The 53593-nt window shown below is 47.2% G+C and overlaps 1 protein-coding gene and 2 long non-coding RNA genes across 4 annotated transcripts; 2 read left to right on the forward strand and 1 right to left on the reverse strand.

The window, feature by feature from the left end:
• Positions 1-21869: 21869 nt before the first annotated feature.
• On the reverse strand, positions 21870-26259 carry LOC140420305 (uncharacterized). 2 transcript variants are annotated; one of them, XR_011946283.1, is made up of 2 exons: positions 26117-26259; positions 21870-22906 (listed from the first exon to the last, which is right to left on the reverse strand). It is a non-coding gene; the product is annotated as an uncharacterized lncRNA (long non-coding RNA). The 2 variants fall into 2 exon arrangements; XR_011946284.1 differs by lacking the exon at positions 26117-26259 and adding an exon at positions 25633-25749.
• An 84-nt stretch (positions 26260-26343) lies between these two features.
• On the forward strand, positions 26344-32106 carry LOC140420303 (uncharacterized). Its single transcript, XR_011946281.1, has 2 exons — positions 26344-26622; positions 30897-32106. It is a non-coding gene; the product is annotated as an uncharacterized lncRNA (long non-coding RNA).
• A 13849-nt stretch (positions 32107-45955) lies between these two features.
• LOC140420286 (uncharacterized) lies at positions 45956-50151 on the forward strand. Its single transcript, XM_072504320.1, has 2 exons — positions 45956-46021; positions 46559-50151. The coding sequence occupies exon 2, from the start codon at positions 46903-46905 to the stop codon at positions 47911-47913; it is 1011 nt and encodes a 336-aa protein (XP_072360421.1). The 5' UTR covers positions 45956-46021; positions 46559-46902; the 3' UTR covers positions 47914-50151.
• The last annotated feature ends 3442 nt before the right edge of the window (positions 50152-53593 follow it).

A 53593-nucleotide genomic window follows, 5' to 3' on the forward strand; every position in this document is an offset into this window, starting at 1 on the left:
CCAAGGGTCGAGTAAACCTTCCCCCAGCAGATCCTCGAACATACGCGCTACATATGCCCCTGCGTCCGAACCCTCAATGCCCTCCGAGAGGCCAATGATCCTCCGGTTCTGCCTGTGTGACCTGTCTCCAGATCCTCCACCTTCTCTTGCAGCCTATTCTGATGGTCCCTCATCAGCTCCACTGCCATCGCGGTTAGCTGGTCCTCGTGCTCAGCCACCGCCTCTTCCGCCTTCTGGATCACCTGTCCCTGGGCTTCCAATCTTTGCCCCACCTGGTCAATCCCCATCTTAATCAGGTCCAGGTACTCTTGTCTTTGCTTGGCGAAGCTCTGCTGACGGAATTTCACCAGCTGCTCCATTGACCACTGGGCCGGCAATCCCAGTCCCCGAGCTTCCGCCATGTTTTCCTGTGCAGTCTTCACTCCCTTCTTTGCCCAACAGTCTCCCCTTTCCAGACCACTTCTGATCCACGTCTCCATAAACTGGCGGGGGATTATTCTCCTCTACCTCACCAGTCTCCAATTTTACCGATCAAATCCCCAATAAGTCGGGAAAAGGTCCCAAAGGTCCACCACGAGCGGGAGCTACCAAATAAGTGACTTCTCACTCCATGGCCGCCACCGGAAGTCATCTTTGCCTTTCTGAAGCAACAAGAAGATGGACGCCTGCCCCATCGTTTGCGGCAAGGCACCACTGTCTATTGCGTCCTTGAACATTAACCATCAAAGGCGCCAGCCTATCCTTGAATCTTTTATAAAATTCAACTGGGAACCCATCTGGCCCCGCAGCCTTCCCTGCCTGTATCCTCCCAATCGCCATCTTCACCTTCTCCACCCTTATCAGCTCCTCCAACCCTGCCCTCTCCACCCCCCTCAACCTCAGGCACTCTAACCCACCCCAAAACTCCATCATCTCCCACTCCTTATACAAGTCCCGATAGAACTCCTCAAACACCTTATTAATCTGTTCCAGAGCCACCACCAGCTCCTCCATCCTGTCCCAAACTATCTCCCTTGCTGCGGCCTCCCTACATAGCTGACCTACACTCTGTCTTCCCCCGAGACTCAGACAGCCCCACTACCCTTCTCAGCTGATGCACCTCTTTCCCTGTGGACAAGAGGTCAAACCTCGCCTGCAACTCCTTACTCTTTGCCAGGAGCCCCGGGTCCAGGTCCCCCACGTACCTCCCATCCACCTCCAAAATCTCTTCCATCAGTTGTTGGCGTTTCTCCCTCTCCTTCCTATCCACGTTGCCTGAAACAGGATCACCTCCCCCCTTACGACCGCGTTCGGAGCCTCCCAAACCACCAATGAAATGCCGAGCAGAATCTGAGTTGACACCTTTAACCACAATGTCTGAAGAATGGATCTGTGGTTAGAAGAAAGATGTCATTCGACAGTTCGAAGTAGAGTAAATTTGACCTGTGTGGGACACGGATCAGAAGGAGAATAAGAACCAAGCATCGAAGATTCCGTTTCAGTGACGACCGAGGATCAACCGGGACAAATGGGTGATGGCTCAGAGAATAGAACAGACCGCCAAGAGGAATGTGGCCAATTCAGTTCAAAGGGGTAATATCTACTTATGTTTGAAGCTCTGACATCACCTCGGTCAGAGTTTCCCCGGTGAGGGGAGCGGCCCCACCCGACGACCCAGCCCCCGCCATCTTCCTTCCTGCAGGACTCACAGCAGCACTCGCTGGCGGACCTTCGCTCGCCCCCTTCTTTCCAGCACCTTTCCTCTGGGACTTCGACATTCGTCGGCCTCCTTATGACTTCCCTCAACAACTCATCTAAAAACTGACCCAAAACTGGGCATAAACATCCAAAAGTCAGAGACTCTGGCAGGAGCCACCTAACATGTGACATCCAACGACATGTTGTCACCGGAAGTCCCCGGAATACCAGCATCAACATATTAACGACAGGCCATTCATCTGCTCTGTCTGTGGACAGAGCTTCTCTCAGTCAGGCAGCCTGCTGGCACTGGGGACAGGACATTGAAAAATGCTCCAGGAGTGGGATGGAATTCAGCCAATCCTCCAGCCTGTTGACACACCAGCGAGTTCAAACTGGGGAGCTGCTGTTTCCATGTTCTCTGTGCGGATAGAGAGTCACTCACTCATCCCACTTCCTGACACACCAGCAACTTCATGTTTGACTGCAGGGGTTGGGCTCTGCTGAGGGGAATATTCACTCCATCTGAGCCCCTCAGAATTACACACAACTCAATTCAATCTCCCCTTAGCCTCCTCTGTTCCAATGAGAACAACCCCAGCCTCTCCAATCTTTCCTCATCGTTAAAATTCTCCCTCCTGGGTAACATCATCATAAATCCCCTCTGCAGCCTCTCTCGTGTGATCATATCCTTCCTGTAATGTGATCAGAAATGTCCACAGTGCTCCGGCTGTGGTCTAACTGGTGTTTGATCCAGTTCCAGCACAATCTCCCTGTTCTTATATTCTTGGCCCTCGGCTACCAAAGGAAACTATCCCACCTGCCTTCCTTTTTTTAAATATAAATGTAGAGTAACCAATCATTTTTCTCCAATTAAGGGGCAATTTATTGTGGCCAATCCATCTACCCTGCGCATCTTTGGGTTGTGGGGGCAAAACCCACGCAAACAAGGGTGAATTTCATTTCATTTTCATTTCATTTTTCATTTACATTTCATTTCATGTGCAAACACCACACGGACAGTGACCCAGAGCTGGGATCAAACCTGGAACATCGGCGCCGTGAGGCAGCAATGTTAATCACTGTGCCATCCTGCTGCCCCTACCTGCCTTCCTAAGCATTGAAGAGAGAGAGAGGCAGCAGAGGGAGAGAGAGGCATCGAAGATAAGAGCACCAGAGACTTCGAGAGGAGAGAGAACAGAGAGACAGAGGGCGAGAGAGACACCAGAGAGAGGAGCGCCAGAGAGTGGGAGAGACCCTAGTCAGTAACAAAAATAAGTAATGAAATTGAGTTCAGACACAGATATGCATGAACTGACACCACTTTATTCACAGATTAACAGAGCAAACATTGTACTTGAATCAATGTTATTCACTTTTGGAATTGAATGAATTAAGGGTCAGATTAATTATATCACCCCCAGTATCAGATAGGTCTGTTTGATACAGAACAGGGTTAAACCCAGTGTCCAATATTACAGGTCTCTGTGGCTGTTGGATGCCTGGTTTCACAGTACAGCTGACAAACCCACAGCTTCAGTTAACTTGTCTACCCAGGGTCTGTTTCTAAACCCTCATCACAACATATTACCTGGTTAGCTATTGTTTATATCATCATGGTCGGACAGCTCACACAAAGCTCAATCAGAAACTATGGTTCTTTCTACTGATTCCAGCTCCTACAAGGGGTCACAGCATCTCCAGCCCTCAGCTCTGTTACTGGGCTGTCACTGACATGAGCAACAGAGAGACAGCAAGTTTCCTGAGGCTTAAATGGGAAGTTGAAACTTGTGACTCAAGACCAACTGCGTAAGATCTCTGAAAAGATCAGTAACTTCAAAAGGTAAATTCTAAACCCAGTGAACAAACTAAAGGATCATAAGACAAAAACTTCAAGTTTATGACTTTTACTGCAACATACAAACTAGAAGCAATAATGCCTAAACACTATTTTTATAGGGAACGTATCGCTTCAACTATAAAGAGAATGTTGCCCTTTTACTTTTAAGGCAATCAAAAATCACACTCCATGGTTACGTCGCTGAAGTTGTCACTCAATTCTCCTGGAACCAGCCCAATGTGATTCTTCATTCCTGTGTTTACTTCCATTCTATTCCTTTGCCTGACTGGCAATCCTTAACTCCAGAAGTGTCTTTTGCAGTGTTGGTTCTCCTGATGATATTCAGGTCCTGATAAATAATAATAATAATCACCCGGAGGAAACCCATGCAGACACGAGGAAAACGTGCAGACTCCGCACTGTGACCCAAGCCGGGAATCAAACCTGGCACCCTGGAGCTGTAAATCAACAGTGCTAACCACCGTGCCACCATGCTGCCCACAACCAAGTGACTCTTCCAAATCCTGAAGTTTTTTTTTCGGTAAATCATCTAATATCCTGTAAAACAAATGGAAATTAAGAACAGACAATTCTAGTTCCTATGAAACATTCTTTCCTCTCTCATTCCTCAAAAGCTGTAAATCGCCATCCAACACACTTTCTCCATTCTCACTCTGCTGTAATATTCATCCTCCCAATTCTCTAAAGGTGCTGATTCAGTCTGACTGGCAGATCCATTCTCACTGCTTTCCACCCTGGACAGAGGCCTGAAATTCTCCATGCAGGCTGCAAGACAGAAATATGTCTATATTACTGATCTCAAAATGTGTGCAACATACAGACGGGATTCACTTCCTTTCTCTTCAGTTGCTGCAAGTCACCAATGTCCCCTCAGAATGAGAAAATAAATGGAAAGATAAAGTAGACTTGGAGCGGCTGCTGCCTCTTGTGGGGCATTCGAGAACAAGAGGTAATAGTCTTCGGATAAGAGGTAGCAAATTCAAAACAGAGTTGAGGAGAAACTGCTTCTTCAAAGGGCTGTGAATCTGTGGAATTCACTACCCCAGAGTGAGGTGGAGCTGGGACACTGAGTAAATTTAGGGAGAAGTTAGACAGATTTTTAATCGGGTTCAAGGGTTCTGAAGAACTCTCAGGACAGTGGAGTTAAGGCCAGGATGAAATCAGCAATGATCAAATGGCAGAGCAGACTCGATGGGCCAAATGGCCTAATTCTGCTCCTATATCTTATGACCTTATGAAAGGGGGAGACATTGATTTGCTCCCAGATGTTGCCCAGAGGAGGAAGTTTTAGTCTGAAACTCGTTGTCCAACCTCCACATTGTGACATCACAAAGATGCTCGCCCTCTAATTCAACCAAAAGGAATAAATCCGTTCCGCAGTGACGTCACTGCATTTGAGTGCACCCGCCCGGCGCGCGGATACAGGAGCCCCGCCCCCGTACATTTTTCTCCCCTCCCCGACCCATCCTCAAGACAAGGTTTCCAGGCAACCGGCTGACAGTTCCGGTTATCGATGACTCCCTCTCTCCCGACCCGGGACTGCGCATGGTCTCAGGGAGAGGGGACTCTGCGCATGTGCAGAGGGAGCTCACCTCCGGTGACACTGCTGAGTTGTGACCAATAGGAAGGTTGGAGGACCGGAAGGATCCTGCTTCTCCGCCAATCAGATCTCCCCCATTGTCTCAATGCGAAGCTGGACATGGAGGTTTCTGCCGAGCAAAGCTGTTGTTCCTCCGACCCTGAATGAGCTTGAGCTTCACACAGACTCCTGTCTCCAACATCTGTGAGTAAAATACTTTCCTTTCTCTTCTCATTCTGACCTTCAATTGGTGACTTGCAATGACTGTAGAGAAAGGAAGTGAATTCAGGGAGGGTGCAGACTCTGGAAAGCTTGGCCCAGGTCTCTCTCTCTCTCAAAGACATTGACATCCTTTGTTCCCTCAGCTTGACACATTTATTTGTCTGGCTAAAAGGATGGTCTCTTTCCCAATGCTCACAATTAAAGGGCTGCTTTCCCCAGGAGATGGCTGACATTTAAGCGGACAGTAAACAGGACATATTCAACCCAGCCAATTACTTCCCTATCAGTTTATTTCCATCATCAGCAAACTGACGGAAGGAGTCATCAACAGTGCAATCAAATAGCACTTTACTGAGCAATAACCTGTTCGCAGACGCTCAGTTTGGGTTCCGCCTGGGTCACTCAGCTCCTGACCTCATTACAGCTTTCAAACATGGATGAAAGAGCTGAATGCCAGAGGTGAGGTGAGAGTGACTGCCCTTGGTATCAAGGCAGCATTTGACCGAGTATGACATCAAGGAGCCCCAGCTAAACTGGAGTCAATGGGAATTGGGGAAAACTCTCCGTCGGTTGGAGTCATACCTGGCACAAAGGAAGATGGTTGTGGTGGTTGGAGGTCAATCATCTCAGTTCCAGGAGTTCCTCAGGGCACATTCCCAGACCCAACCATCTTTAGCTGCTTCATCAATGACCTCCCTTCCATCATAAGGTGAGAAGTGGGGATTTTTGCGAATGACTGCACAATGTTCAGCACAATTCGCGACGACTCAGATAATGAAGCAGTTCATGTCCAAATGCAGCAAGACCGGGACAGTATCCAGATGTGGGCTGATAAGTGGCAAGTTACATTTGTGCTATACAAGTGTCAGGCAATGACCATCTTCTACAAAGGAGAATTTAACCACCGCCCCTTGACATTCAGTAGCATTACCATCGCTGAATCCCCTACAACCAAGATCCTGAGGGTTACCATTGATCAGAAACTGAACTGGACCAGTCATATTAATACGGTGGCCACCAGGGCAGGTCAAAGACTACAGCGAGTAACGCACCTCCTGACCCCCAAAGCCAGTCCCCAAACCATAACAAGGCACAAGTCAGGCGTGTAGTAGAATAATCACCACTTGCCTGGTTGAGTGCAGCTCCAACAACACTCAAGATGCTGCTCTACACCATCCAGAACAAAGCAGCCTGCTTGACTGCTCCCCATTCCACAAATATTCGCCACTGGCAAACTGTGGCAGCCGTGTATACCATCTATAATGTGCACTGCAGTAACTCACCAAGGTTCCTCTGACAGCACCTTCCAAACAAACAACCACTACTATCTAGAAGGACAGGAGCAACAGATACCTGGGAACCCCACGACCTGGAGGTTCACCTCCAAGTCATTCACCAGACGGACTTGGAAATATATCGCCCTTCCTTCATTGTTGCTGGGGCGACATCCTGGAACTCCTTCCCTGACAGCACAGGGGATGTACCTACAACTCAAGGACTGCAGCGGTTCAAGAAGGCAACTCATCACCACCTTCTGAAGGGTAACTAGGGATGGGCAATAAATGCTGGCTGAACCAGCGACTCTCACATCCCGTAAATTAATTTTTAATTTTTTTATATTGGACAGAGATATATCTAGTGTTATATGGAATGTATTAGATATATTATTGATGGTTCTGTCATAAAATACATGTATTATTATTTCTAGTTGTGTAATATAGTACTGTACCTACATTATATATTTCCAGTCATACAGTCATTGCAGCACTGACAGAATCCATTTGGTAACTCAAGTCAATGCTGACGCTCTGTACAGCAATCCAGTCAGTCCCATTCCCCCTCGATATCCCTGTTCACCTGCAAGTTTATTTTCTTCATATTTTATTTTGAATTATTGATCATCTCGACTTCCACAACCCTTGTGGGTAGTGGGTTCCTGTTCATGACCACTCCATGACTAAATAAAATTCTTCCTCAGGATCTCCCTATCTCTAATCAGTAAATATATTTAGATAGAGAGTCTCTACTCTTGTACAGGTTGTAATGAGTTTAGATTTGTTGATCAGCGTCAATCAGCACCTTCATAAGAATTGGGGTGGAAGGAAGTGAATCCAGTCTGTATATTACACACATTTATTGTCCAGTAACAGAGACATATATCTGTTTGGCAACCTCGTGTGTCCAGGACAGGAAGCAGTGAGCATGGATCTGTCAATCAGCCCGATTCAGTGTCTTCAGGAGAATTAGGAGGGGGAATATTAGATACAGCAGAGTGAGAATGGAGGGAGAGTGTGTGGAATGGAGATTTAGGGAATTTGAGGGAAAGAGAGAGAGCAAACAATGTTCGATAGAAACTAGAATTGTCTGTTCTGAATTTCGAGCCTGTACTGACAGTGATGACTTTTGTCAAATCTTCTTGCAGGAAGTTAGAATAAGAGGGGCTTGAGGCCGATATCTCAAACTAAATATCACGTCAAGAACTGACTAAGTCACACAATTCTTGGGAACCGAATATCATCGGTCTTGAATCTGGAATGAGAAATGTTTGTCTATTAAGTCTGCTTCAAAAGATTTTAAACATCAGTGTGACTGGAAAAGCACTGAGACACACACACACACACACACCCGAGTGAGAGTGTTCCAGAGCACTGACTGTGGAAAGAGCTTTAACCAGTTACACAGCCTGATAAAACATCACACCATTCACAGCGGGGAGAGACCGTACACGTGTTCTGTGTGTGGACAAAGCTTCAACTGATCATCCAACGTGGTGAGACGCAAGATCACCCGGACCATGGAGAAACCATGGAACTGTGAAGACTGTGGGAAGGGATTCAAAGGCCCGTTCGGGCTGGAAAAGCATCAACGCAGTCACGCTGGAGAGAAGCCGTTCACCTGTTCTGTATGTGGGAAGGGATTCACAGCCCCACATGAGCTGGAAAGGCATCAACGGAGTCACACTGGAGAGAAGCCATTCACCTGCTCCCAGTGTGGAAAAGGGTTCACTGACATTGGCAACCTGCGGAGACACGAACAAGTTCACACTGGAGAGAGGCCATTCACCTGCTCGGACTGTGGGAAGGAATTCACTCGGTTATCCCACCTACAGAGACACCATCGAGTTCACACTGGGGAGAGTCCATTCACCTGCTCGGTGTGTGGGAAGGGATTCACTCAGTTACCCAACCTGCTGGTCCACCATCGAGTTCACACTGGGGAAAGGCCATTCACCTGCACTGTGTGTCATAAGGGATTCACTCGGTTAGCCCACCTGCAGACACACCAGCGAGTTCACACTGGGGAGAGGCCATTCACCTGCACTGTGTGTGGGAAGGGATTCAGTCAATTATCCAGCCTGCTGAGCCACAATGTCACTCACACCAATGAGAGACCCTTTAAATGCTCTGACTGTGGGAGTGGGTTTAAAAGCTCTCAGGTGCTGATGATCCACCAGCGCATTCACACTGAGGAGAGACCGTTCAGCTGCTCTCACTGTACAAAGAGGTTTAGAACCTCATCAAATCTGATGAAACACAAGCAAGGTCACACCTAACAATGAAGCAGAATACCTGGAGGCCTTGTTCATTGTGGCTGCGGACTTTAACCAGGCCAGCTTCAAGAGTGTACTGCCAAAATTCCACCAACACATCTCCTGTCCCAACAGGGACCCCAACATCCTTGACCACTGCCACACAAACATCAAGGGCGCCTCTCGATCCATCCCCCAACCGCACTTCGGAAAATCGGATCACAAGACGGTGCTCCTTCTCCCGGCATACAAGCAGAAACATAATGGGAGAATCCAATTAAGAAGGTCGTGCAATGCTGGTCTGCGACAACGGAAGAGCTCCTGCGTGTCTGCTTGGAGTCAGTGGACTGGCCCATATTCAAGAACTCAGCAGCCAACCTAAACAGGTATGCCAGCACCATCACATACTTCATCAGCAAGTGGGTAGAAGATCGCGTGAAGAAGGTAGTACGTTTGTTACCCAACTAGAAACCATGGTTTAATCGGGAGATTCGGAAGGCCATATCTGAGGAGTTCAAGACAGGTGACCCTGACCTATACAAGAAATCTAGATGCGACCTCTGCAAAGCGAACAGGGACATCAAAAGACAATACCAGACTAATTCAATGCATTCTATGTTCACTTCAGCAGGAAACCAACAAACATTTGTCAACTGACACAGAGATGAGGAGAAATTTCTTCAGCCAGAGGGTGGTGGGTCTGTGGAATTCATTGCCACAGAGGGCGGTGGAGGCCGGGACGTTGAGTGTCTTTAAGACAGAAGTTGATAAATTCTTGATTTCTCGAGGAATTAAGGGCTATGGAGAGAGAGCGGGTAAATGGAGTTGAAATCAGCCATAATTGAATGGTGGAGTGGACTCGATGGGCCGAATGGCCTTACTTCCACTCCTATGTCTTATGGTCTAACTGCCCCAGCAGCCTTGGGCACACCCATACCCACCGTCACAGCCTCCAAAGTCAGATTGGCCTTCTTGAAAGTGAACCCTCGGTAAGCGGTGGGTCCTGACAGGATCCCTGGTCGTGCACCCAGGTCCTGCACGGACCAATTGGCGGATGTGTTTCCGGACATCCTCAATCTCTCCCTACTCCGTTTCAAGGTTCCCACCTGCTTCAAAAAGACCACCATCCATACCGGTGCCAAAGGAGAACCAGGCAACATGCCTCAACGACTACCATCCGGTGGCCTTGACATCGATCATTATGATGTGCGTCGAGAGGTTGGCCATGAGACACATCAACTCCAGACTCCCAGAGTGCCTTGATCCACTGCAATTCGCATACCACCGCAACCGGTCCACCGCAGACGCCATGGCCCTACCTGTCCACCACAGATGCCACCGCCATCTCCCTGGCCCTACACTCATTCCTGGAGCATCTCGACAACAAGGACTCCTATGTCAGACTTCTATTCATTCACTACAGCTCCGCCTTCAACACCATAATCCCAGGCAAGCTCATATCAAAACTCCAAAACCTAGGACTTGGCTCCTCCCCCTGCAATGGGACCATCAACTTCCTGACCCACAGACGACAATCAGTGAGGATAAACAACAATGCCTCCTTCACGATAGTCCTCCAAACCGGTGCTTCACAAGGCTGCGTACTTAGCTCACTATACTCCCTGTACACACACGACTGTGTGGCAAACTTTGGCTCAACCTCCACCTATGTGTTTGCTGATGACACGACCGTAGTGGATCGGATCTCAAACACCGATGAGTCAGAGTACAGGAGGGAGATAGAGAACCTAGTGGCATGGTGTAACAACAACAATCTCTCCCTCAATGTCAGCAAAACTAAGGAGCTGGTCATTTACTTCAGGAAGCAAAATATCGTACACACCTTGTCTGCATTAATGGGGCCGAGGTGGAGATGGTTGACAGCTTCAAATTCCTCGGTGTGCACATCACCAACAATCGGTCCCGGTCCACCCACGTCGATACTACGACCAAGAAAGCACAAGAGCGCCTATACTTCCTCAGGAAACTAAGGAAATTCAGCATGTCCACATTGAATCTTACCAATTATTACAGATACACCATAGAAAGCATCCTATCTGGCTGCAGCACAGCCTGGCCTGGCAACTGCTCGGCCCAAGACCGTAAGAAAGTACAGAGAGTCGTGAACACAGCCCAGTCCATCACACAAACCTGCCTCCCATCCATTGACTCTGTCATGGCTGATATGTTCCCAGTGCCCCATTCTATCCCTGCAGCCCTGCAATTTAGTTCCCTCAAATGCCGATCCAATTTCCATTTGAAATCCTGCATTGTCGTCATTTCCACACAACACCTTCCCCTTACAGGTAGCGAGTTCCAGGTCATTACCATTCGCCACATCAAAATATTCCCCGCCCCTCCAACTCGATTTTCAAATTTGCTGATGACACCCCTATAGTGGGTCGGATCTCAAACAATGACGAGACAGAGTACAGGAATGAGATAGAGAATCTGGTGAACTGGTGCGACGACAATAATCTCTCCCTCAATGTAAACGAAGGAGATTGTCATCGACTTCAGGAAGCGTAGTGGAGAACATGCCCCTGTCTACATCAATGGGAAAGAAGTAGAAAGGGTTGAGAGCTTCAGGTTTTTAGGTGTCCAGATCACCAACAACCTATCCTGGTCCCCCCCATGCCAACACTATAGTTAAAGCCCACCAACGACTCTACTTTCTCAGAAGACTACGGAAATTTGGCATGTCAGCTACGACTCTCAACTTTTACAGATGCATAATAGAAAGCAAACTTTCTGATTGTATCACAGCTTGGTATGGATCCTGCTCTGCTCAAGACCGCAGGAAATTACAAAAGGTGGTGAATGTAGCCCAATCCATCACGCAAAACAGCCTCCCATCCATTGACTCTGTATAAAATTCCCGCTGCTTCGGAAAGGCAGCCAGAATAATTAAGGACCCAATGTACCTCGGACATACTCTCTTCCATAAGACCATAAGACATAGGAGCGGAAGTAAGGCCATTCGGCCCATAGAGTCCACTCCACCATTCAATCATGGCTGATTTCAACTCCATTTACCCGCTCTCTCTCCATAGCCCTTAATTCCTCGAGAAATCAAGAATTTATCAACTTCTGTCTTAAAGACACTCAACGTCCCGGCCTCCACCGCCCTCTGTGGCAATGAATTCCACAGACCCACCAATCTCTGGCTGAAGAAATTTCTCCTCATCTCTGTTCTAAAGTGACTCCCTTTTATTCTAAGGCTGTGCCCCCGGGTCCTAGTCTCCCCTGCTAATGGAAACAACTTCCCTACATCCACCCTATCTAAGCCATTCATTATCTTGTAAGTTTCTATTAGATCTCCCCTCAACCTCCTAAACTCCAATGAATATAATCCCAGGATCCTCAGACGTTCATCGTATGTTAGGCCTACCATTCCTGGGATCATCCGTGTGAATCTCCGCTGGACCCGCTCCAGTGCCAGTATGTCCTTCCTGAGGTGTGGGGCCCAAAATTGCTCACAGTATTCTAAATGGGGCCTAACTAATGCTTTATAAAGCTTTAGAAGTACATCCCTGCTTTTATATTCCAAGCCTCTTGAGATGAATGACAACATTGCATTTGCTTTCTTAATTACGGACTCAACCTGCAAGTTTACCTTTAGAGAATTCTGGACTAGGACTCCCAAGTCCCTTTGCACTTCAGCATTATGAATTTTGTCACCGTTTAGAAAATAGTCCATGCCTCTATTCTTTTTTCCAAAGTGCAAGACCTCGCACTTGGCCACGTTGAATTTCATCAGCGATTTCCCCTCTCCTAAACTCTCTAAATCTTTCTGCAGCCTCCCCACCTCCTCCATACTACCTGCCCCTCCACCTATCTTTGTATCATCGGCAAACTTAGCCAGAATGCCCCCAGTCCCGTCATCTAGATCGTTAATATATAAAGAGAACAGCTGTGGCCCCAACACTGAACCCTGCGGGACACCACTCGTCACCGGTTGCCATTCCAAAAAAGAACCTTTTATCCCAACTCTCTGCCTTCTGCCTGACAGCCAATCGTCAATCCATGTTAGTACCTTGCCTCGAATACCATGGGCCCTTATTTTACTCAGCAGTCTCCCGTGAGGCACCTTATCAAAGGCCTTTTGGAAGTCAAGATAGATAACATCCATTGGCTCTCCTTGGTCTAATCTATTTGTTATCTCTTCAAAGAACTCTAACAAGTTTGTCAGGCACGACCTCCCCTTAGTAAATCCATGCTGACTTGTCCTAATCTGACCCTGCACTTCCAAGAATTTAGAAATCTCATCCTTAACAATGGATTCTAGAATCTTGCCAACAACCGAGCTTAGGCTAATTGGCCTATAATTTTCCATCTTTTTCCTTGTTCCCTTCTTGAACAGGGGGGTTACAACAGCGATTTTCCAATCCTCTGGGACTTTCCCTGACTCCAGTGACGTTTGAAAGATCATAACTAACGCTTCCACTATTTCTTCAGCTATCTCCTTTAGAACTCTAGGATGTAGTCCATCTGGGCCCGGAGATTTATCAATTTTTAGACCTCTTAGTTTCTCTAGCACTTTCTCCTTTGTGATGGCTACCATATTCAACTCTGCCCCCTGACTCTCCGGAATTGGTGGGATATTACTCATGTCTTCTACTGTGAAGACTGACGCAAAGTACTTATTTAGTTCCTCAGCTATTTCCTTGTCTCCCATCACAAAATTACCAGCGTCATTTTGGAGCGGCCCAATGTCAACTTTTGCCTCCCGTTTGTTTTTAATGTATTTAAAGAAACTTTTACTGTCATTCCTAATGTTACTGGCTAGCCTACCTTCATATTTGATCCTCTCTTTCCTTATTTCTCTCTTTGTTATCCTCTGTTTGTTTTTGTAGCCTTCCCAATCTTCTGACTTCCCACTACTCTTTGCCACATTATAGGCTTTCTCTTTTGCTTTGATGCATTCCCTAACTTCCTTTGTCAGCCATGGCTGCCTAATCCCCCCTCTGATAACCTTTCTTTTCTTTGGGATGAACCTCTGCACTGTGTCCTCAATTACTCCCAGAAACTCCTGCCATTGCTGTTCTACTGTCTTTCCCACTAGGCTCTGCTCCCAGTTGATTTTCATCAGTTCCTCCCTCATGCCCCTGTAGTTACCTTTATTTAACTGTAACACCTTTACATCTGATTCTACCTTCTTTCTTTCAAATTGGAGATTGAATTCGACCATATTATGATCACTGCCTCCTAAGTGCTCCCTTACTTTAAGATCTTTAATCAAGTCTGGCTCATTACATAACACTAAGTCCAGAATGGCCTGTTCCCTTGTGGGCTCCATCACAAGCTGTTCCAAAAAGCCCTCCTGTAAACATTCAATGAATTCCCTTTCCTTGGGTCCACTGGCAGCATTATTTACCCAGTCCACCTGCATATTGAAGTCCCCCATGATCACTGTGACCTTGCCTTTCTGACATGCACTTTCTATTTCGTGGTGCATTTTGTGCCCCCGGTCCTGACCACTGTTAGGAGGCCTGTACATAACTCCCATTATGGTTTTTTTGCCTTTGTGGTTCCTCAACTCTACCCACACAGACTCCACATCATCTGACCCTATGTCATTTAGTGCTATTGATTTAATTTCATTCCTAATTAACAAGGCAACCCCGCCCCCTCTGCCCACCTCCCTGTCTTTTCGATAGGTTGTGAATCCCTGGATGTTTAAATGCCAGTCCTGAACCCCCTGCAACCATGTCTCTGTGATGCCTACCACATCATACCTGCCAGTCACAATCTGGGCCACAAGCTCATCTACCTTGTTCCGTACACTGCGCGCATTTAAATATAGCACCTTTAATTCTCTATTGACCGTCCCTTTTTGTTTTCTTAGTGTGGTGGACCTTGGTTTACTGAGCCTTTCCATACACTGTCATATTTTGTGGGATGGGGACTATTGTAACCTCTCCTGAGTTTTGTCTTTTCGTGCTTTTTTGTATTCCTAAGCAGCTACTCTTCCCACTGATTACTTCACCTCTTGGTTCCCTGACTTTTCCTTCCCCCCCAATGACGGGAGTGAGGCTGAGTAGGTTCTTTGGGGTGGAGGACAGATGTGGGAGGTGCTCAGGAAGCCCGGCGAACCATGTCCATATGTTTTGGTCATGCCCAGCACTGGATGGGTTCTGGAAGGGAGTTGCGAGAACTATATCTAAGGTGGTGAAAGTCCGGGTCAAGCCAAGCTGGGGCTAGCACTATTTGGAGTAGCGGACGAGCCGGGAGTGCAGGAGGCGAAAGAGGCCGGCATTCTGGCCTTTGCGTCCCTGGTAGCCCGGCGAAGGATCTTGTTAGTGTGGAAAGATGCGAAGCCCCCCAGTGTGGAAGCATGGATAAATGATATGACAAGGTTTCTCAGGTTGGAAAGGATAAAGTTTGCCATAAGAGGGTCTGTGCAGGGGTTCTCCAGGCGGTCGCAACCGTTCCTAGACTATCTCGTGGAACGTTAGATGAAGTTTGGTCGACAGCAGCAGCAACCCGGGGGGGGGGGATAGGGAAGGGGGGTTCTTAGGGGGGTCATCTGTGCAAGAAAAACATAAACGATCCAGAAAACTGAAATGTACAGGAGGAATCCAATGTACAAAGTTCTGTATCATATTGATTTGCCATGTTTATGTCCTGTTTTGTGAGTTTTTTCTTCTTTTTTGTTGGGGGGGGGGTTGTTTATATGTTTGAAAATTCTGTTAAAAATTCTTAAACATTTTTTTTAAAAAAGAGGTCGCCTTTAAAGCACGCCAGCCAGTGTTGAAATATTACAGCCGAGTTCTCCGCATGGGGGCTGAGTTGAAGGCACTCTGGGTTGATTCGGAGATCCATCCTTCCAGTTTCAGTCTAGTAGATTAAATTGATGCGCAATCAATTACACTCAAGAAAAGTGATTTCATAACTGAAAGCTTTAATCTACTCGAACTTGTTCCCCAGCAGCTTCGGTACAGAAAGTGAAGGCTGCTGGGATGCACCGTTTCTTATAATCCGCCTGTCAGGGTGGAGCTATGTAACAACAGCCAATGGTAGACTCCTGGGTCGAACCAATGGTCATCAGCCTCTTTGGTACCGCAATACCTGGTACTACCACACTGTCCGACCATGATGACAATATATAAATAGCTAACCAGTTAATCTGTTATGATGAGGGTTGAGAAACAGACCCTGGGTAGACGAGTTCACTGAAGCTGTGGGCTCGTCAGCTGTACAGTGAAACCAGGCATCCAACAGCCACAGAGACCTCTAATATTGGACACTGGGTTTAACCCTATTCTGTATTAAACAGACCTATCTGATACTGGAGGTGATATAGTTAATCTGACCCTTAATTCATTCAATTCCAAAAGTGAATAACATTGATTCAAGTACAGTGACTACCTTGGCAATCTGTCAGTAAAGTGGTGTCAGTTCATGCAGATCCGTGTCTGAACTCAATTTCATGACTTATTTTTGTTACTGACGAGGGTGACTCTCCCTCTCTTCTCTCCTCTATATTTCTCCTGCCTGTCTGTCTCTGGTGCTCCTCTCTCTCTGGTGCCTCTCTCTCTCTGTTATCAGTGCTTAGGAAGGCAGGTGGGATAGTTTCCTTTGGTACCGAGGGCCAAGAATATAAGAACAGGGACATTGTGCTGGAACTGCATCAAACACCAGTTAGACCACAGCCGGAGCACTGTGGACAGTTCTGGTCACCACATTACAGGAAGGATGTGATCACACGAGAGAGGCTGCAGAGAGGATTTATGATGATGTTACCCAGGATGGAAAATTTTAACTATGAGGAAAGATTGGAGAGGCTGGGGTTGTTCTCATTGGAACAGAGGAGGCTGAGGGGAGATTGAATTGAGTTGTGTGTAATTCTGAGGGGCTCAGATAGAGTCAATATTTCCCTCAGTAGAGTCCAACCCCTGCAGTCAAACACAAAGTCGCTGGTGTGTCAGGAAGTGGGATGAGTGAGTGACTCTCTATCCACACAGAGAACATGTAAACAGCAGCTCCCCAGTTTGAACTCGCTGGTGTGTCAACAGGCTGGAGGATTGGCTGAATTCCATCCCACTCCTGGAACATTTTCCAATGTCCTGTCCCCAGTGCCAGCAGGCTGCCTGACTGAGAGAAGCTCCGTCCACAGACAGAGCAGATGAATGGCCTGTCGTTAATATGAAGATGCTGGTGCCATATTGATATTGTTCATTCCGGGGACTTCCGGTGACAACATGTCGGTGGATGTAACACGTTAGGTGGCTCCTGCGAGAGTCTCTGATTTTGGAAGTTTATGCCCGGTTTCGGGGTAGTTTTTAGATGAGTTGTTGAGGGAAGGCATAAGGAGGCCGACGAATGTCGAAGTCCCAGAGGAAAGGTGCTGGAAAGAAGGGGGTGAGCGAAGGTCCGCCAGCGAGTGCTGCTGTGAGTCCTGCAGGAGGGAAGATGACGGGGGCTGGGTCGTCGGGTGGGGCCGCTCCCCTCACCGGGGAAACTCTGACTGAGGTGATGTCAGAGCTTCAAACAAATGTAGATATTACCCCTTTGAACTGAATTGGCCACATTCCTCTCGGAGGTCTGTTCTATTCTCTGAGCCTCACCCATTTGTCCCGGTTGATCCTCGGTCGTCGCTGAAACAGAATCTTCGATGCTTGGTTCTTATTCTCCTTCTGACCCGTGTCCCAGACAGGTCAAATTTACTCTACTTCAAACTGTCGAATGACATCTTTCTTCTAACCACAGATCCATTCTTCAGACATTGTGGTTCAAGGTGTCAACTCAGGTTCTGCTCGGCATTTCATCGGTGGTTTGGGAGGCTCTGAAAGCAGTCGTAAGGGGGCAGGTGATCCTGTTTCAGGCCAAGGTGGATAGGAAGGAGAGGGAGGAACGCCAACAACTGAAGGAAGAGATTTGGGAGATGGATGGGAGGTAGGTGGGGGACCTGGACCCAGGGCTCCTGGCAAAGAGGACGGAGTTGCAGGCGAGGTTTGACCTATTGTCCACAGGAAAGTGGTGCACCAGCTGAGAAGGGCGAGTGGGGCTGTCTGAGTCTCGGGGGAAGGCAGAGTGTAGGTCAGCTACATAGGGAGGCCGCAGCAAGGGAGATAGTTCGGGTGCGGCACAGGATGGAGGAGTTGGTGGTGGCTCCGGAACAGATTAATAAGGTGTTCGAGGAGCTCTATAGGGACTTGTATAAGTCGGAGCCACCAGAGGAGCAGCGGGAGATGGTGGAGTTTTGGGGTGGGTTAGAGTGCCCGAGGTTGAGGGGGTGGAGAGGGCAGGATTGGAGGAGCCGATAGGGGTGGAGAAGGTGAAGGTGGCGATTGGCAGGATACAGGCAGGGAAGGCAGCGGGGCCAGATGGGTTCCCAGTTGAATGTTATTAAAGATTTAAGGATAGGCTGGCGCCTTCGATGGTTAATGTTCAAGGGTGCAATGGGCAGTGTTGACTTGCCGCAAACGATGGGCAGGCGTCCATCTTGTTGCTTTAGAAGGGCAAAGATGACTTCAGGTTGCGGCCATGGGGTGAGAGGTCGCTTATTTGGTAGCTCCGGCTCGTGGTGGACCTTTGGGACATTTTCCCGACTTATTGGGGATTTGATCGGTAAAATTGGAGACTGGTGAGGTAGAGGAGAAGAATCTCCCACCAGTTTATGGAGTCGTGGACCAGAAGTGGTCTGGAAAGGAGAGATTGTTGGGCAAAGAAGGGAGTGAAGACTGCACAGGAAAACATGGCGGAGGCTCAGGGACTGGGATTGCCGGCCCAGTGGTCAATGGAGCAGCTGGTGAAATTCCTTCAGCAGAGCTTCGCCAAGCAAAGACAAGAGTACCTGGACCCGATTAAGACGGGGATTGACCGGGTGGGGCAAAGATTGGAAGCCCAGGGACAGGCGATCCAGAAGGTGGAAGAGGCGGTGGCTGAGCACGAGGACCAGCTAACCGCGATGGCAGTGGAGGGACCATCAGAATAGGCTGCAAGAGAAGGTGGAGGATCTGGAGACAGGTCACACAGGCAGAACCTGAGGATCGTTGGCCTCTGAGGGCAGTGAGGGTTCGGACGCAGGGGCACACGTAGCGCGTATGTTCGAGAATCTGCTGGGGTAAGGTTTACTCGACCCTTGGAGGTGGGCAGGGCGCACAGAGCACTTGCAAGGAAGCCACGGGTGAATGAGCCGCCAAGGGCGATGGTGGTACGAATGCCCCGGTTCCTGGATAAAGAACAGATCTTGAGGTGGGCCAGGCAGACGAGCTGCGGTAAATGGGAAAAGAACGAGCTGCACATTTACCAGGACTTGGGTGCGTAACTGGCCAAAAGGTCGAACTTCAACAAAGTTAAAACAGCCTCTTTCAGAAAGGGGTCAAGTTCGGCACGTTGTAACCAGCTCGTTTGTGGGTTACTTACGAAGGGCAAGAACTTTATTTTGGATCGCCGGATGAGGCGAAAAACTTTGTTAAGGACAGGGGACTGGCAGGTGGATGGAGGACATTGAACTTCGGGGCGAGTAATTCTGTACCGATGCTACTAAATTTTATTTTCTTTATGGGCTGTGTTTGTAGTGTTTTTGTACCAATTTTGGGGCCGCTGTTCAGTTTTGTATGCGGGTTAACTTTGTTCTTGTGGGGGGGGATGGTGGGTGGAATTTTCTTCTTTGTGTTTGTTGGGAATTGTTATGTTTTGCATCTGTCTGCTCGAGCGGGGGGAAAGATCAATGGGGGGGTAGGATGCTTGGCACCATGGGCGGGGGTTACCAGGCTAGCTGGGTGGGCCAGCTCAGTGGGGGTCGAGCAGGTGACTAGTTTGGTATGGGGGGTTGGGATTGCTGTTTTGTTAGTGTGGGGGAGGGGGGAATTGTTCTGCTGACAGGGGAGGGACTGGTGTTGGGAGACAAATTGGAGGCCGACGACGGTGGGCGCCCGAGGGTGGACCTGAGGAGGTGGGGACGCGAGCTGGAGGCTGGTCTAAGAAGGGTGATGGTTGATCGGGGGGGGGGGGGGGGTTTGATCGGGGGGGGGGATGCTCCCCCGACCAGGCTGATCACATGGAATGTGAGAGGTGCTGAATGGGCCGGTCAAGAGGGCTCGTGTGTTCGCGCATTTGAAGAGATTGAAGGTGGACGTGGCAATGTTACAAGAGACACACCTGAGGGGAGTGGATCAGACTAGGCTGAGGAACGGGTGGGTCGGGCAGATATTTCATTTGGGGCTAGACTCTAAAACTAGGGGGGGGTTGCATTCTTTTTTTTTTTTAAATATAAATTTGAGTACCCAATTAATTTTTCTCCAATTAAGGGGCAATTTAGCGTGGCCAATCCACCTGACCTGCACATCTTTGGGTTGTGGGGGTGAAACCCACGCAGACATGGGGAGAAAGAGCAAACCCCACACGGACAGTGACCCAGGGCCGGGATTCAAACCCGGGTCCTCAGCGCCGCAGTCCCAGTGCTAACCACTGCGCCACATGCCGCCCCTCAGGGGGTTGCGATCTTGATTAATAAGCGGGTGTCATTTGAGGTCGGGAATATAGTGGTGGACTCAGGGGGAAGGTATATCAACACGTCCTCATCATGTGCCAGGCTCAGCCTGGTACAACTCAAGGTGGTTCATCGGACACACATGACGGTGTCCCGGATGAGCAAGTTTTTTGGGATAGAGGACAGGTGTGTGAAGTGCGCGGGAGGGCCCGCAAACCATGTCCACATGTTTTGGGCATGCCCGAAGCTTAGGGTACACTGGCAGGGATTTGCGGATGTCATGTCCATTGTGCTAAAAACAAGGGTGGTGCCGAGTCCAGAGGTGGCGATCTTTGGAGTTGAGGAAGATCCGGGAGTTCAGGGGGCGAGAGAGGCTGACGTCTTGGTCTTTGTCTCCTTGGTAGCCCGGAGACGGATATTGTTAGCATGGAGGGACTCGAAGCCCCCGAAATCAGGGGTTTGGGTTAGCGACATGGCCGGGTTTCTTAGACTTGAGAAAATTAAGTTCACCCTGAGAGGATCAACGTTAGGGTTCGTTCGGAGGTGGCAGCCGTTTATTGACTTCTTCAGAGAAAACTGAACTGTCAGCAGAGGCAATAAAGGGGGGGTTGGGGGGGTGATGGGATAGGGGGGCGTTCGGCCATGTTGTGTCTAGAGTAGGCGGGAGCAGTGGGAGATGGAGGGATGTTTACGCACTGAACTATGTTTACATTTGTCTTTATCGCTTGTTATAAAAGCATAAATGCCTTAATAAATGTTTAAAAAAACATTGCACCTCGCACCTTAAACCTCTGTCACCTGGTAATTGACTTTTCCAACCTGGGAAAAAGCTTCTGACTATCCACTCTGTCCGTGCCACTCAGAATTTTGTAAACTTTTATCAGGTCGTCCCTCAATCTCTGTCGCTCGAGTGAAATCAATCCGAATTTATCCAACCTCTCCTGACAGCTAATACCCTCCAGGCCAGGCAACATCCTCGTGAACCTACTCTGTACTCTCTCCAAAGCCTCCACATCCTTCTGGTAATGTGGTGACCAAAATTGTAGGCAATATTCCAGATGTGGCCGATTTAAGGTTCTGTACAGCTGCAGCATGACTTGCCAAATTTTATACTCAATGCCCCGACCAATGAAGATAAGCATGCCGTCTGCCGACTTAGCTCATTATCACTGAAAGTGGCAACGCAGGTGGATATGTTTACTGTAATTTCCCAATCTACCACAGACAACTTGCCCCTCATACCATGACAGTTTCCTTCTGCGAGAAACATCCAGATAAATTAGACAAAAGAACCCTGTAACCACCATAGCCCATCTTCATGGCAACATGGCTGCTTTGGGAACTAAATATCTTCCAACGTGCAAACACCTTTTCATTCTGTGCTCCTCGCCAACCTGGAACCAGGTAATCGCAACGAGGCTCAAAAATGGTCAGCCCACCGGAGGCAGAGGTGTTAGACCGGCCAGTCCAGCAGAAAGAAACCCTCCAATCATCACCATTCACCAGATGTCAGAATGAACAAAATGCAGTCCTGGATGTCAGTGAGAGCAGAAACAATAACAACGGAGCCAACATCTGTAATTTATTGTGAACTTGTTGGAGTCACAACAGGTGGGATGAATCACAAAACCCCTCCCCACATTGAGAGCAGATGAATGGTCTCTCCCCAGAATTAACTCGCTAGTGTCTCCGTAGTTGGGATGGATCATTGAATGTCTCGCCTGCTCAGAGCAGGTGAATGGCCTCTTCCAGGTGTGAACTCGCTCGTTTTCCCGCAGGGTGTATGGATATCTGAATCCCTTCTCTCACTATGATCAGGTTAACGCCTTCGCCCTGGTGTGAACGCTCTGGTGTCTCCGCAGGTTGGATAACTGAGTGAATCCCTTCTCACACAGAGCAGGTGAACAGCCTCTTCCCAGTGTGAACTCGCTGGAGTTTCTGCAGGTGGGATAACTGAGTGAATCCCTTCTCACACAGAGCAGGTGAACGGCCTCTCCCCAGTGTGAACTCGCTGGTGTAGCCGCAGGGTGGATAATTGAGTGAATTCCTTCTCACATTGAGAGCAGGTGAACGGCCTCTCCCCGAACTTGGTGTGTCTGCAGGGCGCATAACACAGTGAATCCCTTCCCACACACAGAGCATGTGAATGGCCTCTCCCCATTGTGACTGCGTCGATGAACGTCAACCTGAGACGGGGCCCTGAATCCCTTCCCACAGTCCCCGCATTTTCACGGTTTCTCCAGGGTGCGGGTGTCCTCGTGTCTCTCCAGGTTTGATGATCAGTTGAAGCCTCGTCCACACACAGAACACGTGTACGGTCTCTCTCGTCTGTGAATGGTGTGATGTTTTTTCAGGCTGTGTCACAGGTTAAAGCTCTTTCCGCAGTCGGTGCTCTGGAACATTCTCACTTGGGTGTGTGTGTCTCGGTGCTTTTCCAGTCACACTGATGGTTAAAATCTTTTGAAGCCGACAGAAAAGCCAAACATTTCTCCTTCTAGATACAAAGTCCGGTGATATTCAGTTCCAAGGAATTGAGAGACTCAGTCAGATTGAGAGGTGACGGTTGAGATATCTGTCTGCAATTCCTCTTCTAATATCCTGTAAAAACAATTTACAAAAGACATCACTGTCAGTACAGGATAGAAATTCAGAACAGACAATTCTAGTTCCTAGAGAACATTCTTTCCTCGCTCATTCCCCAAAAGCTGTAAACCTCCATCCCACACACTCCCCTCCATTCTCACACTGCTGTATCTAATATTCACCCTCCCAATTCTCCTGAAGGTGCTGATTCAGGCTGATTGACAGATCCATGGTCACTGCTTCCTGTCCTGGGCACAGAGACCATAACAAATAGGAGCTGCAGTTGGCCATTCGGCCCATCGATCCTGCTCGTCTATTCTGTGGGATCATTGGCCGATCTATGTCAGCGACATTCTCCGTGTTATTGACCAGAGGCTGAGTGCGCTGACTCAATATCTGTGAGCTCATGAGGCCGAGCTGTAAAACACCAAGGAAAGGATTGACAATCCCGAGGAGAGAATCCAGAATGTTGAGCAAGATGCCTCCTCGGCAGAGGCAAGAATTTAATCCTTGGAAACCCGGCTGAGTGGTGTGGTGGACTCCTGGAGAACTTGGAGAAGTGAGGGTCAGAGAAAGAACATCTGAGTCTAAGGCCTGCCAGAAGGTGTGGAGGGTAAGGATCCCGTTAGGTTCTTCAAGGACTAGCTGCCACGATTTCTCAAGCTGGATGTGAAGCCTGGGTGTTTCAAATTAGAAAGGGCATCGGATCCTGTCTTGAAGGGCGAGGGATAGTTTCCATCCCAGGCCTGTAATCACTCACTCCACAACTTGAAAGATCACCAGAGGGTCCTGGAGACGGGCAAGGTTCCCACCTCACAATGAATTATGTTGCTTTATCCTGTGACCCTGAAAATTGTATCTGACAACTCTCAGGTCTTTCAATAATCCAACTACTGCCTTGGTCTTCACTAAATCCTTGAAGGGCAAGGATTGGAGCGATGATTTGCAGCTCAGACTAACTCAGGCTCTAATCTGAACTCTTTCCCTATCATGGTGTTGTTGTCTGAATTGTTATCTTTTATCCTGTTGAAGGGAGTTGTTATTCTGTGAGCACCGATTGAATGTCTTCTCCTCGAGTGTTCCAGGGACTCGTATTATCTTATCTCAGTTATGGTAGATGTGCCGTGAGCTTATTATCCATCATCTTTCTTCTATTATCCGAACGTTAATCATGGCAGAACCAAGTGGTGCCATTGCCGAAAGGGTGGTTCCACTGTGCTAAAGTGGATTGGTCACACTAAATTGCCTCTTAAGTGTCCAAGAAGTTTAGGTTAGGGGGCTTGACCATGATCAATGCATCGGGTTACGAGGATAGGATGGGGAGTGGGCTACAGTGAAGTGTTCTTTCTGAGGCTCACTGCAGACTTGAGGGGTGAATGGCCTTCTGCACTATAGGAGTTCCATGTCATCTATGTTGTGTTAATCATTTTAATTTGTATATGCTGTTAGTCTTTTTGTAATATTTTACAAACTGAATTGTTATTCTCTGTTTTTATATAATCTTACCTCTTTCCCCACTCACTATTTTAACCTGTTAACTGGTTGTTCAATTGATCTGGCATTTCATCTTGAGGCTCTGGTCCCTCAAATATCCTGTTCCAAATTAATTCTGCAATGTGTTGCTCGGATTTATGTTGGCAATATCTCTTGTTACGCTTTGTGCCCATTTTCCACCATTTTTTCTGTCGCACATTGTTTAAAAAATGATTTTAAAAATAACAATTCATTAAAAATCTGTCCACCTCATCCGTGAATATATTCAATGACCCCCACACCCCACTGGTCCCTGTGGAAGAGAAATCCAGAGATTAATAACCCTCTGGAAATATATAACATAACTACAGTACAATATTACAAGGCTGGAAATAAAAATAAATGTACTTTATTACAACCATAAATAATATCTCTAATCTGTACCATACAACACGAGACATGTCTCTGTCTGGTATTCATTTACTGGCTCCTTAAATGTCAGCAATCGCCTGGAGAAACCAGCCCATTAATTGTGAACATTTAGGAAATTAGCCAGACAAATAAATGTGTCAAGCTGAGGGAGCAAAGGATGTCAATGTCTTTAAGAGAGAGAGAGAGAGACCTGGGCCAAGCTTTCCAGAGTCTGCACCCTCCCTGGATTCACTTCCTTTCCCTTCAGTTGCTGCAAGTGACCAATTGAAGGTCAGAATGAGACAATAAATGGAAATATTTTATTGTAATCACAATTCAACAGTTACAAAAAAACAGTTTCAAGGCACAGGGCCTAGATACATTTCAAAGTAACAATCCCCCAAACACAAACAGCCGCGAGGCACAAGGCCTCAATACAATATGGCTGTTTCAGAGCAAAAAAGAACCACAAGGCACAAGGCCTAAATACCTGTTTTAACAGTCACGTACCAAAAACAATCACAAGACACAAGGCCTCAATACATTTTTAAAAAATTTACAGGACAAAATCAATCAAAGGGCACAAAGCCGTGACCCACTTCAACATAGGGTAAAAAACAGTCACAAGATACAAAAACAACGCCTCATCAACATAGAAAGACAGTACAACCAGAAACAACAGAAAGGAAAAAAAACGCATACCGAAAAGAAACATTTACTAAATACGGAGAACCGCCCGTGTCCGCACTCGATCACCCCCTGTTTGTCGCCCCCCGAAGGAGTCCCCAGTTAAACCCAATCGCTAGTCCCAAGCCGCTAGCCAGAGAACCAGCAAGCGACTACTTCGCTCACCAAACCAACACAATGGCCGGGGGGAAACCCCGGGGCGTCGCTCCGAAGTCGGCAACAGTCAGTAAAAGGCTGGAAAGTCCCAGAGTCTATCCCGACCGTCCCAGGGGCCAACCTCCAGGAGCCTCCAGGAGCAGCAGCAACCCAGCACCAACCCACCCCGGGCTGCCGGCGGCGGGCGCGGTCTTCCGTTAGAATTCCAACCCTGGCCCGAATCCGACCTGCCGCTTCCAGTAACATATCCAGCTCCCCTCCTTCCTCCATTCCGCAAACGCCGACCTGGCCCTCCGAGAGCCTGCGCTTGATGGAGACAGCGCAGAGGGAGCTCCACTCCCCATCCACCCCCTGCTGCGCCTGTCCTGGGCCAAGCCTTCCAGAGTCTGCACCCTCCCTGGATTCACTTCCTTTCTCTTCAGTTGCTGCAAGTGACCAATTGAAGGTCAGAATGAAAAAAGAAATGGAAAGGTGGAGAAAAGAAAATGTTTTACTCACAGATGTTGGAGACAGGAGGAGGTTTCAGTCTGTGTGAATCTCAAATCTCCGTTCACACAAAGCTCGCGCTGATTGGCTGAAGGACCAGAGTCCTTCCGGTCCTAACTCTTCTCATTGGTCAACACCTCACAGGAAGGTCAGGGGGTGGGCTTTGCCATGCACGTGGGCAGCCGCTCCTCTCTCTTGGACATGCGCAGTCTCGACACGGAGGGATAGGAAATCACCGAGCTGTCAGCCGGTTGCCTGGAAACCTTGTCTGGAGGGGGAACAAGGAGTGGCGCGGAGCTGCCGTGTCAGCGCGCCGGGCCTGCGCACTGGAACCCTGGGACGTCACCGCGGATTCCTATGCGTCCGCCGGAAAGTTGTTGACCAATGGGAAGAGGTGGTGAACCGGAAGGACTCTCGTCCTTCATCCAATCAGCACCTCGGTTGTCTGAATGCGGAAGCTGTACAATGAGGAAACCTGGGGCTTCAAACAAACTGAAAACCTCCTGTCTCCAACATCTGTGAGTAAAACACTTTATTTTCTCCCCCTTTCCGTTTATTTTCTCATTCTCACCTTCAATTGGTCACTTGGGAAAGGGAGTGAATCCAGGGAGGGTGCAGACTCTGCAAAGGTTGGCCCAGGTCTCTCTCTCTCTTAAAGACATTGACATCCTTTGTTCCCTCAGTTTGACACATTTATTTGTCTGGCTGAAAAGATGGTCTCTTTCCCAATGTTCACAATTAAAGGGTTGGTTTCTCCAGGAGATGGCTGACATTTAAGGGGACAGTAAATTAATATCAGACCGAGACGTGTCTCGTGTTGTTATATGGTACAAATTAGATATATTATTTATGGTTCTATTATTATTTCTAGCCTTGTAATATTGTACTGTAGCTTTATTATATATTTCCAGTTATCTCTTCCCTCAGTGGGTCATTAGACTCTGGATTTCTCTTCCACACGGACCAGTGGGGTGTGGGGGTCATTGAATATATTCACGGATGAGGAGGACAGATTTTTAATAAATTGTTATTTTTTAAATCATTTTTTAACCAATGAGTGCAACAGAAAAAATGGTGGCAAATGGGCACAGAGCGGAACACGAGATATTGCCAACATAAATCCGAGCAACACATTGCAGAATTAATTTGGAACAGGATATTTGAGGGACGAGAGCCTCGAGATGAAATGCCAGATCAATTGAACAACCAGTTAACAGGTTAAAATAATGAGTGGAGAAAGAGGGTAAGATTATATAAAAACAGAGGATAACAATTCAGTTTGTAAAATATTACAAACAGACTTAACAGCATATACAAATTAAAATTAATAACACAACATAGATGACATAGAACTCCTATAGTGCAGAAGGCCATTCACCCCTCAAGTCTGCACTGAGCCTCGGAAAGAACACTTCACTGAAGCCCACTCCCCATCCTATTCTCGTAATGCGGTGCATTGATCATGGTCAAGCCACCTAACCTAGACATCTTGGACACTAAGGGGCAATTTAGTGTGACCAATCCACCTTTGCTGCACATCTTTGGACAGTGGGAGGAAACTGGAGCAACCGGAGGAAACCCACAAAGACACAAGGAGAATGTGTAAACTCCACACAGACAGCCATCCAAGGCTTGAATTGAACCTGGGTCCCAGGCACTGAGGTAGCAGCATTAACCACTGTGCCCTACTCCCGGCTTAAGTTAAATTAAATTCACTCATGGAAAGCTCAGGAGGTGCAAGTCAGTCAAATTGGAGCCTATGTATTTGAGATAGGAATCCCATACTTTACCCAATGCATCAGACTTGGAATGAATTACAGACATTAAAAATTGCATGGAGATACATTCCGTAATCAGCCTATGCCAGTTTTGGATAGAGGGAGACCTGACTGGTCTGCTTCAGTATTGAGCCAGGTAAATGTTGGGTCCATCCTACCCCAATCCCTTATGAACCTAAGACGAGAGGCCAATTGATGAAGCCTGATTTTCAGGAGATCATACCCTCCCATAGCTCCTGGTGATTGTAGCTTAACAGACCTCAGGCGAGGTTTCTTTGTGTTCCAGATAGAGTCATAGATATTTTCAGCATGGAAACAGGCCCTTCGGCCCAGCTTGTCCATGTCACCCAGTTTCTATCACTAAGCTAGTCCCACTTGCCAGGATTTAGCCCATATCCCTCTACCCACTTTGCCCCTGTAACTGTCTAACTGCTTTTTAAAGGACAAAATTGTACCTGCCTCTACCACTGCCTCTGCCAGCCATTCCAGATGCTCACCACCTTCTGTCTGAAGAAATTTCCCCTCTAGTCTCTTTTGTATCTCTTTCCTCTCACCTTAAACCTATGCCCTTTAGTTCTAGACTCCTCTATCTTAGGGAAAAGGTGTTGACTGTATACCTTATCTATACTTCTCATTATTTTATAGACCTCTATAAGATTATACCTAAGCCTCCTACGCTCCAGGGAAAAAAGTCCTAGCCGATCCAGCTTCTCCTTATAGCTCAGACCATCAGGTCCTGGCAGCATTCTCGTAAATCTCTTCTGCACTCTTTCTAGTTTAACAATATCCTTCCTATAATAGGCTGACCAGAATTGTTCCTCATCACCCAGATGAGTTTTCTGCACTAAGGTTATCTCGACTTTCTCCTTAAGAAAGGAGAGGATCTTTTTCCTTCTGATAGGGTGATGGATGCCCCGTACATTCCCTGGGAAAATTTGAAGATCACCTGCCGCCATTAGTTAGACGACAAAGAACAGGAACAGATTTTCACACCACAATCGGGCGTGCACCATTACCCCCTCCTCCAACTCACTTTACACCAGAGGCACCAAAGTCTCCCCAAACTGCTCCTTTCACAGATAAAAGCCCCGTCTGTACCAGAGTAGGATAAAGTCAACAACACATAAACCCTCCCATAATAACAAAAATACAAAAGAATCACCACCACAATAGATCCAAGGGGACATTCCTCAATAAGACTGAGGACCCGGAGGATTAACCCCACGGCCAGACTGTCGTTTCCCCCAGGATACCTTCTCCAAAATGAGGAGAAGAAAAGAAGGGCCAACAAGGGAATGGGGATCGAATGTCCCTCCCACATTTTAGACCCACCCGTGAAGACCTGCATCCACCGCCCACCCTTCGGCAATGGCCCCACTCTGTTCTGCCATGATTAACGCTCGGATAATAGAAGAAAGACGACGGATAATAAGCACACGGCACATCTACCATAATTGAGATAAGATAATACGAGTCCCTGGAACACTCGAGGAGAAGAAGAAGAATTGGCGCTCACAGAATAACAACTCCCTTCAACAGGATAAAAGATAACAAATTCAGACAACAACACCACGATAGGGAAAGCGTACCGATTAGAGCCTGAGTTAGTCCGAGCTGCAAGCCATCCCTCCAAATCCTTGTCCTTTATGGATTTAATGAAGGCCGAGGCAGTAGTCGGATTATTGAAAGACTTGACGGAGTTGCCAGACACAATTTTCAGGATCTCAGGATAAAGCGACATAATTCACTCATTCAGCCTTGAGTTCCCTTCAAACTTCATCGAAGCCTCGATGCTTCGTTTGTGTGGCTGCCGAAAAGTCCTGGAAGCAGGAAATCCTCACTCCCTCATGGAGCCAGGTCCCACCTCACCTTACCCGTCTCCAGGACGCTCTGGTGATCTTTCAAATTGTGGAAGCGAATGATTACAGGCCTGGGATGAAAACTATCCCTCAGCCTCAAAGACAGGATCCAATGCCCTTTCTAATGGGGCAGCACGGTAGCATTGTGGATAGCACAATTGCTTCACAGCTGCAGGGTCCCAGGTTTGATTCCGGCTTGGGTCCCTTTCTGTGCGGAGTCTGCACTTCCTCCCCGTGTGTGCGTGGGTTTTCTCCGGGTGCTCCGGTTTCCTCCCACAATCCAAAGATGTGCAGGTTAGGTGGATTGGCCATGATAAATTGCCCTTAGTGTCCAAAAATTGTCCTTAGCGTTAGGTGGGGTTACTGGGTTATGGGGATAGGGTGGCGGTGTTGACCTTGGGTAGGGTGCTCTTTCCAAGAGCCGGTACAGACTCGATGGGCCGAATGGCCTCCTTCTGCACTGTAAATTCTATGATAATTTGAAACACCCAGGCTGCACATCCAGCTGGAGAAAACGTGGCAGCCGGTCCTCGAAGAACCTAACGGGAACCTTACCATCCACACCTTCTGGCAGGCCGATGACGTGGATATTCTTTCTCTGACCCTTGGTTCTCCCAAGTTCTCCAGGGGTCAACCATATCACTCAGCCAGTTTTCCAAGGATTTAATTCTTGCCTCCACTGAGGAGGCGCCTTGCTCAACATTCAGGATTCTCTCCTCGGAATCGTCGATCCTTTCCTTGGTGTTTTACAGCTCAGCCTCATGAGCTCACAGCTATTGAGTCAGCGCACTCAGCCTCTGGTCAATAACACGGAGAATGTCGCTGACATAGATCGGCCAATGATCCCACAGAATAGACGAGCAGGATCGATGGGCTGAATGGCCAATTCCAGCTCCTATTTGTTATGATCTCTGTGACCAGGACAGGAAGCAGTGGGCATGGATATGTCAATCAGCCTGAATCAACACCTTCAGGAGAATTGGGAGGGTGAATATTAGATACAGCAGAGTGAGAATGGAGGGAGAGTGTGTGGGATGGAGATTTACAGCTTTTGGGGAATGAGAGAGGAAAGAATGTTCTCTGGGAATTAGAATTGTCTGTTCTGAATTTCTATCCTGTACTGACAGTGATGTCTTTTGTCAATTGTTTTTACAGGATATTAGAAGAGGAGGAATTACAGACAGAAATCTCAAACATCACGTCTCAATCTGGCTGAGTCTCTCAATTCCTTGGAACTGGATATCACCGGACATTGAATCTAGAAGGAGAAACGTTTGTCTGTTCTGTCGGCTTCAAAAACATCAGTGTGACTTCAAAAGCACAGAGACACACTCACCCGAGTGAGAGTGTTCCAGAGCACTGACTATGGAAAGAGTTTTAACCAATTACACAGCCTGAAAAAACCTCACACCATTCACAGCGGGGCGAGACCGTACACGTGTTCTTTGTGTGGACGAGGCTTCAACTTATTGTCAAACCTGGAGAGGCACGAGGAGACCCAAAACATGGAGAAACCGTGGAAATGTGGGGACTGTGGGAAGGGATTCAGGGCCCCACCTCAGCTGGAAGCTCATCGACGCATTCACACTGGGGAGAGGCCATTCACCTACTCTGTGTGTGAGAAGGGATTCACTACTTCATCGAGCCTGCGGACACACCAGCAAGTTCACATTGGGGAGAGGCTGTTCACTTGCTCTCAGTGTGAGAAGGGATTCACTACTTTAAAGAGCCTGCAGAAACATCAGCAACTTCACGCTGGGGCGAGGCCATTCACCTGCTCTCAGTGTGAGAAGAGATTCACTACTTCGTCGAACCTGCAGATACATCATCGAGTTCACACTGGGGAGAGGCCGTTCACCTGCTCTCAGTGTGAGAAGGGATTCACTACTTCATCGAACCTGCGGAAACACCAGCAAATTCACACTGGGGAGAGGCCATTCATCTGCTCTCAGTGTGAGAAGGGATTCACTACTTCATCGAACCTGCAGATACACCAGCGAGTTCACACTGGGGAGAGGCCGTTCACCTGCTCTCAGTGTGAGAAGGGATTCACTCAGTTATCCAACCTCCAGAGACACCAGCGAGTTCACAGAGGAGACGGTGTTAACCTGTTCTTAGTGAGAGAAGGGATTCAGATATCCATACACCCTGCAGGAACACTAGCGAGTTCACACCTGGAGGAAGCCATTCACCTGCTCTGAGCAGGGGAGACATTCAATGATCCGTCCCAACTACAGAGACACTAGCGAGTTAATTCTGGGGAGGGACCATTCATCTGCTCTCAATGTGGGGAGGGGTTTTGTGATTCATCACACCTTTTCTGACTACAACAAGTTCACAATAAATTACAGATGTTGGCTCCGTTGTTATTAGTTCTGCTCTCACTGACATCCAGGGCTGCATTTTGTTCATTCTGATATCTGGTGAATGGTGATGATTGGAGGGTTTCTTTCTGCTGGACTGGTCAGTCTAGCACCTCTGCCTCCGGTGGGCTGATCATTTTTGAGGCTAGTTGCGATTTCCTGGTTCCAACTTTGACGAGGAGCACAGAATGAAAAGGTGTTTGCATGTTGGAAGATATTTCGTTCCCAAAGCAGCCATGTTGCCATTAAGATGGGCTATGGTGGTTACATGGTTCTCTTGTCTAATTTATCTGGATGTTTCTCGCAGAAGGAAACTCATGGTATGAGGGGCAAGTTGTCTGGTAGATTGGGAAATTACAATAAACATATCACTGAAAGTGGCCACCCAGGTGGATAAGGTAGCTGAGAAGGCAGACGGTCTTCATTGGTCGGGACATTGAGTATATAAATTGGCAAGTCATGCTGCAGCTGTACAGAACCTTAGGCCACACGTGGAATATTGCCTACAATTCTGGTCATCACATTAGCAAAAGGATATGTCACCCAAGTCACATCCAAGGCTGGAATCGAACCTGTGTCTGTGGTATTGTGAGCAGCTGTACCACTCTGCCGCTGAACTGTATTGCTTGATTAGAGATGGGTGTACGGGAAAAACTTTATTTCGGAGTGAGTTGTCAGGAATTCTAACTTCCTGCCTATAAGGTTGATGGAAGCTACAATGATTATTGATTTCAAAATGAAATAGCTTGGGCCCATTTAGGAACTAAATCTGCAGGGGAACATGGATATAGAGGTACAATTGTACTGACTAGTTTGCTCAACAGATTCGGTATGGTTTCAAATTAATGAATGGACTCCTTCTGTGCTATAATCACTCTATGACTAGAAAAATATCACAAAACTAGAAATAATAATAAATATATTTTATTACTGAACCATCAATAATATATCTAATCTGTACCATATGACAACAGTAGACATATCTCTTTCTGATAATTTACTGCCCCCTCAATTGTCAGCCATCTCTCGGGGAAACCAGCCCTTTAATTGTGAACATTAGGAAAGCGACCATCCTTTTAGCCAGAAAAATAAATTTATCAAGCTGAGGGAGCAAAGAATGTCAATGCCTTTAAGAGAGAGAGAGAAACCTGGGCCAACTATTCCAGAGTCTGCACCCTCCCTGGATTCAGTTCCTTTCCCTTCAGTTGCTGCAAGTGACCAATTGAAGGTGAGAATGAGAAAATAAATGGAAAGGGGAGAAAATAAAGTGTTTTAATCACAGATGTTGGAGACGGGAGGAAGTTTCAGTCTGTGTGGGGCTAAATCAGTCACAGAAAGCCCGCACTGTGATTGGCTGGATGTCACCTCTTTCTATTGGTCAAAACCTGAGTGGAACGGTCAGAGGTGGGCACTCCACTGCACATGCGCTGTTTCTCCTCCCCCTTGAACATGCGCAGTCCTGGGCCGCCTGCCACATGGCGGATGGAGCGATTTGTGGGAGCAGCGGACGCCATTACTCATCCAGAGCCCAGTCTCCAAAAACTTGGGACCGTGTTCAAAATGGGGCAGGGCGCGGTGACCCCATCCTGATACAAAGTACATCTGGGTGGTCACTGGATTTGATTGTGACACCCCCTTACGGAAGGGGAGGGGCAGCATGGTAGCACAAGTGGATAGCACTGTGGCTTCACAGCGCCAGGGTCCCAGGTTTGATTCCCCACTGGGTCACTGTCTGTGTGGAGTCTGCACGTTCTCCCTGTGTCTGCGCGGGTTTCCTCCGGGTGCTCCGGCTTCCTCCCACAGTCCAAAGACGTGCAGGTTAGGTGGATTGGCCAAGATAAACCACCAAAAAGGTTAGGAGAGGTTATTGGGTTACGGGGATAGGGTGGAAGTGAGGGCTTAAGTGGGTTGGTGCAGACTCGATGGGACGAATGGCCTCCTTCTGCACTGTATGTTCTATATTCTATGTTAATAAAACAATTCGTAAAGATTTAGACACCTGGGTGACATATTGGGGAGGACAATAGGTGAGGGTGAAACTTAACCCGAGACTCAGCATCTTCAGGGGAGGAGAACTGGGCATTGGAGGGTGGGGATAGGGTGGATGGGGTGAGGGTGAGGAACTGGGTGAGTATCTGCGTTTCCTTTGCTGTTTTGGAAATAAACCTGTTCAAGGTACAAGTCCGCTTTAGACCGATTCTTCCTCTGCAGACACGATTTTGAATGATGTGGAGATGCCGGCGTTGGACTGGGGTGAGCACAGTAAGAAGTCTTACAACACCAGGTTAAAGTCCAACCGGTTTGTTTCGAATCACTAGCTTTCGGAGTCACCTGATGAAATGATGTGGAACAAACCTGTTGGACTTTAACCTGTTGTTGTAAGACTCCTTACTATTTTGAATAACATGGTAGCAGAGTATCAACACTAAACTTTAGCGCTTTGTTGGTGTGTAAGAAGTTTTATTCTCTCTCTCTCTGAGAAGAAGCACATTGCTGCTGACATTTTAGTTACAGAATGGCAGAAGGACAGGTTTTAATTATCCATGAATTTTCTCGGAGGGAGAACAATATCAGGAATGGAACCGTGAAGCTGAGATGTGGACACGGGTCACTTCCTTCCCCTGAAAGAGGCTGGATAGGGCTTTGGCTTCATCATTAACAGCAAAATACAAGGTTATGAGGAAAGTATTTTCGGAATTCGTTGAGGATGATTTGGATACTGAAAACTGATTGGATATTCCATTACCGTTTTGGATAAGTCGTATAAAAACGATGAGTTGTTGGAAGCATATGAAGCATTGTTAACCTTTGATAGATTTCAGGAAATTGGTGGTCATCCATGGAGAAATATATTACGGACTCTGATAAGTCATGTAAGAGATGAAGGGGTTTCATCATGAAATCCCAGGGTCTGTATTCTCAGTTAAGTTGCTCGATTGTGGAGGCATTTTTCATGCCGATTGCATTTTGTTGCTGATGTGAATTTCAATTCCATGGGAGAGACTCTCTCCTCGTCATGCTGCTCTGTAAAAGCACGTGTTGTGGAAAATACTCATTTTCCAAGTACTTTCGTATTAAATACACAAGACTCACAATAAGGCAAAGGATGGAGGATTCCATTGTGGCCGTGTTTCAAGATCGACAAAATACTAGTCACAGATTCCAGAGGAAAGGTGTGTTTGCTGATAGGTGATGTGAAAATAGTCAAACTGGTCATCAGTTTGAAAGTTGAAACAAAATATGGGTCTTGGATGGTAACCGGGGGTGTTTGAACCCGGGAAATGCACTGGGGATGATTAATCAGTGTTTTCATCATTGATTCTCAGTATCATTATGTAATGAATTGTCTTCAGCGAAAGAATCGTGTTTTTGAGTAACTCATGAAACAAACTTCTGAGTCTGAGAATGATGATGGCGACCGTTGTGGGACAACCCAGTCCCCACCAGGAGATACTCAGAATCAGGTTTTAAAGCTTTATTCCGATGTATGAAGGAAGAGACCAATTTTATATAATCTAAGACTGACTTTCACCATCCACATTAAAGACACCTCTTTTAGTCGCCTTCACATTCTATGAAGTTATTACTTACAATCATGTGTGAATCATCTGTCTCAAATTTCATTATTGTTTCTTATAAGTAAATGCATCAGACGTTGTTCATATAAGTTACTATGAAGGGTGCTGATATTGCCACATTAAGAGATCAGAATGTGCTAATGGAAGAACAAAGGCACATTCTGATCTCTTAATGTGCCACTGTCAACACCCTTCTTGATGTGGAGGTGCTGGCGTTGGACCTTTCTTAGTCATTATCACCACCTTTGTCTTTTTGTCCACTACGTCTTTGTCAATCCCCACCTGTCACTGGCCCTCTAACCAGCCCCACTGCTCCACGCCACCACCCCTCACAACAGGAGAAATCTCATCTTATTTCCAGTTCCCTCCAGCTTTAACAAAGAGACATCCAGACTCGGAACGGTGGCTCCATTCTCTCTCCACCGATGCTGGCAGACCGGTGGGGATGTCCAGCATTTTCTGTTTTGTTTCTGATTGAGCATCTGCAGTAATTTGCTTTTATCATAGGTGCATTTAAGGGTTCCCTGTGTGTGAAGAGATTCACCCAGTTTTCCAATCTGTTGATGCCCTGGTGAGTTCACTCCAGGGAGAGGCTGTTGAAATGTTGTGTGCGTGGTGCCATGCGAGTGTCCCTTGAAGAAAGATTATTGTCTTATCACATGGCTTCAGTGATGTCATTTTGTGTATGGAGCTGGGCTGTCGCTGCCAGGTGATTGGTCTCAGTTTCATTTTGGAGTGCAGAGGAGGAAATAAGTGTTTTTTGCCTATCTCTCTCTATTTTCATTTTAAATATCTTCCAGTAAAAAAAACATTGGTTGTTGGTACCTGCTTTGGTAACTTAAAATATATAGCATAATTTCCAGAAGGAGTTTGAATCTGCTAGTTGAAACTGGCTCAAAATTTCAGGAAAAAGACCAGTCCCATTCAAGTGAGAATGCAGTGTGCTGTGCCACGCCCTTGAGTAGGGCTCTTTGGTTTATTGGATTTTGTTATTGAATTGGAACAGTTAAAGGTGGAATTCATTAAGTGTTATACATAGATCACTGTAGCTGTGTGGTGTCTTTATGTTTGATCATTATTGCTGTGTGTTTATATATGTGTGTATATATATATATATATATATATGTGTGTGTGTTAACTGTATTCTTAGAATAAACCTTGTTTTGATTAAGGTGTCTAGGGAGTCTGTTGAATCACACCTGAGGCGAAGGCTTTTGTGCTCATCCTAGCCAAAGTCAACATAAAGGTTGTAGATCAGGTGAACTCCATAATGCACTTTGGAGTTTCGGAAGCTCTGGCCCATAACAGTGGGAAGGGAGTCACTCACTCCCTGACAATGTCCTGACACACCAGTGAGTTTCTGTTTGAATGTAGGGGTTGGATTCTGCTGCTATTGCTGCTGTTGTTCACATCCAGGACTGAACCATGTTCATTCTGACAGTTGAGGTATTTTCAGTTGTTGTTAATAATCCCTGTAACTGGGCTGGGAATTTAATATTCTGGATGAATTTCAAATAAATTATCTCCCGTGAATTTTTCAAGTCCTTGAAGTCAACGAAAGGAAAAAGTAGGTTTTAAGCAGAGTGTTGAAGGAGGAGAGAGAAGTGGAGGGGTCAAGGGAGGGAATTCCAGAATTAGGAACCTGGCAGCTGAAGACTGAAAGAGAATCAGCCCTGGAGTATGGGGGAGTCGAGTCTCCGGAGAGGGGACTTGAACCCACGACATTCAGCCTCAGAGGTGAGAGTGTGAGACTGACTGAGCCATGGTGTTCGGGGAAGTGATGTGAAGTCTCAGTCTCATCCTTTCCCTGTCCCCACTTCAGGAACAGCAAATAGAGCTGAGAAACTGGGCAGTAAATAAAAGGGAAAAGACAAAGGTTACAAAAATAATCCTCTTACCAGCGAAGTGTAATTGTGGAACTCACTACCACGGGTAGTGGATGAGGTGGATAATATTGATGTATATCAGGGGAGACTGGATGAACAGATGAAGGAGAAGAGTGGTGAGAATGTGGAGTTCGCTGCAACACAGAGTGGTTGAGATGAACAGTACAGATGTATGTCAGGGGGAGCTGGGTAAACCCATGAGGGAGAAAGCTGGAGCTTGATGAAGTAAAGTGGGAGGAGTCTCGTGTACAGTATAAATGACAGGGACTGAATAGCCTGGTTCGGGTGCTGTACATTGTGAGTGAAGAACTTGTATCACACAAGATTCCCACCTCTTCAGCCAATTAAATACTTATTAAAAAAACATTTTGGCATTTGATGTGTTCAAAACTTTGTTTGAGATGCAGTGTTTTAACATAGAAACCATGCTCAAGTTTAGGGTGGGGATCTTAATGTTGAAACAGCACCACACTTATAAATGTACAAATAGCGAGGATCAGAGCATAGGGGCTAAGGATCAGGAAATAGCCAAGTTAAAACCTGCCCAGAATGCAGCAGAATAGGCTGAGCAAGCTGATACTGAGCTGAAAGGGACCAGGGTCTGGACAGACTCTGAGCTAAAGAGGTTTGTGTACACACAGATATTGATGTGAAGGACTTTTATATTCACAGACCCTGAAGCAGATAATTCCAAGTCGCCCTGAGGGAATTTCAGGTGGTGCTGTTCCCATGTGTTTGCTGCCTTTGTCCTTCATGACAGTCAAGGTTATGGGTTTAGAAGGTGATGTCGAAGGAGCCACAGGTCACTGAAAGGTGCAACACAGGTGGAGAAGGTAGTCAAGAAGGCATACGGCATGCTTGCCTTCATTGGTCGGGGCATTGAGTATAAGAATTGGCAAGTCATGTTGCAGCTGTATAGAACCTTAGTTAGGCCACACTTGGAGTATAGTGTTCAATTCTGGTCGCCACACTACCAGAAGGGTGTGGAGGCTTTAGAGAGGGTGCAGAAGAGATTTACCAGGATGTTGCATGGTATGGAGGGCATTAGCTATGAGGAGCGGTTGAATAAACTCGGTTTGTTCTCACTGGAACGAAGGAGGTTGAGGGGCGACCTGATAGAGTTCTACAAAATTATGAGGGGCATAGACAGAGTGGATAGTCAGAGGCTTTTCCTCGGGGTAGAGGGGTCAATTACTAGGGGGCTTGCGTTTAAGGTGCGCGGGGCAAGGTTTAGTGTAGATGTACAAGGCGTTTTTTACACAGAGGGTAGTGGGTGCCTGGAACTCGCTGCCAGAGGAGGTGGTGGAAGCAGGGACAATAGTGACATTTAAGGGGCATCTTTACAAATATATGAATAGGATGGGAATAGAGAGATACAGACCCAGGAAGTGTAGAAGATTGTAGTTTAGTCGGGCAGCTTGGTCGGCATGGGCTTGGAGGGCCGAACGGCCTGTTCCTGTGCTGTACTTTTCTTTGTTCTTTGTTTGTTCTTTGAGCCCTGGTGAGCTCATAGATCATATAATTTACAGTGCAGAAGGAGCCCATTCAGCCCAGCGAGTCTGCACCGGTCCTTGGAAAGAACACCCCACTTAAGCCCACGCCTCCACCCTATCCCCGTAACCCCACCTAACGTTTTTGGACACTAAGGACAATTTACTTTGGTCAATCTACCTAACCTGCACATTTTTGGACTGTGGGAGGAAACCAGAGCACCCAGAAATAACCCACGCAGACACGGGGAGAACGTGCAGACTCCGCACAAACAATGACCCAAGCCGGGAATCGAACCTGGGACCCTGGAGCTGTGAAACAACTGTGCTAACCACTGTGCTACCGTGCTGCTCCTCCCACTGTGCTACCGAGTTGCCCTGTCACTGTGCTAACATCCTGCCCTATCACTGCTACCGTGAAATATCTTGTAGATGGTACACTCACTGCCACCATTGTGCTCTGGAGAGTCCCTGTTTCGGGTGGTGGATGGGGTACTGAACAAGCAGATGCATTGTCCTGTATAAAACATGATGTGAAGATGCCGGCGTTGGACTGGGGTGGGTGTAGTAAGAAGTCTCACAACACCAGGATAAAGTCCAACAGCTTTATTTAAAATCACAAGCTTTCGGAGCACTGCTCCTTCATCAGGTCTCACTTCACCTGATGAAGGAGCAGTGCTCCGAAAACTTTTGATTTCAAATAAACCTGTTGGACTTTAACCTGGTGTTGTGAAACTTTTTACTGTATAAAACAGATTCCATAATTTAAATAAGACTGACCGATAAATAATAATTGTTGCCGAAAGGACTGTGACCGAGAAAATATAACCAATTCAGTCCACTTGAAAAATGATCTGCTCTTCAAAGATATATCAGAAGAAATCCCATTTGGTGTTTGTAGTTGAATTTATTTCCTCAGCAGCTCACTCAGACACCAAACTGACAAAGGCATTGACTGGACAATAGTGGAAACAATGATCTGAAATGTTCTGTGAGCGAAACTTCTCTCTTTAACCCGGAATGGACTATGTCAGAGTTAAAGGCAATACCAGGCTAAATTACATTGAATATAAAGCACAGAAACAGGTCATTCAGCCCAACCAATCTCTGCCAGTATTTCTACTTCACCTCATCCTCCTCCCATGCTTTCTCATCTGACTCTATCAGTGTATCCGTCTGTTTATTTCTCCCTCATGTGTTCATCCAGCTTCCTCTTCAATGTATCGATGTTATTCACCTCCACCACTCACTGTGGTAGTGAGTTCCACATTCTCACTACTCTCTGGATAGAAGTTTCTCCTGAATTCAGTTTTGCTCTTATCCCTACAAGTGGGAAACACCCTCTGTTTATCAAAACCTTTGATAATTTTAATGACCTCAATTAGCCCCTCGACCCTGTATTTTGAAAAGAGAAAAGCCTATTCATTGTGAACATTGAGAATAGATGATTCACTGAGAATGGGTGGGCTGGTCTAGAACAAACAAAGAACAAAGAAATGTACAGCACAGGAATATGCCCTTCGGCCCTCCACGCCCGTGCCGACCATGCTGCCCGACTAAACTACAATCTTCTACACTTCCTGAGTCCGTATCCCTCTATTCCCATCCTATTCATGTATTTGTCAAGATGCCCCTTAAATGTCACTATCGTCCCTGCTTCCACCACCTCCTCCGGTAGCGAGTTCCAGGCACCCACTACCCTCTGCGTAAAAAACTTGCCTCGTACATCTACTCTAAACCTTGCCCCTCTCACCTTAAACCTATGCCCCCTAGTAATTGACCCCTCTACCCTGGGGAAAAGCCTCTGACTATCCACTCTGTCTATGCCCCTCATAATTTTGTATACCTCTATCAGGTCTCCCCTCAACCTCCTTCGTTCCAGTGAGAACAAACCGAGTTTATTCAACCGCTCCTCATAGCTAATGCCCTCCATACCAGGCAACATTCTGGTAAATCTCTTTTGCACCCTCTCTAAAGCCTCCACATCCTTCTGGTAGTGTGGCGACCGGAATTGAACACTATACTCCAAGTGTGGCCTAACTAAGGTTCTATACAGCTGCAACATGACTTGCCAATTCTTATACTCAATGCCCCGGCCAATGAAGGCAAGCATGCCGTATGCCTTCTTGACTACCTTCTCCACCTGTGTTGCCCCTTTCAATGACCTGTGGACCTGTACTCCTAGATCTCTTTGACTTTCAATACACTTGAGGGTTCTACCATTCACTGTATATTCCCTACCTGCATTAGACCTTCCAAAATGCATTACCTCACATTTGTCCGGATTAAACTCCATCTGCCATCTCTCCGCCCAAGTCTCCAAACAATCTAAATCTTGCTGTATCCTCCGACAGTCCTCATCGCTATCCGCAATTCCACCAACCTTTGTGTTGTCTGCAAACTTACTAATCAGACCAGTTACATTTTCCTCCAAATCATTTATATATACTACAAAGAGCAAAGGTCCCAGCACTGATCCCTGTGGAACACCACTGGTCACAGCCCTCCAATTAGAAAAGCATCCTTCCATTGCTACTCTCTGCCTTCTATGGCCTAGCCAGTTCTGTATCCACCTTGCCAGCTCACCCCTGATCCCTTGTGACTTCACCTTTTGTACTAGTCTACCATGAGGGACCTTGTCAAAGGCCTTACTGAAGTCCATATAGACAACATCCACTGCCCTACCTGCATCAATCATCTTAGTGACCTCCTTGAAAAACTCTATCATAGATTATCATAGAATTTACAGTGCAGAAGGAGGCCACCCGGCCCATCGAGTCTGCACCAGCTCTTGGAAAGAGCAACCTACCCAAGGTCAACACCCCCACCCTATCCCCACAACCCAGCAACCCCACCCAACACTAAGGGCAATTTTGGACACACTAAGGGCAATTTATCATAGCCAATCCACCTAACCTGCACATTTTTGGACTGTGGGAGGAAACCGGAGCACCCGGAGGAAACCCACGCACACACGGGGAGGATGTGCAGACTCCGCACAGACAGTGACCCAAGCCGGAATCGAACCTGGGACCGTGGAGCTGTGAAGCAATTGTGCTATCCACAATGCTACCGTGCTGCCCCATTTTTATGTCATTTTTATAAATGACCTGGAGGGCGTAGAAGGATGGGCGAGTAAATTTGCAGATGACACTAAAGTCGGTGGAGTTAGGGACAGTGCGGGAGGATGTTACAAGTTACAGAGGGACATAGATAAGCTGCAGCGCCGGGCTGAGAGGTGGCAAATGGAGTTTAATGCAGAAAAGTGTGAGGTGATTCATTTTGGAAGGAATAACAGGAAGACAGAGTACTGGGCTAATGGTAAGATTCTTGGCAGCGTGGATGAGCAGAGAGATCTCGGTGTCCATGTAAATAGATCCCTGAAAGTTGCCACCCAGATTGAGAGGGTTGTTAAGAAAGCGTACGGTGTGTTAGCTTTTATTGGTAGAGGGATTGAGTTCCGGAGCCATGAGGTCATGTTGCAGCTGTACAAAACTCTGGTGCGGCCGCATTTGGAGTATTGGGTGCAATTCTGGTCGCCGCATTATAGGAAGGATGTGGAAGCATTGGAAAGGGTGCAGAAGAGATTTACCAGAATGTTGCCTTGTATGGAGGGAAGATCTCATGAGGAAAGGCTGAGGGACTTGAGGGTGTTTTCGTTAGAGAGAAGGTTAAGAGGTGACTTAATTGAGGCATACAAGATGATCAGAGGATTAGATAGGGTGGACAGTGAGAGCCTTTTTCCTCGGATGGTGATGTCCAGCACGAGGGGACATAGCTTTAAATTGAGGGGAGATAGATATAAGACAGATGTCAGAGGTAGGTTCTTTACTCAGAGAGTAGTAAGGGCGTGGAATGCCCTGCCTGCAACAGTAGTGGACTCGCCAACACTAAGGGCATTCAAATGGTCATTGGATAGACATATGGACGATAAGGGAATAGTGTAGATGGGCTTTAGAGTGGTTTCACAGGTCGGTGCAACATCGAGGGCCGAAGGGCCTGTACTGCGCTGTAATGTTCTATGTTCTAAAGTACAGACCGTTTGCCAAAACTCTCTTCATAAGACAGAACCGCCATCCCTTGAACAAGAGTGGTGAACCTTTATTGCACTCTCTCTATGGCAATAATATCCTCTCTCAAGTAAGGGGACCAAAACTGCACACAGTATTCCAGGTGTGGTCTAACCAAACTCCTATACAATTGAAACAAGACCTCACTACTCTTGTACTCAAATGTACAAATATAAGGTGGTCAAGTTAGTGAGACACGACCTTCCCTTCACAAAACCGTGCTGCCTCTCACTAATACGTCCATTTGCTTCCAAATGGGAGTAGATCCTGTCTCGAAGAATTCTCTCCAGTAATTTCCCTACCACTGAAGTAAGGCTCACCGGCCTGTAGTTCCCGGGATTATCCTTGCTACCCTTCTTAAACAGAGGAACAACATTGGCTATTCTCCAGTCCTCCGGGACATCCCCTGAAGACAGCGAGGATCCAAAGATTTCTGTCAAGGCCTCAGCAATTCCCTCTCCAGCCTCCTTCAGTATTCTGGGGTAGATCCCATCAGGCCCTGGGGACTTATTTACCTTAACATTTTTTAAGACACCCAACACCTCGTCTTTTTGGATCTCAATGTGACCCAGGCTATCTACACACCCTTCTCCAGACTCAACATCTACCAATTTCTTCTCTTTGGTGAATACTGATGCAAAGTATTCATTTAGTACCTCGCCCATTTCCTCTGGCTCCACACATAGATTCCCTTGCCTATCCTTCAGTGGCCCAACCCTTTCCCTGGCTACCCTCTTGCTTTTTATGTACGTGTAAAAAGCCTTGGGATTTTCCTTAACCCTATTTGCCAATGACTTTTCGTGACCCCTTCTAGCCCTCTTGACTTCTTGCTTAAGTTCCTTCCTACTTTCCTTATATTCCACGCAGGCTTCGTCTGTTCCCAGCCTTTTAGCCCTGACAAATGCCTCCTTTTTCTTTTTGACGAGGCCTACAATATCTCTCGTCATCCAAGGTTCCCGAAAATTGCCGTATTTATCCTTCTTCCACGCAGGAACATGCCGGTCCTGAATTCCTTTCAACTGCCACTTGAAAGCCTCCCACATGTCAGATGTTGATTTGCCCTCAAACATCCGCCCCCAATCTATGTTCTTCAGTTCCCGCCTAATATTGTTATAATTAGCCTTCCCCCAATTTAGCACATTCATCCTAGGACCACTCTTATCCTTGTCCACCAGTACTTTAAAACTTACTGAATTGTGGTCACTGTTATCGAAATGCTCCCCTACTGAAACATCTACCACCTGGCCGGGCTCATTCCCCAATACCAGGTCCAGTACCGCCCCTTCCCTAGTTGGACTGTCCACATATTGTTTTAAGAAGCCCTCCTGGATGCTCCTTACAAACTCCGCCCCGTCTAAGCCCCTGGCACTAAGTGAGTCCCAGTCAATATTGGGGAAGTTGAAGTCTCCCATCACCACAACCCTGTTGTTTTTACTCTTTTCCAAAATCTGTCTACGTATCTGCTCCTCTATCTCCCGCTGGCTGTTGGGAGGCCTGTAATAAACCCCCAACATTGTGACTGCACCCTTCTTATTCCTGATCTCTACCCATATAGCCTCACTGCCCTCTGAGGTGTCCTCCCGCAGTACAGCTGTGATATTCTCCCAAACCAGTAGCGCAACTCCGCCTCCCCTTTTACATCCCCCTCTATCCCGCCTGAAACATCTAAATCCTGGAACATTTAGCTGCCAATCCTGCCCTTCCCTCAACCAGGTCTCTGTAATGGCAACAACATCATAGTTCCAAGTACTAATCCAAGCTCTAAGTTCATCTGCCTTACCCGTAATACTTCTTGCGTCTGTATAATACGTCTGTATAAATTAGATAGATAATCAGATTGTTCATGAACAGATACTTGGTATTTGGGAGTTGTCGAGCAGTTCAAGTGGCCATCTTCAATAAAGCATTAATTTTCATTTGGACAGCAGATTTAAATAAAAAATTAGAGTACCTAATTATTTTTTTCCAATTAAGGGGCAATTTAATGTGGCCAATTCACCTAACCGGCACATCTTTGGATTGTGGGGGTGAAACCCACGCAGACACAGGGAGAATATGAAAACTCCACACAAACAGTCAACTGGGGCTGGGATCGAACCAAGGTCCTCAGTGCCATAGGCAGCAGGGTTAACCACTGTGCCACCATGCCGCCCTATTGGTTAGCACATTTGACTTAATAAGAAATGCCAAGGATTTTCCAGGAACATTGTAAAACAAAGTTTCAGGAAGGTTGACGAAGATCGGGATGTGACACAAAATACTGCTCTCTCAGAAATTCTACATCTCATTCCCCCACATATTCTCTCCTTCCCATTCACTGCAACACTAATTCATCCCACTATCCTGCTTTTCTCCAAAATCTCATCCTCTGAAGGCGCTGACTCTCGAGTTCTGTTTCACACTAATCTATTGCCCTCCCCAATATTTCACCCAGGTGTCTAAATCTTTACACCTGAACAAACTGTTTTGCGAAGGGGGTGCCACATTCAAATCCACTGACTACCCATATGTACTGTCTCAGAGTGGGACTTCTTCTTCTTCTTCTCTCTCCCCCATCTTCTCTCCTCTTCTCCCCCCCCCCCCCCCCCCCCATTTCATCCCAGTACAAGGGGTTTGGAGACTGGAGTCCGGATGAATAATGGCGGCCACAGCACCCACAATCCCCCGCGGTAACGAAACCACTCTATTCACCGGGCGGGTTGCCCGGACTGCGCATGTCCCTGGGGGGCGATGGAAAGCTGCGCATGTGCAGGAAGAACCCACCCCCTGACCATTCTGCTGAGGTGTTGACCAATGGGAGCAGTTGTAGGACCGGAAGGACTCTCGTTCTGAAGGGAAAGGAAGTGAATCCAAGGAGGGTGCAGACTCTGGAAAGGTTGGCCCAGGTCTCTCGGTGAGTGCACGGATTGTGCGAAAATTAGTGGTGGTAAATAGTGAGGAGGATAGTCTTTGGTTACAGGAGGACAATAATAATCTTTAATATTGACAAAAGTAACCCTGCAGCGTCCATCCAATTCAGTTAGAAATTATTGATCATCTCTGCTTGAGAACCTTCATAGGCAGAAAGTTCCAGATCATGATCAATCACTACCTCCTGTATCTTAACCAACTGATACAATCCTTTACATTAAACACAATTTTAGTCCTGTTACATATTTCCGTTAGGCTGGCAGTCTGCATGAAGATTTCCAGGGCTCTCTGTCCACGATTGTAAGCAGTGAGCTTGGATCTGTCAATCAGCACCTTCAGGAGAATTGGGAGGGTGAATATTAGATACAGCAGAGTGAGAATGGAGGGAGAGTGTGTGGGACGGAGATTTACAGCTTTTGGGAAATAAGAGAGGACAGAATGTTCCATAGAAACTAGAAATGTCTATTCTGAATTCCGATCCTGTACTGATAATGATGGTTTTTGTAAACTCCTTTCACAGGATATCAGAAGAGGAAGAATTACAGACAGAAATCTCAAACCAAACCTCACGTCTCGATTTGACAGATTCACTCAATTCATGGGGACCAGAATATCATCAGCCTTTGAATCGAGAAGGAAAAAGGTTTGTCTGTTCTCCCTGCTTCAGATCGTTTTAACCATCAGTGTGACTGGAAAATCACCGAGACACACAGACCTGAGTGAGAGTGTTCCAGAGCACTGACTGGAAAGAGCTTTAACCAGTTACACAAACTGAAAATAAACAGCAGGGAGAGACCGTACACGAGTTCTGTGTGAGCCTTCAACTGATTGTCCAACCTGGAGAGACACAAGGACACCAGCACCATGGAGAAACCATGGAAATGTGGGGACTGTGGGAAGAGATTCAGATTCCCATCTGTACTGGAAACTCATCGACGCAGTCACACTGGGGAGAGGCCGTTCACCTGCTCTCAGTGTGGGAAGGGATTCACTAAGTTATCCCACCTGAAGACACACCAGCCAGTCCATGTCGGGGAGAAGCCATTCACCTGCTCCATGTGTAGGAAGGGGTTCAGTACTTCATACGAACTGCGTACACACCAACAAATTCACACTGGGGAGAGACCATTCACCCACAGTGAGTGTGGGAAGGGATTTACTCAGGTATCCAATTTGCTGGGCCACACTGTCACTCACAGCAATGAGAGACCCTTTAAATCCTCTGACTGTGGGAGCAGCTTCAAAAGGTCTCACAAACTGATGAACCATCAGTGCATTCACACCAGGCAGAGACCGTTCAGCTGTTCTCACTGCACAAAGAGGTTTCAAAACTCATCCCATCTGCTGACACACCAGATCCTGCACACCGGAGAGAGGACATTCACCTGCTGTCAGTGTGGAAAGGGATTCACTCAAATAAGCAACCTGCGGAGACACGAGCGAATTCACACTGGGACGAGGCCGTTCACCTGCTCTGATTGTGGGAAGGGATTCACTCGGTTATCCCACCTACAGACACACCAGCGAATTCACACTGGGGAGAGGCCATTCACCTGCTCTGACTGTGGGACAGGATTCACCCGGTTATCCCACCTGCAGGCACACCAGCGAATTCACACTGGGGAGAGGCCGTTCACCTGCTCTGACTGTGGGAAGAGATTCACTCAGTTACCCAATCTGCAAGCACACCAGCGAGTTCACACTGGGGAGAGGCCATTCATCTGCTCTGAATGTGGGAAGGGATTCACTCTTTTAGCCACGTTGCAGGCACACCAGCGTCTTCACACTGGGGAGAGGCCATTCACCTGCACCGTGTGTAGGAAGGGATTCACTCGGTCAACACTTCTGCTGAGACACCAACAAGTTCACGAGTGATGACAGGGGTTGGATTCTGCTGTTATTGCTGCTGTTCATCACATCCAGGACTGAACCATGTTCATTCTGACACTTGGTGAAGTGGGAGGGTCGGAGAGTTTCTTTCTGCTGGACTGGCCGGTCTCACGACTTTGCCTCCAGTGGGCTGATACGCTTTGAGCTTGGGAGAGCACATTTCCACTGAAGTGATCCACAAAAGCTGATGAAGGACATTTTTTTCCCCCCATTACAGGTAGATCTAAAATAAATACAGAAAGAACTGGAAAAACGCAGCAGGTCTGGCAGCATCTGTGAGAGAGAAACAGAGTTAATGTTTCACGTCCAATGTGCCACAAGGTGCAATGATCCGAGAGGTGTAAAATACATGAATAGGATGGGAATAGAGGGATACGGACCCAAGAAGTGTAGAAGATTGTAGTTTAGTCGGGCAGCATGGTCGGCACGGGCTTGGAGGGCCGAAGGGCCTGTTCCTGTGCTGTACATTTCTTTGTTCTTTGTAACTCTACCTCAGAACTAAACAGAGGGGGAGAAATGTGATGGGTGTGATGCTGGTGAGAAAGGGGGAGGGTCAGGGATTGGTGAGATTAAATGACAAAAATGTTCTGAAATGACATCCAGTGGAGGCCATGAGTTTATCGGCTGCACACAAGGTGACTCCTGCTTGGAAGCTTGGGTTTCTGGCCCTTTCTGCCCGGTTAATGGGGACTTGTTTGTAAAAAGTGCAGAATAAGTGGAGGGAGTTGGTTTCTCCTCCAAAGTGGAATATCAGCAGGTTACAACACCCGGAAAAAGTCGAGTAAAGCCTTGGCTTGAGATGGAGGATCTGTGTGGTGCAGCAACTGAGAGTATGACGGAGTTGGAGGGTGTTTCGGCAGCATCAGAAAGAAATGCAAAAGGACTGGTCCAGGGTGATTGAGGAAGCAGTAGCCCCTCTTCGTGGGGCTTTGGAGCGAGTGGAGGAGCGCCTGGAGTCACAAGGTGCAATGATCCGAGAGGTGGAAAGGACGGTGTTGGATCGCAGTGTTAAATCGTGTTGCTGGAGGCAGAGATGGTGATGCTGGGAGAGGCGTGCAAGGTGCTGAGGGCGAAGGTGGACGGCCAGGAGAATCAGTCCAGGCGATAGAATCCGCGAATTGTAGACCTGAGGAAGGGGTGGAGGGAACAAGTGCCATGGGCTATGTATTGAAAATGTTCACGAAGCTGGTTGAGACGGGGGTCTTCGATAAGGCCCCAGAGGTGGATCGGTCCCCCTGATCATTACAATGGGGAGCCGCCATGGGCAGTGATCGGCCGGATGCACAAGTTCCAGGAGAAGGAGAGGATTCTGAGGTGGCTGAAGACGACGTGAGACTGTAACTAGGATGGGAATCTGATCCGGATCTACCAGGACGTTGGGGCCGACCTGTCCAAATGGAAGGTGGGTTTTAACAGGGCCCAGGCGGCGCTCTTTCAGCAAAGGGGTGTTGTCCCTGGACAAACTCTGGGTGACTTTCACAAGGGCAAAGGACATTATTTTACGATGCCAGAGGAAGCGGATGACTATGTCAAGGAGCATGGGTTGGGGGAGGACTAGTGGTGGGATCTGTTCTGTCTCGACGTGTATATACAAGTTTTGTAAATATTATGTTTTTTGCATGTTATGACTCGGGCTGGTATGGATGGGTTCTTCCCTGAGGTTGAGGACAGATGTGAGAGATACAGGAGGGGGCCTGTCAATCATGTTCACATGTTTTCGGTGTGCCCGAAGTTGGGGGATTCTGGCCTTTGATTTCCGAGACCCTGCCGCAATTGTGGAGGTGACGATGGCGCCGTGATCTTTGGTGGGGCTTTCTGGTGTTTCGGATCTGCCAGAGCTGCTGGAGGGGAAGGGGGTCTTCACCACTCTGATTGCCCGGTGGCGAATCTCACTGGGTTGGAGGTCAGTCACCCCACCGAAAGTATCGGCATGGTTGGGGGATTTGATGGAATTTCTACAGTTCGAGAAGTACGTTCTCCGAGGGTGAAGAGGTTCTACGTAAGACGGAGTGTCTTTCTGTCTGTATTTGAGGATCTGTTTGTTGCCCGGGGAAGGGGGGGTGGTCAGTTGGGAAAGGGATGTTGGGGTAGTTTAGGGAAGAAAAGAGGGAAAATTATAAATCGTTTGAAAGCCAATGTTATTTGATTGTTGTTTATTTGTATAATTGATTGTGTTTGGAATAAAATACATATATTAAAAACGCGAACTAAAAGTCTAATGATCTTGTCCATTGTTGGTAGAAAAAACCCATCTGGTTTACAAATTCCCGTTCGGGAAGGAAATCTGCCTCCTTACCTGGTCTGGACTACATGTGACTCCAGATCCACAGCAATGTGGTTGACTCTTAAATGGCCCAGCACAAAGCTGTAAGAATCTGCAAGGATGTTTATTCCATAGAATGGAATTCTACAGTGCAGAAGGGGACCATTCGGCCGCCATAGCCCCATAAACCCACTTAACCAGTATATCTTTGGACTGTGGGAGGACTCTAGAGCGATGGAGGAAACTCATGCAAACACGGGGAGAATGTGCAAACTCCACACAGATAGTCACCCAAGGCTGGAATTGAATCCGGGTCACTGGCACTGCGAGGCAGGAGTGATATTTGAATGAAACCAGACTATTTGTGTGCCAAACATCAAAAGCAGCAATCAATAGACAGAGCTAAACGATCCAACAATCAATGGATCAGATCTGAGCTCTGCAGTCCTGCAAGTATCTTTGAGCCACACAAATGCCAGGCAATGACCACCTCCCTCATGAGAGAATCTAACCACCTCCCCATGACATTCAATGGCATTACCATTGCTAAATACCCCACTATCAACATCTTGGGGGTTACCATTGTCCAGAAACTGAACTGAACTAGCCATATAAATACTGTGGCTACAAGAATGGGTCAGAGGCTGGGAATCCTGCTGTGAGTCACTCACCTCCTCATTCCTGAAAGCCTGTCCATTATCTAGAGGTCAAGAGTATGATGGATCACTCTCCAGTTACCTGGATGAGTGCATCTCCAAATTAAAGAAGCTCGGCACCTTGCAGGACAATGCAGCTTGTTTCATTTGCACCCCGCCCACAATCATTCACTCCCACCACCACCAAGGCACAGTAGCACAGTGTGTGTACCATCTACAAGATGCACAGCAGGAATTCACCGAAGCTCCTCAGGCAGTACCTTCAAAACCCCTGAACTATATACAAGGACAGCAGACAGACAGGAACAACACCACCTGGATGTTCCTCTCCACACACCATCCTGATTTGTAAATGTATCACTTCCTTCAGTCGCTAATAGCAGTGGATGTATCAACACCACATGGACTGCAGTGGTTCAAGAAGGCAGCTCACCAGTACCTTCTCTAAGGCAACTAGGGATGGTCTAAATGCTGGGTCTAGCCAACAAAGCCCACATCCCGTAACTATATGTATTTTTTTATTTAAAAATTCGATTGGGCCAATAATGAACTTGGGAGAAATAATACTGAGTAAGAACTGTCCACAAGTTGGACGGGGGTAAAGAGGGAGCTGGAGAATATTTTACATCCATGTTTGATCTGTGGCTTAAAGCATCTGTCCTTATGTACCAGCAACTTAGAACTCACGGCGTTCCTTCAGGAGAAAAGGTCGAGTAGATGTTACCCCAGGCGAGGCCAGAACAGAACTGGAAGACAACGGAGTGAAATTGAGTGAGGGGTTGGAGAGAGAGTTCTCGTCCCCCTCAAGGTGTGGACTGTAAGAATCCTGGGGGACTCCGTGCTTCGGGTTTTCTTGCTAATTAGTGAACATTAAATTAAATTAAATTAAATTCTATGACTGGCTGTGGATTTATTTTGAATTTGATTGGAACACTTCTTCTGTTTTTATTCCTGTTGTGATTACGCTCTGGGTAAGGATGGTCGACAGATGACAGGATGGGAAATTGTGGTTTGGGTCTTCACTGACCAAATGTTTTATTGATCCGAAAGGTGTAAAAGGGACCAAACTCCAGCAGAAATCGAGCAGAGCTGAGAACAGACGACTTGCTGTGTGGGAACAGGGAGATAAACAGCTCCCAGAGGACAGAGAAAACAAGAGTGCCTGGAATCCTAGACAACACCTGGGTGTCAAGGCCACCATGTTTTCACTGCTTGGCATGGGAATGCTGACTCCCTGTACCGGGACGGAGCGTGGGGAAGACAATTGTTTGAGAGTTTGATGTGGCTTGGGCGGGGTCAGATGGTTCAATGACAGGTTTTGTAATTGGTCCATTCAAATGTTATCTCAGCAATGATTGGGTGAAATCAGTCTCCATAGACTTTGTGATGTAATAAAGTATAAGAAGGGATTCCCCGAGTACAGAGATTTGTTGAGGTTTTACATATTCCACTGACTGGGACCATGACATCTGGGGCAGAGCAGGGAGCATTTACCTGGAGATGGTGCGTCTACCCAGAGTGTAATGGGAATGCTGCTGCACTTTGATATTACTGCTCAGACATAGGGGCAGGAGCAGGCCATTCGGCCCCTCGAGCCCACTCCACCATTCAATAAGATCAGGGCTGATCTGATTGTGGTCTTAACTCCACTTTCCTTCCTCCACTCTTTCACTCACTCGTCAATCAAAAATCTATCAAATTCAATCTGAAAACATATTCACTGACCCTGCCTCCAGCACCCTCTGGGGAAAGAGATTCACAGACCCACGGCCCTCAGGAGAAAAACAACATTCTCATCCCCACGTCTTAAATGGAAGACCCCTAATTTTTGAGCAGTGTCCCCTAATTCTAGTCTCTGCCACAAGGGGAAACATTCTCTCAGCAATCTCTCTGTCAATTCCACTCATGATCTTATTGAAACACATCAGATCATCTCTCATTCTTCTAAACTGCAATGGATACAGGCCCAACCTGTCAAACCTTTCCTCCGAGGATAACCCCCTCATTCCAGGAATCCGGGGGTCAACCTCCTCTGAACTGCTTCTAATGCTATTACCTCATTTCTGAAATAAGGAGACCCAAACTGTACCCAGTGCTCTAAATATGGTCTCACCAAGGCCCTTCACAACTGCAGCAAAACATCCCGACTTTTATATTCCAGTCCCTTTGCAACAAACAACAATATTCCATTGTGCTTCCCAAGCGATTTCAACTCACTCGATAAAGCCTGATGAAACTGTTCAAGGACTCGATTGAGCCACTTGCTGTACCTGCAAACTAACTTATTGTGACTCCTGTACATGGACACCCAGATCCCTCTGTACCTCATTGTTCTGCAATGTCTCACCATTTAAATAATATTGTTTAATTTAATCCTTCCTGCCAAAGTGGACAATTCATATTTTCTCATGTTATCCTCCATCCGTCGAGTTTTGTCCATTCACTTGATGCCCTTTGCAGACTTATGTCCACTTCACAAATTACTTTCCAAACTAACTTTGCGTCATCAGAAAATTTAGCCGCCATACATTCAATCCCATCACCCAACTCATTAATATAGATTGTAAATAGTTGAGGGCCCTGCACTGATCCTTGTGACACTCCACTTGTCACATCTTACCAACCCAGAATTGACCCATTTATATCTACTCTCTGCTTCCTGTAAGCTAACTAATCCTCTATCCATGCTGATATGTTAACCCCCTACACCATGAGCTCCTATTTTGTGCAGTGACCTTTGATGTGG

This window comes from Scyliorhinus torazame, chromosome 5 (genome assembly GCF_047496885.1).
Source record: "Scyliorhinus torazame isolate Kashiwa2021f chromosome 5, sScyTor2.1, whole genome shotgun sequence".
Taxonomy (NCBI): Eukaryota; Metazoa; Chordata; class Chondrichthyes; order Carcharhiniformes; family Scyliorhinidae; genus Scyliorhinus; species Scyliorhinus torazame.

Excerpts from the sequence above, each read along its gene's own strand:
- LOC140420286 (XM_072504320.1), top strand. The coding sequence starts at position 46,903 with ATGGAGAAACCATGGAAATGTGGGGACTGTGGGAAGAGATTCAGATTC.